The 65,344-nt window shown below is 35.0% G+C and overlaps 5 protein-coding genes across 5 annotated transcripts; 2 read left to right on the top strand and 3 right to left on the bottom strand.

Annotated features, from left to right (window-relative positions):
- Positions 1 to 18,241: 18,241 nt before the first annotated feature.
- On the top strand, positions 18,242 to 23,914 carry LOC143595059 (diamine oxidase [copper-containing] 1, peroxisomal-like). Its single transcript, XM_077074198.1, has 12 exons — positions 18,242 to 18,810; positions 20,035 to 20,144; positions 20,232 to 20,537; positions 20,649 to 20,761; positions 20,859 to 21,189; positions 21,956 to 22,171; positions 22,244 to 22,480; positions 22,565 to 22,750; positions 22,833 to 22,973; positions 23,055 to 23,323; positions 23,409 to 23,490; positions 23,571 to 23,914. The coding sequence occupies exons 1-12, from the start codon at positions 18,642 to 18,644 to the stop codon at positions 23,703 to 23,705; spliced, it is 2,295 nt and encodes a 764-aa protein (XP_076930313.1). The 5' UTR covers positions 18,242 to 18,641; the 3' UTR covers positions 23,706 to 23,914.
- Positions 23,915 to 28,975: 5,061 nt separating this feature from the next.
- LOC143595060 (oleosin H2-like) lies at positions 28,976 to 29,362 on the top strand. The gene has a single exon (XM_077074200.1). The coding sequence runs from the start codon at positions 28,976 to 28,978 to the stop codon at positions 29,360 to 29,362; it is 387 nt and encodes a 128-aa protein (XP_076930315.1).
- A 5,713-nt stretch (positions 29,363 to 35,075) lies between these two features.
- Positions 35,076 to 43,843, bottom strand: LOC143595057 (tryptophan aminotransferase-related protein 2-like). The gene is made up of 5 exons (XM_077074196.1): positions 43,551 to 43,843; positions 37,386 to 37,689; positions 36,111 to 36,391; positions 35,729 to 36,030; positions 35,076 to 35,486 (listed from the first exon to the last, which is right to left on the bottom strand). Exons 1-5 carry the CDS (start codon positions 43,793 to 43,795, stop codon positions 35,302 to 35,304), a joined length of 1,317 nt encoding a protein of 438 aa, XP_076930311.1. The 5' UTR covers positions 43,796 to 43,843; the 3' UTR covers positions 35,076 to 35,301.
- A 6,628-nt stretch (positions 43,844 to 50,471) lies between these two features.
- LOC143595058 (uncharacterized) lies at positions 50,472 to 52,672 on the bottom strand. Its single transcript, XM_077074197.1, has 3 exons — positions 52,424 to 52,672; positions 51,452 to 51,715; positions 50,472 to 51,350 (listed from the first exon to the last, which is right to left on the bottom strand). Exons 1-3 carry the CDS (start codon positions 52,622 to 52,624, stop codon positions 50,805 to 50,807), a joined length of 1,011 nt encoding a protein of 336 aa, XP_076930312.1. The 5' UTR covers positions 52,625 to 52,672; the 3' UTR covers positions 50,472 to 50,804.
- A 914-nt stretch (positions 52,673 to 53,586) lies between these two features.
- On the bottom strand, positions 53,587 to 57,818 carry LOC143595050 (FKBP12-interacting protein of 37 kDa-like). The gene is made up of 14 exons (XM_077074192.1): positions 57,718 to 57,818; positions 57,595 to 57,637; positions 57,455 to 57,516; positions 56,235 to 56,302; positions 56,090 to 56,126; positions 55,909 to 55,993; positions 55,738 to 55,802; positions 55,569 to 55,646; positions 55,090 to 55,137; positions 54,786 to 54,839; positions 54,401 to 54,562; positions 54,239 to 54,308; positions 54,050 to 54,105; positions 53,587 to 53,939 (listed from the first exon to the last, which is right to left on the bottom strand). Exons 1-14 carry the CDS (start codon positions 57,742 to 57,744, stop codon positions 53,775 to 53,777), a joined length of 1,020 nt encoding a protein of 339 aa, XP_076930307.1. The 5' UTR covers positions 57,745 to 57,818; the 3' UTR covers positions 53,587 to 53,774.
- Positions 57,819 to 65,344: the final 7,526 nt, after the last annotated feature.

Raw genomic sequence — 65,344 nt, 5'->3', positions numbered from 1 at the left:
TAAAGCAACTGGTTGGACTTGTAGAAACAAAGTTACGAGACAAAGAATGAACAAATGAAAGGGCATTTTTTAGAATTCAAAATAATCGTTGTGTCAATAGTCACCTTTGATTAGGGGTGAGCAATTGCCGAACTATTAATCAAACCGAAAACTAACGAAATCAAACTTAAATTAATCGAATTAACTGAAAAACAATTATCGGTTAATTTTTGTATCCTTGGTTAACCGAAATTTACCAAACCGAACTATTCACATTTTCATATATGTCTAGTTTTACGCTTCCATTTCATTTATTTTATGTTTTATACTACCAATGATTGTATAAATACCCCAATCAATAACCTCCATTTATGTATTTATATATACATTACTTGTATTTATGCATTCAATTTCATGTAGCCATTTAATGTATTTTTAAGTAAAACTTTAGCCACGTTTGATTTTGGTTATTAACTGAAATTAACCGAACCAAAAAACCGAATAATCGATCTGACTAAGCGAAATACAATTGGTTAATTTGGTTAAGGTTAATAACTGAGCTTGACGGGTGGTCCATGGACAACCCTTAATTGATTTAAAGCCGTTAGTAATAATGTAGTGAATTGGTTTATTTTGTGGAATTAGATAACTACGGTGCTTTTGGTGAATTGTAGATTCAAAGGAGGTTCCGGGGCTATTATGGTGTATACCGAGGCAACCGAATGAACCGAAGACGCGAGAGAGATCAAAATAAGTGAAAAACAGGAAGGCGAAATCGAAGTCAACCGTGGCCCACGGTCCAAACCGTGAGCCACGGTTCAACTGAGCAAAAGACCACAGAGGCCACCGTACCGTGGCATCTGTGGCCACCGTGGAGCTCACCGTGACCCACGGTTGGACCGTGGGCCACGGTCCAGGATTTTACGGCAATCACCGTGTCCCACGGTTGAACCGTGGGCCACGGTCCGGAGTCGTAACTGCCGATTTTCTATCTATTTTATGAGGTTTTGGACAGTCTTTTCATTATCTTTTTGATTAAAAAAAACCTGAGGACGAATATTGGAGTGCAAGAACAATAATTTGGTGATTTTTATCATTTGATTGGGTTTGTGACTTGTATGATTACCCTAATTGAGGTGATGATGAATCAAACTATGTGTGGCTAATACCCTTGTGTTCTCTCCTGAATTGTAAGGTTTTCAATTAGATATTTGTTAATCGTTTATGTTATTTGTGGGATAGTATTTTGATCTTATGATTATGTTGCTATGATGATTGTGAGTTTGTTTGTAATTGTTTGTATGGTATAAATCCGTGTTCTTGACTATCTGTTCTTGGTGCCATAGGCAATCGAGATTTAGTAGAAGAGAATTAGGGTTAACAATACTAAACTGATTTTTGAGAGACAACCTTGCGTTTTTATAATCCAAGTACTTAGTCCTCTTTTATCACATCCAAACGCATTTTCATGAACTATATTTTGTGTAGTTCATCCTACAAGTAAACGATAAATTTATCAATATTGGAAACCTGAAATCGGGAGAGAGCATTGTTCCTCATATTGTTTAAGAATCGTTTATTGTTTTAGCTATTTTCGTTAATCAAATCCAAACAACCAACTCATTGAATTTAATTTTTGCATTTAGTTTAATTTAGTGTAATTTTATAGCTACTCAGTAACGCACTTTCCACAAACTCTCTAATAGTTGTAATCGGTTTATTTTTTAGTGAGTCTTCGACCTCACGTCAAATTTTGGCGCCGCTGCCGGGGAGTAGTGCGCAACGTGTGTTATCTTTGGTAGTTTTTGTGTTATTTTCGGGTTTACGCTGGTTGTGTTAGTGTGCAGGTACCTACAGGTGTATGCATACTAGAGGCTCTAACAGGTCATCACCGCTAGTAATTGATCCCGAGATTGACAGAACACTCCGAAGAAACCGAGTCTTACTTAGGGAGAATAAGCTTCTTGGTTCTCCAACCGCATCAAACAACATGGATTCACCAGTTCACACTCGGGTCAAACAATCCCGACTACACCTCCACCAAATCCACCAATCAATACTAATGATCTACAACATCAATTGAACTCCAACAACCACCTGTCATAACCAAACCCATAGCTGCCCAATTCACCTATGCAACATCATCCACATTGTCACCTATTACTAACCTTTTTCTTACATTTGGTGCATCGTCATCTCAACAACATCAACAACCAACCTTTCAACCATCACAATCAAACTACCAATATCAACCTCAACCGTTTATGCAACATTCAAGATCACAAGGTGACGGATACGGATATGGGTTTGACAGTGAATTTGAGGGGTATGAAGCGGAAGGTTACTACATGGGAGGTGATGGAGGAAAAATGGTAAATCCGGGGTCTTTTGGGTATGGTCAATGGCAACAACTGCAGCAAGTGCAAGAGCTTAATACGACAACAACCACCGCCGGTTGTTGTCAAACAACCTATTCAACAACCGCCAGTTATACAACAAGATCAACCACCAGTTCAACAAATTCAACAACAACCACCGGTTGTTGTTAATCAAGTTCAACCGCAACCAATTGTTCAACAACCACAAGGGCAACCTCAAGAACAACAATTTCAACCGCAAATGCCCCAACCACAATTTCAACAACAGTTTGCGCAGCCAAGGCCCGTTTATAGGCAAATGGGTCAACCAAGGGTACCCATGGGTGTACCAAGAAGGTATGCAAGAGAGATGGTAAGGGGGGATTGAAGCCCATTTCCGACCCATAATCACTAATAATCCGTCTCCGGTGGTTATCCCTCTCAATCCTCAAGGGAGGACATTTGAAGTAAGAACCAATTCCCTTCAAAGTCTTCCGAAGTATAAAGATCTAGCAACGGAGGAACCTTACTTCCACTTGGAGGCATATGACTCCATTTGCAACACAATTGGGGGTCAAAGTTTTACATCGGATGAGGTAAAGTTGGTTCTATTTCAGTTCTCATTGGAAGACAAGGCAAAGAGATGGTTTTTACACTTTGCCTTCCGCGTCTGTTTATAGTTGGGCCGAAATGCAACAAAGATTTTTAGAAGAATTTTACACGGCCCAAAAAAACCAATGATGCGAGAAGAAGTTTGAGAACCTTCCAACAACAAACGGGGGGAATGTTTCATGAAGCATTTGAGAGGTTCAATATGATGATTAAGAATTGTCCTCATCACGGTATTGCTTTATGGGAGTTGTTGAATGCGTTTTACGAGGGTTTGAGTATGGAGGATGAACGGGATTTGCGGTCGATTACTAATGGTACATTTGGTACCAATTATGAGCAAGATGATTGGGCACTATTTGGAACAAATGGCGGTTACATCGAAGAGAAAGGCTCAAACTGGTAGAAGAGCAAGACCGGCGATTGGTAGACCCCAATTGCAAGCAGTGGAAGAAGGAAATGTACAAACTACAAATCAAGTAATCAATGTTTGTTCAAATTGTAACGAATTGGGTCATGCAACAGAGGTATATACGGTAGGTCAAGCGCCTGTGGAAGAGGTGAATGCACTTCAAGGGGGAGGTGGTAGAAATTATAACATGAACTCCAACACCTACCACCCCGGGTTAAGAAATCACCCGAATTTTCGTTATGGAAATACGGCCACTCAATCTAACCCGAATTTTAAAGGAAATCAAGGCAATTATGTTCCTCGCCAACAATATAATAACCAAGGTAATTATCATGGCGGGAATAATCAAGGATTTCAAGGTCAAGGTGGGTCAACGGGTCAAAGTTCATCGAGTGGTAATGAGGTTATGGACATGTTGAAGTTGATGCAACAAGACATGCAATGAAGGAATCAACTTGATGAGGCGCGAATGCAAAAGGATGAAGTAAGAGATAAGGCCATCCAATCTTTGACTACACAAATGGGTCAACTTGCAACTGAAGTGTCCGAGTTGAAGAAGAATAAAGGTCAATTGCCAAGCGACACAAAGGTAAATCCTTCTCATAACTCTTCTCGTAATGTTCCTATTAACCACGTGAGTGTTTTAAGAAGTGGTAAAGAATACAAAAAAGATTTATCACTGGATGTGGTTGATGGGGAAGTTGAGGATATTACGGGTAATGAAAGTGATGATGAAATTCAAATTAATAAACCCACTAAACATATCACTTTTTGAAAAAACCGTTACAAAATCCGGGTCAAACTTTAAATTTAAAAGATAAAGATAAGGAAGTAGAACCAAAGGTGGTTCCATTTCTTTCGGCTTTACTTGACCCGGGTAAGAAAAATATAATTTCAAGAAGGGGTCCTCAAAAAGAAGAGATGTGGGAAGTTTTTAAACAAGTAAAGGTGAATTTACCTTTACTTGAGGCAATAAAGCAGTACCCGCTTATGCAAAATTTTTGAAAGAATTGTGCACTCAAAAGAGGCAACAAAAAGTGCCTTTACGAGTGGATTTAACTGAGCGGGTAAGTGCGGTTTTAAAAAGAGATCTTCCTCCTAAGCTTCAAGATCCGGGAATGCCCTTAATTAACATTCAAGTAGGCGACTTTCAAATGTCTAAGGCGCTACTAGATCTTGGGGCCGGGGTAAGTATTCTTCCGGGGGGTTTATACGACCAATATGATTTTGGTCCTTTAAAACGAGTTGAGACAACAGTTGTGTTAGCCGATTTGTCCCATAAACTCCCCCGAGGAATTGTGCGGGATGTGATAGTAAAAGTTGAAGAATTTTACTATCTGGTTGACTTTATGGTCTTAGATTACTCATCGGTTGATTCGACCCAACAACAAAATGTTATATTGGGTCGACCGTTTTTAAACAGCGCTCATGCTATTATTGACTGTCTATCGGGCACAGTTGATATGGCTTTTGGAAATAGAAAAATGAGATTAAATGTGTTCACTAACGAATCTAATGCTTTATGTGGTGATGAGTGTTTCATGGCAGATATTGTTGACACGTGTGAACCGCACGAATATGAGGACGATGCTTTGGAAGCATGTGTTTGTGATTTTTCTGAACATGTACATCTATGTGCATTGAGGATGGAAGAGAAAAATCAAGACGTATTGGCGGTTAAAGAAGGACGACCACCATGGACTCATCAAATTGAAAGTTTGCCAACTGTGATTGATTCGGGTACTAAACCGTCATTGGAAAGTCCACCAAAGTTGGAATTGAAGGATTTGCCAAGCCACTTGAAGTATGCGTTTTTGGGCGATAATAACACATTACCGGTTATTATTGCATCTAATTTGGAAGAGGCCCAAGAGCAACAATTGTTGAAGGTGCTGAAGACGAATAAAGCGGTCATAGGTTGGACAATTGCCGATTTAAAAGGCATTAGTCCATCAATAGTTATGCACAAAATCATCACCGACGAGGAGGCAAAACCAACCCGAGAGACTTAAAGAAGGTTGAATCCCAATTTGAGAGAAGTTGTGAAGAAAGAGGTAATAAAGTGGTTGGATGCGGGAATCATCTATCCTATCTCGGATAGCGCATGGGTAAGTCCTACACAAGTGATACCGAAAAAAGCAGGTATACAGGTAATTAAAGATGAAAGTGGTGAACAAATCGCCACCCGACCGGTCACCGGGTGGCGAGTTTGCATTGATTATCGTAAATTAAACGCCGCTACATCTAAAGATCATTTTCCATTACCATTTATTGACCAAATTATTGAAAAATTATCAGGTCAAAAGTAATACTGCTTTTTGGATGGGTACTCGGGTTATAACCAAATTGCCATTCACCCGGATGACCAACACAAGACCACTTTCACCTGTCCGTATGGCACTTTTGCTTTTCGACGAATGCCATTCGGATTGTGTAATGCCCCGGCCACATTCCAACGTTGTATGATGAGTATTTTTTCGGATATGGTTGGGGAATCACTCGAGGTATTTATGGATGACTTTTCCATTTTTGGCCCAACTTATGAAACTTGTCTCAATGAATTAGAAAAAGTTTTAAAAAAATGCGTTAAGACAAATTTAGTTCTAAGTTGGGAGAAAAGTCACTTCATGGTACAAGAGGGTATTGTGTTGGGTCACGTGATTTTAGAAATGGGAATGGAAGTGGATAAGGCAAAGGTTCGGGTAATATAATCTTTACCTCCACCTAAAAACATTAAAGGTGTAAGATCATTTTTGAGGCATGCAGGTTTTTATAGAAGATTTATTAAAGGCTTTAGTGTTATCACAAAACCTTTATGTAATTTATTATTAAAAGATGTTCCTTTTGATTTTACTAATGAGTGTGTGCAAGCATTTAATGTTTTGAATGAACAGTTGGTGAAAGCTCTCATTCTACAACCACCGGATTGGTCAAAGCCGTTTGAGACCATGTGTGATGCTAGTGACACAACTATTGGAGCGGTATTGGGTCAAAGAGTTGATAAAAAGCCGGTGGTAATTTATTATGCGAGTAAAACTTTATCCGAAGCGCAACTTAATTATACAACCACCGAAAAAGAATTGCTTGCAGTGGTGTATGCTTTGGATAAGTTTCGCTCGTACATTTGGGGGAGTAAGGTGATTGTTTATTCGGACCATAGCGCAGTTCGATATTTGATGGAGAAGAAGGATGCAAAAGCACGATTAATTAGATGGGTATTGTTTTTGCAAGAATTCGATTTAGAAGTTTGGGATAAAAAAGGGTGTGAGAATGTAGTGGCGGATCATCTTTCCCGAATTCCCTTGGAGGGTGTTGATGACCCTATGGAGATAAACGAACGGTTTCCCGATGAAAAACTGTTAGCCGTATCGACTACACCATGGTATGCCCATTTTGTGAATTATTTAGCAACGGGATCTATTCCAAGTCATTGGGTGAAGAAAAGAAGACAACGGTCCATGGCCCAAGTGAAGCAATACATTTGGGATGAACCGGATTTGTTCAAGATTGGTTTGGACCAAATGATAAGAAGGTGTATTCCCGATTCCGAGGTGTGGGAAGTTTTGACTCATGCACATGCATCGGCGTGTGGAAGTCATTTTAGCGGTCAAAAGACGGGTTACCGGGTGCTCCAATGTGGGTTTTATTGGCCCACAATTTTTAAAGATGCAAGTGAATATTCCCGACATTGCTTGAATTGCCAAAAGTTGGGTAGTATCTCAAAACGGGATGAAATGCCATTGCAACCGATTTTGGTGTTAGAGATTTTCGATGTATGGGGAATTGACTTTATGGGCCCGTTTCCAAACTCGAATGGATTTTTATATATCTTGGTCGCGGTTGATTATGTGTCCAAGTGGGTAGAAGCGGGTAGCAACAAGAACTAATGACCATTCGGTAGTTTGTAAATTCGTTCAATCAAACATCTTTGCTCGGTTTGGCATCCTGCGGGTTATCATAAGTGATGGTGGGTCACATTTCAAGAATTTCAACTTTGGGAAGCTTCTAAAAAGGTACAATGTGAATCACCGAATTGCCACTCCTTATCATCCACAAACAAGTGGACAAGTTGAAGTGTCCAGTCGTCAAATCAAATAAATCTTGATGAAGACGGTACGGGTCAATAGGAAGGATTGGTCTTCTAAGTTAAATGATGCATTGTGGGCGTATCGGACCGCCTACAAAACTCCTATTGGCACAACTCCTTATTGGTTAGTTTATGGGAAAGGGTGCCATTTACCAATGGAGTTGGCACATAAGGCACTTTGGGCGATTAAGAATGTTAACGCGGATTATAAGGAAGCGGGTGAATTGAGAAAGTTGAAGTTGAATGAGATTGAGGAAATCCGGGATGAAGCGTATGAATGTGCTTCCGCATACAAAGACAAACTAAAAAGGTCCATGATGCAAAGTTGAGAAAACGAACTTTTGAAGTGGGTCAAAAGGTGTGGTTGTACAACTCAAGGTTGAAGTTGTTTTCCGGGTAAGTTAAAGAGCAAATGGATGGGCCCATATGTTATCACAAGAGTGGGTCAATTTGGTAATGTGGAGATAGAAGATGTCCAAGAACAAACAAAACAAGTGGTAAATGGTCAAAGACTTAAACCTTACTTGGAAGGAAAGGACATCAATATGCTCGATGTGGACCAGGTGAGTTATTTGTTACACTCACCGGATAAGGAAACGAATTAAAAAGGCAAATGTATGTTGTATATTTTAGTTTAGGATAATTTAGTTTTTATTTAAAATGGATTTTAAAAATTACCTTCCTCGTTTTGGAGTTTGTCCAAATCAAGTGTGGGAAAATTTTATGTTTTTCTTTACCGTGTTGGGGACAACTCGGGTTTTTTATGGGGGGGGGGGGGGTAGGGTAATTTTTATTTTGATTGGGTAAATTAGTTTTAATTATTTTTGTTTTTCTTGGTTCCTTTTGATTTTATTAAAAAAAAATAAAAGGTGAACCGTGGACCACGGTTGAAACCGTGACCCACGGTCGGTTCCACGGTGAAGAGAGATTGCACGGTACGGTGCTCTCTGTGTTAATTGTCACATTTCAACCGTGACCCACGGTTGAGACCGTGGGCCACGGTCCACCAGAAACTATCGAACAGAATTGAATCAACCGTGACCCACGGTTGAACCGTGGGCCACGGTCCGGTGACGTGACCAAAGGGGGAACCGGGTTTAGGTTTAATAAACAATAAAAATCAGATTTTAAACCCATTATACACCACACAAATTACCTACCTTCATTATTTTCACTTATATTCATCTTCTTCTTCCTTAAACCTTTCTTCACAAACCCTAACTTCCAACTTCAAACCCTCATAACTTCCTTATATCTCCACAAAATCAATCGATTTTTGAGTCTATTTTGACTAAAATTTCACAAGGATTTCGATTAAAGCATTGTTTTTGGAAGAATCCTCTGTTTTTTGGTTGATTTTTGGTCATATAGTGTCCGAAAATTTGTGGGTTTTTGGTTTAGTTTGAAGCTTTCTTCATCTACATATTCAACAACACAAAGATGGGTAGAACTGCGGATAAGGGTAAGTCAAAGGCATCATCGTCAAGTGGGCGAGCAGCCCAATTAAAGAGACAGAGGATGCAGGAAGAGCAAGCATATGTGCAAGTACAAATGAAAAAACCCACTTGGAGAGGTGGGGGATTATCAAAGTATGCGTTGGAATGGCAAGCGGAGCTGTTTGTTGATAAAATGGCTACGTTGAATAAACGACTTGATGGATATATGTGTGAGAAGGAGGTAAACGATCCAGGTTTTGAGGTGTTTGGGATAGTTGACAAGTTTGAAGCTTTGGGTTGGGAAGCAGCGTTAAAGTGTTATGATAACGAGATTAACACGTTGTATGATAGAGAAATTGAAGAATGGGTGTCCACATTGAGATGTCCTCTCTACAAAAAGGGGCACGATATGAAGTTAATTGGGACGGTAGTAGGTCAAGAAGTGGTGATGTCATTTGACTCATTTAATCAGATCGCGCTTTTTGACACTAAGCCAAGCAACTCATACATATACCCCTCTGCCAAAGACTTATTTTATTGCCCCGAAAAGCACCCTCAATGGCACAACATGTTAAGAAAGGTGGTTAAAGCAAGAGAAGGTTTTAGTGATCAGATTTTGAGGAAAAATTTGAATACCGAGGAAAAGTTATTAATGTCTATTTGCTTGCACAACGTGATGCCTCGTCGGGGGGGGGGGGGCATTTCGGTAGTAAGGAACAATGATATTCCTGTTTTGTATGCATTGATGTGTGGAAAGCCCCTTATTTCTTACCGATATCTTGTCATGCATAATATCTAGATCAGCAGAGAAAGCAATAAGCGGAAGTTAATTCCGCATTGTCGACTGATCACAACATTGTTAAAGAATCATGGGTGTGATAACTGACGAGTCGGTGGGAATGACCAAAGTATTTAAAGAGTTTAAGTTGTCAGATTTGCCGGGTTGTGAGTACACAAAAACTGATAGGCACCGTGTTCTTGTGTGTGATAAGGTGAGATGGAGAGTAGCAAGAGAGGATGTTGAAGTGAAGGATGATGATGATGATGAAATTGAGCAGGAGGAAGAGGTAGGTGAGCCCGATTACATGGATGTGGGTGGTGGTGGTAGTTCCCAACACGGAGGTTGGGATTATTCGGAAGGTTATAATTCCTATGGTAGCAATTGGGCCTTTGAGGGGTCCATGAATGAGGTGGTGGAGAGGCATAGGCCCTCCACGTATGAAAATTGGTCAGATGAGTCGCGTTCACTATTCGATCATCAGAAGTTTATGGGGGCATATGATGAACGAGCTGCAAAAGAGAGGCACGATCGGTTGGAGATGTGGAACTGTGCCAATGCGTATGGGCGTGAACATGAGATGAACATGAGGTATTTGGATGATCGTAATCGGAGGATGCATGATCAATGGAATGCAGGTGAACCGGTTATAGCGGATCCGCAAATCGTGGATTACACGACTCTTCCTCCGTTTGACGGTTCGGTACGATATCCCGAACCACCACTTCATCATTCAATGTGGGTCAGCCCAATGCAATCAATGGCACCTCCACCACCACAAGGAAAAGGAAGCAGCAGCGGCGATGGGGCATTTAACTTCGGCCAGTTTTCACCATGACATCTATCTTCGGGCCGGCCCACCCGCCTTACAACTGATCGAGCCGCGTGAATCCAGGTGAACCCCGTTTTGTATATTCTGTATAATTGTTTTTATCTTTGTTTTCAGTTATTTTTGGGAGGATGGGTGGAGGATGGAATACTTATGAGTAAGTATTAAGGGATGTGTTGGAATGAAGGTGGGGTTTAACAAGTGGTTTGTTTTATTTTTCTTAAAACCGTACATTGGGGACAATGTATCCCAAGTGTGGAGATTAGGAAAATTTTTGTTTGTTTTTGTTTATTTTGAAAAAAAATTAAAAAAAAAACCGAAAAAAAATATATAAAAATCAGAAAAAATTAAAAAATCAAAAAAACAGAAAAATGAAAAGAAAAATGTGTTTAAAAGAATCGGAAAGTGGTAAGATAGCGGGGTAAAGTTTTGGTCCATTTTCATGGTCACAATTCCCTAAATAATATGTGCCTAGTTTTTTTTAAAAAAAAGGAGATTATATAGTTTTCTAACCAAGGTTAGCATGCTTTCGGTGTAATAACTTGCATAACATGTTCTTTTACACTTAAGAATTAAGAAAGTATCGTTTGGTGAGACGGTTGATATTCTCCGATAGAACTTGTACAATTAATGCACTTCGAGATCTTAGCTTGGCATGAGTGCAAAAGTGATAGAGGCACTTAGGTTAAGCCTCGTCTGGATGTGTGTGAGTGTGGGTTTTGGGGGGTTGGGGCCTCGTACATTATACATATGAGGATGGTTATATGAGAGGCGGGGGGTTGGTTCCTTTAGAAAACTTTATTGGGCCTATTCTTTCATTTAATCAACCCGGTGTTATTTTGCGAAACGATCCGACTTAATAGGTTTCTATGTAATTGTTTTAGTATTTATCAGTTAGAAATGTGAAGCATTATGTTTATCATGCTAGTATGTAATGTTCAAGTATTACATTAGTTAAAAAAAAGTTTGTAGTAGAATTGCAATGTTTATGTATGCAATGTTCAAAGTATTATATATTGAGTGCAAAAAAAATGAAAAAAAAAAGGAAAAGAGAAGTTAGTGATGTTTATAGTTGTTTATGTTATTTTTATTTTTTCTTAGATTGTTTGTAATAAGTCGAATCGGATCGCTTGAGCTACTTTCAATATTCCCTTCCATACCCTTACACTTGGCCCCATTACAACCCGTTTAAAGACCCTTTGATTTGTATTCATATCAATAAGCATTTACATAGGTGGAGATTTGATGATTGTACAAGCGTATGCGAGTAGAATTGATTAAATATGAAATGTATGGATGATCACCAATAAAAAGGTTAATGTGTAAATGTGTTATGTATAGGTAAAAAGCCGAAAGCATGTTAGGTTTGGTTAGAAATCTTCGGTTTAAATGGAATATCAAGTGAACTAGTGCACCCGATAAAAAATAAGGGAATAGGGTATGACTTGGGACCTTAACTGAACCGGTTTTGTGGTAAGATTGGTGGATACAAGTTGAATGGAATAGAAAGTTTTTGTGTCGAGATGTTGCTTGAGGGCAAGCAACGTTTAAGTGTGGGAATGTGACGGGTGGTCCATGGGACAACCCTTAATTGATTTAAAGTCGTTAGTAATCATGTATTGAATTGGTTTATTTTTTGGAATTAGCTAACTACGGTGCTTTTGGTGAATTGTAGGTTCAAAGGAGGTTTCGGGGCTATTATGGTGTATACCGAGGCAACCGAATGAACCGAAGACGCGAGAGAGATCAAAATAAGTGAAAAACAGGAAGGCGAAATCGAAGTCAACCGTGGCCCGCGGTCCAAACCGTGAGCCACGGTTCAACTGAGCAAAAGACCACAGAGGCCACCGTACCGTGGCATCTGTGGCCACCGTGGAGCTCACCGTGACCCACGGTTGGACCGCTGCCGATTTTCTATCTATTTTATAAGGTTTTGGACAGTCTTTTCATTATCTTTTTGATTAAAAACAACATAAGGACGAATATTGGAGTGCAAGAACAATATTTTGGTGATTTTTATCATTCGATTGGGTTTATGACTTGTATGATTACCCTAATTGAGGTGATGATGAATCAAACTATGTGTGGCTAGTACCCTTTGTGTTCTCTCCTGAATTGTAAGGTTTTCAATTAGATATTTGTCAATCGTTTATGTTATTTGTGGGATAGTATTTTGATCTTATGATTATGTTGCTATGATGATTGTGAGTTTGTTTGTATGGTATAAATTCGTGTTCTTGACTATCCGTTCTTGGTGCCATAGGCAATCGAGATTTAGTAGAAGAGAATTAGGGTTAACAATACTAAACTGATTTTTGAGAGACAACCTTGCGTTTTTATAATCCAAGTACTTAGTCCTCTTTTATCACATCCAAACGCATTTTCATGAACTATATTTGTGTAGTTCATCCTACAAGTAAACGATAAATTTATCAACATTGGAAACCTGAAATCGGGGGAGAGCATTGTTCTTCATATTGTTTAAGAATCGTTTATTGTTTTAGCTATTTTCGTTAATCAAATCCAAACAACCAACATATTGAATTTAATTTTTGCATTTAGTTTAATTTAGTGTAATTTTATAGCTACTCAGTAACGTGCTTTCCACAAACTCCCTGTGTTCGATACCCGCTTATCACTATCTAATAGTTGTAATCGGTTTATTTTTTAGTGAGTTTTCGACCCCACGTCGAATTTTTGAACCATGCACACCTTTATTTTTAAATGTATACTCGAAGTCTATGACCAAATTGACCACAATATCCCTATTCATTATGATCGTAAATAAAATAATATTTTTGTTATAAGAAATGCCTCAATTTTAAAATTTGATTGGCTTTTTGAGCCGACTTGATTATCCCAATTTATACTTATGATGTGATGTATGTAAAATTTTGGGTGCCTCATGGTTATAAATACGATAGTTATATGATGCGATACACTATAGTACTATACACAAGAACTTTTATGGAATTCATGTATTTTATTTTATTTTGACGAATACACTTTTGATATGGGTTTAAAAATAAGATTAAGGTTGTAAAAAAGAGTGAATAATAAAAATGTTAAATTCAAACTAAAATTTGTTAGAAACAGAGCGGCATGTAGCAGAAATAACTAACACATTGGTACAAACGAATATCACATGGAAATTAGAAATAGACACAACAATTTTAACGTGGCTTGGTTCTAACGAGAGACCTATATCCACATATTGCAACTAGAGTTTATGTTTATCTGCTTGGAACCAAAGAATACAATTGCATAAGATGATATATATAGAGATTAACTAGGTTAACAACCTAATTAACCAGAAATCATAATCAAATACAGGTCCGAGTCCTTGTTCTCCTTGTCGTCAATTTGAGCCTAAACCCAAAACCCAATACCGGTTAAAAACCCAAAACCAGTTCAGAACCTTCACAAATCTTAACAAAATCAGTCTAAAATGAAAATCTTAATATTTCTATTTTTATAATAGGTTTTTTTCCACAACCTTCCTATATATTCTCAACCCGTTTTCTATCTCTATCTCTATAATTACAATAAAAAACACTACATTTCTCTCTCATGTTTAATTAAATAATATTTTTTTATACATTTATCATTACAGTTTTCTCTCTCCTCTACTCACAACCAATCCAACAAATATTAAAAAATAAATAAATAGGGGAAACAATGTTTCCTCAAATGTTTCCCTAAATTTACAAAAAAAAACCACTACATTTCTCTCTCCACCCTATAATTTACACTCACAATCTCACCCTATAATTTGCAAACTTCCCTCACATAATTATAGAAAATGGATGAGAATGCTCTAACAAACATTATCAACTTGTTTGTCATTTATCTACTTTAATCCCTCCTCGTATACCTGAGTAACTTCAACTACAAGACATGATCGTTTTAAATTATAGGAATGACTTAGACCATTGTATTGACAAAATTGGAATAAACAACGGATGAAAACATTGTTGCCGTGTTGGTGAAATTTTTTTTTCAAGGTAGATTACAGTAAACGAAATAATAATAATAATAATAATGATAATAATAATAATAATAATAAACAAAGGATAATGATATTTAAAGTAGAGATATAACAACTAACAAACAAACTTAAAAGTAAACGATAAATAAAAAAATCTTAAATATATATAAACGAAACCTTTAAAAGTTTTTGGTTGCTTCTTAATTACATTCTCTCAAGCCAACAGATTGGTTTATTTTCAATTGGAGAATTTTCATGTATTTGACCTGAATTCACGAGTATGTGTCTTACCAAACCCAGATAGCCCTTAAATGGTTTTATAACATCTTATTAAATTAAAAATTAATCTCACCAAACATATGATATGAAAAACCTATAAAATAGAGACATACTAAAAATTAATATTCTCTTTATTTAAAAAAATATTACTTATAATTAAGAAACAATTTTATAATAAAAAATAAGTTGGTCATGACTCTCACCAAACCCAAATATCTTTTATACCAAGTTATAACATCTCATTTATTTGTGAAACTCTTTTATTATCAAGCAGTGTATTATTAACATCTTACAATAAATAAAATTAAAATCCAAAAAAATGTATAAATACTATAAACAAATAATGTAAACAACTCCCGTATTATCTTAAATATATATAAACGAAACATCCCTACATTCTTTCAAGCTACCACAGTGTTTTATTTGTAAATTAAGGATTCTCATGCATTTGACTCGAATTCACAGGTAAATATATAAAAAATTAGTATATGAACTTTTTATAAAAGAACATTATTTATAATTAAGAAACAATTTTATTGTAAAAAAAATAAGCGGGTCATGGGTCTCATCAAGCCCAGATAACTTTTAAACTGGGTTATAATCTCTTATTTATTTGTGAAACTCTTTCATAATTGAATTCTAAACATATTATTAACTTTCTTACAATAAATAAAATTAAAATCCAAAAAATATATAAATATTAGAAACGAATAATGTAAAACAACCCCATAATACGGGAGATAAAAGCTAGTTATAAATATAATAGAAAATAAGTTCAGTTAACATATCCTCAAGCAGGACTTTCAAAGCAATGTGTAGCTTAAAACGAAGTTTACACATCGAGCATACGAGAAACCTTGATAAGAGTTTCATCACCTTCAAGACTCATTCTTTTGTGTTATTTTCATTTAGATTATTCATCTACACGCGTATAAATTTTATCACGGTTTTTAAATTTACATTAGTGCCTGATTCTTGCATATTACTTATGCATTTGTCATCATTGTTTTAAAAATTATAAGTCGATGCCCAATTTGAAATCATCTAGTTAATTCAATATAAAATATAAACCCTAAAACAAACGGCGACAATTCCTAACTTATCCCGAACTCGACACATAAAAATATAGGTTTAGTTAACACAATCCGTTTAAAAAGCGAGACGACCTGAACACGACTCGATAAAAAGTGGGTTGACATGTTAAATCGTTGAAGAATTTAAAAAAAAAGATAATATTTTGATTTTAAAGACAAAAGGTGATAAATTTTGTAGTTATATACTTAGATTTTTAATTTTTCATATATCTATTAACCTTTAAAGGTAAAACTAACTTGTTTTAAACTACTTTTATTTATTCCTCATTTCTAACATTTTTAGTTATTAGTTCTAACTGTCTATTATGTGATAATCTTATTTTGAGCTTAATATGTAAAACCAAATTTGTTAATTGGGAATGAGAGATATATAGGAAAAAAACGAGAGATAATATCTTGAGCTCAATATGTTTTATATGAATAAAAGTAATTAATTGTTTAATTTGTTAGTAAGTTATTAGGTATCTACATATATAATAAAAGATAATAACTCGGAAATGTGTCACTTGGAGATTCATTCATAGCCTAAATTTCTCGTTCAAATTATTCTTTTATACTTCCTCCATCCCATTATAAGGTGAATTTAATGATTATTATTTTTTTCTTATCAAATGACAATAATGACATTGAAAAGTGAGTCCATCAATATTATTTATTAATATTAGTTGTGTATGTTTAAGAGTAAACTTGAAAATTGGCTAATAAATTTTGAAAGTGGATATTTGTAATGAGACAAATAAAAAAGGAAATGTGAACACTTATAATGGGACGGAAAGAGTATTTAATGAAAACATATTTATGACAGTGTAATCAAAACATATCAATTAATCATTTAATCAAACTTAATTACCAAGATTATAGGAATTAATAATATGCGGGTATTTATATGAACATAAACAAAATATTTATATCTTTAGTGAAATCATGTTGATATTTTTTATTAAATTAATTTATATACACTTTTGAATGTACGAGATGAATGTGATAAAATTTAATGAACGATATTATAGGTGTAAGACGATAGAGATAAGAATAAATTATGAATGAATAACAAATTTATTCTCACATATTCATTCAACCTTCATGGATCCATAGAGTTTCTATCCATCTCTTTCGAAACTGTAATACAAAAGCGTGTTTTATTAATAATAATTTTATATAATATGTTTTTTTTGTGTCATTCATAATGAAATATTTTATCATATCTTGTTAGAATTTACTATTTCATTCAATGTTGTAAACCTCACTAGGCAGCCGACCCCCCTTGTAGGGAGTACTCGGACACGATAAATATAACATAAAATAATTATTGGATACTAATATATGTTAAGATAAGCATAATTTACGTCAAAATAAACATAATTCAAAAAAATTCATGTTTTGTTGTTATTTTTAATTTTTTACTAAAAAGAATTAAAATAAATAAAAAGAAAATAAAAAAATTGTGGCCGAGTTGACCTTGGAGGCCGAGTAATCCTGACTACTCCGACTTTTAACCGAGTTGGACCTTGGCGAGTAATGGTGGCCGGGTTAGGAAAATGCGGCAAGGTTGATGTCCGAGGACCTTGGAATCCGACTTTTACAACACTGATTTCATTAAAAAAAATATAATTACAACTTATAAAATCACTAGGTGTATCTTTTTCGTGATTATGAAAAAAATTACTGGGGACACGTGTCGCTTGGAGATTTATTCTTAGCCTAAATTTCCCACTTAAATTATTCTTCTATATTAATTGAAAACATATCTATGTCAGGGTAATCAAAACATATCAATTAGTCATGTAATCAAACTTAATTACCTAGATTATATGAATTAATAATATACGGGTATTTATGTCAATAATCAAAATATTTATATCTTTAATGAAATCATATCAACTTTGTTTTTTATTAAATCAATTTATATACACTATTTAATGTATGAGATGAATGTGGTAAAATTTAATGCACAATATTTATATTTGTAAGATGATAAAGATAAGAATAAATTATGAATGCATACAAATTTATTTTCATATATTCATTCAACCTTCATGAATCCATACGTTCATAGAGTTTCTATCCATCTTTTCCGAAACTATAATACAAAAGCGTGTTTTATTAATAATAATTTTAATATAAGATTTTTTTATGTTATTCATAATGAAATATTTTATTATCTTTTGTTAAAATTCACGATTTCATTAAAAAAATATAATTATAACTTATAAATACTTAGAATCTTTTTATTCATATAAATATTCCATTAAAAATATGATTTGATTACAAAACCAGTTAACTTGATAGTGAAAATACCCTATATTTGTAAATGAACGTAAAATAAATTGATCCGAAACACAAAACAAATTTAAACATATCAACGGCTCAACGCAACATGACAGAGAACAAATATACGCGACTATACACATCAGCAACCGATTAAAAAAAAAACCTAAATCGGGACTCTTGTCACGTGAAATCGTTAATACGCCAACACACTGTCATCCTCTTTATATATACACCCCCACCCCTCTCCACTCCTAAAACATTAGATTCAGAACACCCCAGAAGCCCTCTTTCCACCATTACACACAACCATCACCCAACCTATACATACAAACCCCTATATCTATACATCACCAACAGAATCAATTAATAATAATAATAATAATATATTCGATCGACGGGGTTAGGGCGTGGTGGTACATCAACTATACGCACACAGCAGAATTGCTTCTGTATGTCAGTAGATTGTACGCACTGCTGCAGCTACTACTACGGTGGATTTGGTGAGCTTGCTAACCCTCTGCAATGGCCTCAGCTTCGCAAAAGACGTCGCATTCTTCCCTTGATTCCGACCGCCGTCAGATTGTCCCGGCAGCCGCTTCCGCCGCCGTCGTCGTCGTCGATGATTGGACTAACGATGATCGGAAACTGCCGATCAATTCCGTCATCAATTCCTCTGATCCTTCAACCAAAGGTAGTTATTATTGAGTATTTGTGCGTATATTGTGCGTTTATTGTACGTATTTGTATAGGTTTACGATTTTAATATCGATCATATGTTAACCTAATTTACTATACGGAGATGTGTACGATTATATATTATACGTATACGTATAATACCTAATTTATACGTATACGTATACATATGTGTGTAGATTATTGGATAATGATGAATCTGGTAATATATGAGTTGGATTAATGGATGTACAATATTTGGAGTGTGCTTCTATGTGTAGATTTAGACAACTATACGTATATGTATACATATGTGTATTGATTAGTAGATAATCATTTATCTGGTGATATATGAGTTGGATTATGGATAATGGATGTACAAAATTTGGAGTGTACTTCTTCTATGTGTAGATTCAGACAATTATTATATGTCAGATCTTGATGTTTGTTGGTGAGTATCGTCAACATCTGTTTCTTTTTGGTTGTCACCTTTGGTGGTGGGGCTTACCTGAATTGTTATTTCTATATATTTAATTTTTCAAATGGATTTGTCAAATCAAAGAAAAGAACAATGTACTGATCTACTTAAAGTAGTAGATCCTTTCAATTGCAAGGTTTTTAAAGTTGTTATAAGTGATAAGACACACTGTAAGGATGGTTATTGATTTGATTATTATTTATTTGCTACAATTTTTTGTACAGAGTATTTGTTGTGTTGTGATTCACTGTTTTTCTAGATATTATGTTCTAGGCCTTTTGTTTGACATTACATTAAACATTAGATGAGATAAGGTGTTCAGTGTTTCATAGTTCATACGAACCTGTGGGTTGCATTCATTTAAATGAGATTGTGTTTCTTTTAGTTACAATAGTCATAACTTTATTTTACACCTAATAAGCACTTCAAACAAAGGGAACAACATCTTATGGACTGCACTTGTGTTCCTTATTTTGTTCACTACATCAATAGGCGATAACAGTCTTTTGACCTACCCTTTATCTATTCTACACACAAATTAGGCTTAACATGATAATGTCGTATCGCAGCCATTGAAAAGTGGAGACTGGTTCAACTATGTTAAAAGATGTTTAGTCTCACACTCTCACTTTACATATGAAGTTATATGCTATAATATGTAGCTTTTTGACTCAGAAGTTGCTGTATAAACCTCTTATTAGTGTGAGACTCCTTTTGGTTTTGCTTTCCCTATAGTTTATCCACTAATTGAGCTGTAATGTTTAGGAATCCAAGTCCTCACAAGGGCTCAAACCAGTCATCCTTTGGACCCACTATCTTCAGCTGAAATCAAAGTAGCTGTTGCAACTGTCAGGGCTGCTGGAGCAACCCCTGAGGTACTAAACAATATTACTAATTTATAGATAAAGCATCAATCCTGGTAATATATCAAAGTGAAAAATATTAACCCCTTTTCTTTTCAGGTCAGAGATGGCATGCGATTTGTGGAAGTGGTTCTATCAGAACCGGATAAAAACATTGTGGCGCTTGCAGATGCCTACTTCTTTCCACCATTCCAACCATCATTGTTACCCAGAAGTAAAGGAGGGGCTGTCTTACCTACTAAGCTTCCTCCAAGAAGAGCTCGGCTTGTTGTTTATAATAAGAAATCAAACGAGACGAGTGTATGGATTGTTGAGTTATCGCAAGTACATGCAGCAACTCGAGGCGGACATCACAGAGGAAAAGTCATATCTTCACGAGTTGTTCTAGATGTTCAACCTCCAATGGTAATCCTGATGCATGTTTTTAATGTTTACATGAGTAATCCCGATGCGTGCTTTTAATGTTTACATCATATTGTAGCTTGCTATTTGTTCTCATATTGTTATCCATCACAGGATGCTGTGGAATATGCTGAATGTGAAGCTGTGGTGAAAGATTATCCACCTTTTCGGGAGGCTATGAAGAAAAGGGGAATAGATGATATGGATCTAGTGATGGTTGATGCTTGGTTAGTTGAGAACTTAAAATCATTCGTGAATTTTTAACACAACACAAATTATGTAACTTACACTTACACATGCTACATTTTAATGAAACTTATGCAGGTGTGTTGGATACCATGGTGAGGCTGATGCACCTAGCCGTAGACTAGCAAAACCGCTTATATTCTGTAGGACGGAAATTGACAGTCCAATGGAAAATGGTTACGCACGTCCAGTTGAAGGCATACGTGTTCTAGTCGACATGCAACGGATGACAGTTCTCGAATTTGAAGACCAAAAGCTTGTTCCCCTACCACCAGCTGACCCGTTAAGAAACTACACCCCGGGTCATACACGAGGTGGTGTTGACCACAGTGATGTCAAACCCCTGCAAATTATACAGCCAGACGGACCTAGCTTCCGGGTTAATGGGCACTATGTTGAGTGGCAGAAGGTAATGTTTGAGGTGTTACATGTATTGGTACTTTCTGGATTGGGTGGGTTGGGTAACGGGTCAAAACGAGTTTGAGTCTAAACAAAATTTTAGTATGGGTTGAAACAGGGCGAGTCTGTTAACCCCGAAACGATTTTTTGTTAATGTTTTAATAATTTATGACCAATTAATGCATCAACTAAGATTAGGCTTGTAAACGAACCGTGAACAGAGCTTGTCTGTGTTCGTTCATTAACTTTTACCTAACAAACGATTGAACACGACAGTCGACATGTTCGTTCGTTAACAGTTTTAACTGAACAGTTCACAAACGTAAATGAATGAACATAAACAAGCTTAAACTAACGAACATAAGCGAGCTTAAACGAATAAACGTTCACGAACATAAATGAACGAACGAGAACACACGAACGAGAATGTGTTCATGCTCGTTTATTTGAGTAAATGAACATATATTTTTGTTCATGGTCTATTGTTTATTAAATAAATGAACATATATTGACTTCCCGCCTAACGGTTCATGAAGTGTTCATTGAACCTTTGGTTCGTTTATAGGCCTAACTAAGTTTAACAAAACTTTGTTATTAACATAACAATCTAAATCTTTGAACAAAACCTATTTCTGAAGTTGCAAGCAATAAAAAGCTTTATTCTTAAAATAACAATCTAAGTCATTTGATTTACTACAAAATGGATAGAAATTGGCACCTCTGTATCATTTAATACATCTTTAGTGAGTGATTGTTTTATATTGTTTGGTTTGCAGTGGAACTTCCGTATAGGTTTTACTCCAAGGGAGGGTTTGGTATTACATTCGGTTGCATATGTTGATGGTAGCAGGGGTCGAAGATCAATAGCTCACAGGTTGAGCTTCGTGGAGATGGTTGTACCTTATGGTGATCCAAATGATCCACATTACAGAAAGAATGCATTTGATGCTGGTGAAGATGGCCTTGGAAAAAATGCACATTCCCTAAAGAAGGTTTGTTCTTGAATATTATACCTTAAATTCCTATGTTACAAGTTAAAATAAAACAAATTGTTATCTCCACAGGGATGCGATTGCTTAGGATATATCAAGTACTTTGATGCACATTTCACAAACTTCATTGGAGGCGTTGAAACGATTGAAAACTGTGTATGTATGCATGAAGAGGATCACGGAATCCTCTGGAAGCATCAAGATTGGAGAACCGGGTTAGCAGAAGTCAGAAGATCTCGACGACTAACGGTTTCTTTTATATGTACCGTTGCAAACTATGAATATGGTTTCTATTGGCACTTTTACCAGGTGATTTTTTAGTTCAAAATTCAGAAAAAAAGTTTGGATGTTTTATAATTCTATAATAAATTAATTTATGCATGGTGGTTGCAGGATGGAAAGATTGAAGCTGAAGTTAAACTCACCGGAATCCTGAGCTTAGGTGCTTTGCAGCCAGGAGAAGTTAGAAAGTATGGTACTACTATTGCACCAGGACTGTATGCACCAGTTCATCAACATTTTTTTGTTGCCCGTATGGACATGGCAGTTGATTGTAAGCCTGGAGAAACATGCAATCAGGTATGCATTATGGCATTATGCTAAAGTTGTTTCTGTTAAAATTCAGAAAATAAATTACAGTTGTCTTGTGTGTTTTTATTAGGTTGTTGAAGTTGATGTTAAAGTTGAAGAACCGGGAAATGATAATGTTCACAATAATGCATTCTACACACAGGAAACATTGCTAAAATCTGAATCTCAAGCAATGCGAGATTGCAATCAGTTATCTGCTCGTCATTGGATTGTAAGTCTACTAAAGTCAGTTGATATGTTGACTTTGACTTTTCTTACCTATTATTTTTTTGACTTATTTTAATTTATTCAGGTGAGACACACAAGGACCGTGAACCGGACGGGCCAGCTGACGGGCTACAAGCTGGTACCTGGTTCAAACTGCTTGCCTTTAGCAGGTTCAGAAGCCAAATTTTTGAGACGGGCCGCGTTTCTGAAGCATAATCTGTGGGTTACACCTTATGCACCCGGTGAGGATTTTCCTGGTGGAGAGTTCCCTAACCAAAACCCACGTGTTGGTGAAGGTCTGGCCTCGTGGGTCCAGAAAGATCGGTCTCTTGAAGAAACTGATATCGTTCTCTGGTCAGTAAATTGTTATGTTATTCTACCAGTCTATTAAACATTCAATAAGCTATTATATGTTTTGTCATTATTTTCAATCTTCCAGGTACGTGTTTGGGATCACTCATGTTCCAAGGTTGGAAGACTGGCCAGTGATGCCAGTAGAGCGGATTGGGTTTATGCTTCAGGTATGTTTGAAGGAAAATGAGATTATATCTCAATATATTAAAACAAATTTATCTTATTTTGTATTGTATTTTGTGTGCAGCCACATGGGTTCTTTAACTGCTCCCCGGCTGTAGATGTCCCCCCTGGTGCTTGTGAGTCCGATGTGAAAGACGGTCATGTTAAAGACGGAATTGGACCCAAGCCAGTTTCAAATGGGTTGATGGCCAAGCTTTGATTTGGTCATAAACATTGTAAGATATAATGTGGTGAAGCGTTTGGTTAGTTTTGAACCATGGTCTTTTGGTGTGGTATTCGAACCAGTACAGTTCTTGAACGTTGTTTGTTTTCTTGTTGGTCTTTGCTTGAATAAGTATATGGTATACATGTCCTCTATACATGTGTGCACATTAAATATATGATATAGTAGTATGTGTGTATAATACTATAATAATGTATTCCTGCCAATATACATGTGTATGTGGGTGGTATATGCTATGTGTTTTACCTGTGTGTATGCATACACTACTGAGTAATGGGTTAGTTAAGTATAATTGTATTTATATGTTCATTTATATGTGTTGAAACGGGTACCCAGGGGTATCCGGATCAACGGGTATCACTGATGGATGACAGCACATATTGGTGAGAGTAATTATAGTGTGTGCTCCATGTGTGGCTTTCAACTTTCAAGTGTAGTTGAGAGGTGTATGAGTGTAATGAGGGATAGCATCTCCAGGAGGTTGTGTGAAGGAAAAGAGAAAATAGCTGGTAATCTAGTACTTGTGTGTAACGTGTCATATGTGTTGTGTATAGTAATAATAATCATGATGATTATGAAAGAATAATCCTTATTTAGGGGATGGGTATGGCTTCGTTTGGGCCCTATAAGAATAACCTTATCTAACCTTATTTTTAATCTGGCATTGGATGATATTTTAAACAAATCCGGTAGCCATCAATAATTTCAAAAATCCAGTAGCTAACGGGTTAAAAATATGATGGCGACCGACTGGACTTTCCTGTAAGAAATATCTGAAAAATAGGCAGCCCAGAAAGATTTATGATGGCGTTTAAGTTGTCATAAGAATGACACATGGTGGTGTTTGACTAACAAAAAAACGGGCGGCTTAGAAGGATTTTGAGTTGACAAAATATGGAAGTTGAGATTTATTCGGACACTTTGAGGATTAGAACGGTAAAAATTGACATTTTTTTTATCAAATACATATGTGACTTATAAGAAATCGATGAATGTATCCCGACCAAGCAACGAAGAAGCGCTAGCAGATGAGATTTGACCTATATAGACTAGGAAACACAGGGAAAGACCGTCCTGGGGGTCCTCAAAACAGAATGAAAACTCTCTATTACCATATGCAGAGGGATATCAGGTTCAATAACTAGATAGAATAATAAAACAATGTACAATTAACTAGAGTAATTATTATTACAAGGATAAAGTTAAAATACAAAGGATAACAAAAATGAGAAGTGTGAGAAGGAATCTAATCCATTGATCTTAGATTTGGATGATGGAGATTAATTTGAAAATAAAAATTGATGAAAAGGGCATGAATGTAATAACCCACTTATGATGACTCTCTCTCTCCACATACAAGGCACATGTCAATTCCTCAATCATTTTAAAACGTCTATAACTTTTTCATACGACGTTTTTTTTAGAATTTTTTTTACCATAATAACGAGCGTTTTTTTTATCTTTAATATAAATATCATATTGTTATATAAAAATAAAAAAAAGTTGGTGGGTTTTTTTGTACTGTGTTATTTAGTTGTCTATTATGTTTTTTAATTGGGTTTTTCTATGCATTGTGTTATATATTTTGGTCATTAAGTTTTTCAATTGATACTCATATTAAAGATAAAAATTAAAACAAAGATTACGTCATTGTGCCTTTCGTTTGTCACTGTGTCTTTGTGCTCAACATTTGCTTTATGTTGATTGTGTATTACGTTCAAGCCATTGTGTAATATGTAGATTCCATTGTGTTTTACGTTTAAGGTCATTGTGTGACATTCGTCAAATTTGAGTCTCGATTTATATTCGTTTTGTAAACTTTCATATTGTAAACCCGACTCAATACTTCAAACTAATTTTCGTTAGTTTGTTATAAGCTTTTGGAAACTTTTAAACTCACATTAAACATTGTTTAGAACTTCAAGGGCCAAAAATGTAACATCTATACACCATCTATATAAATAGAATAAACCCTAAACCTAATTCACAAAACCACAGCCGCCGTCTCTCTTCTTCTCTCTTTTCCGGCCGGCCGCCGCCTCCGGCGAGCACCACCGAAATCCGGCCACCATCCTCACTACCACCTCCGACGCACCACCCACTCCCCTGCCGTTTTTCTGGCGACCCCGACCTCCGACACCCGAGCTCCGGCCGTATTCCCCTTCTCCCTCTCCGGCCACCACCTTCAACGCCATCACCACATTCCCCTCTCCCTCTCGGTTTTCCGGCGACCTCGGAACTTTCCGGAGAGAATCCGGCACTGCAGCTCCGCCTCTCTCTCTCTCTCTGCCTCACTCTCTTTCCCGCATATCTCTCTCTCTCTCTCCCCCTCTACGTCACTCTCTCTCTCTCTCACTCTATCTCTCTCCGATTCGTTTTCTTTTCCAACGAACCCGTGCTTCTCTCCTCTCCGGCTTCGAGTAGGTAATGTTTATTTACGGTTTTTGCTCGGCTTAACATAATACATGATGTTGTATTTTAAGATTTCATTATCGAGTTCGTTTTCGGATTTAATTTAATGGATTAAGGAAAGGGTTATCGGGTGTTGATTGTTGTGGGAAAGAGTTGGTTTTATTTTGTTATTTAAATTATGGAATTGGTTTGTTAACATATTGTGTTTCGGGATTTGGATTGTTGAGTCGTCTCGTCAAGACCCAAGTTCGAGTCCCACGTTAAAACCGATTTTGTGTTATCGTTGTTAAAAGACGTATAATTAATATAAAACTATTCAAATATATAAAACTCATTATTTTTAACAATTATTATTGTTATTATTATTATTATTAACTCTTTATAAAAATATGTATATCCTTATTTATTTCTAATTATTAGTACTAAATGTTCTATTTGTTAATAGATCTTTAATATGGAGAACTCGTTTAGAAACCGAATCAAAACTTAGTATGGTATCATTATTTTACTATCAATATTAATTGTTATTATTATTATTTCTATAAACGACACTTTAATTAATACCAAGACCTTTATTCTGTAACTATTATTATTAGTATTGTAGAAAATAATTATTGTTATTATTATTATTATCATATATATATATATATCTAACATATCTTTTTAGAAGTATTATTATCATTACTATTATTATCATTAATAATATTATTATAAACTTTAATATCAATTCATTCTTATAAAACCGAACTCTTGATTTAAAACTCGTCTCGTTGCTATTTAATATTGGTTTAGTTATTTAAAAGCCCAATAAAATAATATTATTTTCATATTAATTATCATTTAAGTACGAGTCTCTAATCAATAACAAACTAACCGGTAACCCGATTAACAACCGAACATTCTTACTTAATGTTTCCAATATAGTTTCATCATGGTTTCAAGTTCATTAATATATTACATTATTTATTTTTAGCTAAGGTGTTTATCGTTTCAAGTCGTATTCGTTCGTTTTGTTCACAAGCTTTCTATATGTCCATCATTAATTAATTCTCTATTCATCAATCGAGGTGAGTACTTTCATACCCCTTTTTCCATCTTCTGTTTTCGGGTGACATTTCATACTTATCAAACTAAATGCTTTATTTACTTGAATCTTAAACCCACAAACGTGATTGTATACATTACTTAAATACTTGCTTGATTTGGTGTTCTATGCTATATGTCTATGTGTTTATCGCTTTCGGTTGGTTGAATCTATAAATCCTAGACTACTTGACATCCCCTTGTAGCAAGGTGTCTTTAACGTAATGCAATTAACGATATTCTATTAAATCCTAGACTACTTGGCAACCCCTTGTAGCTAGGTGGCGCTAACGTAATTCTATTAGCGGTTGTCAATTTATCCAAGTTGTTGCTTTTATTTATCGTTTTGTATACAAGTTTTGTGGCTTTTTATTACTATATACTTATATGCTCAAACTTATGAATTGCTCACCAACCTTTGTGTTGACAAACTTTATTTTATGAAATGTTACAGGTTTGACTTTTGTTGACTCGAGGACTTGATGAAAACGTTACCAAGACTATTAGGATATTAGTAAAACGAACAACATAATTGCTACTTGTATTCAACTTGTTTGTGTGGACGAGATGTGTTGAAATAAAATGAGTTGTTTAAATATTGTCACTTTAAATAGTGTCTTGTGTATTTGTCCAATCACGTTGCACCCCGGCATGTTCCGCCTTTGGTCGGGGTGTGACACATTGTGTCTTTATGTTGATTGTTTATTACGTTCAAGACATTGTGTAATATGTAGATTCCATTGTGTTTTACGTTTAAGGTCATTGTGTCTTTATGTTGACTGTGTATTACGTTCAAGACATTGTGTAATATGTATATTCCATTGTGTTTTATGTTTAAGGTCATTGTGTTATATGTATTTACCATTGTATCTTACGTTTAAGGTCATTGTGTTATATGTATTTACTATTGTGTCGTACGTTTAAGGTCATTGTGTTATATGTATTTATCATTGTGTCTTACGTTTCAGGCCATTGTATTGTTATATTATATGTATTCATTATTGTGGAATATGCATTCATCATTGTGTTTTATGTATTAGATAATTTGTTGGTATTTTTCATTATATATATATTATTACACAACGGTGTTATTAGTATTTAAAAAAACACAATGATCAGTTGAAAGACACAATGATGAAAAACACAATAATAAACAGAAAGACACAATGACGAAAAAAGACACAATGGTAAGCAAAAAGACACAATGACGTAAATTATTTTTTATTTTTATATAACAAATTATACTCGTATTAAAAGTAAAAAAACGTTTGTTATTATAATGAATTTTATTTTTAAAAAAAAATATCATATGAAAAAGTTATAGACGTTTAAAATTGATAGGGGGGTTAACATGTGACTTGCATGTGAAGAGAGAAAATGTGTAATATTACTTCTATACTTTTTTTCTTTCGTCCCTACTTGACACATGTCAATTAGTTATGACTTTTCATTCTTCTTATTTTTATTCCCTTTATAGAATAACTTAGACCCATTATTACAATATCTTGTTTTTTTATAAGTTATTTAGGAGGTTAAAATATGTACGAAACCCACACATGGTCAATTGGTCATTTTCTCAAGACCAAAAAAATTGCTCCAAGAGTAGCATCCGTGTACGATGTAAATATATATCAACTTGTAAAGTAACATCTGTCACTCATATCCCACGTGTCCACACTCCACACTCCTCTCCTCTTTACATATACACCCACCGACCCACGTACTCATCACTTAGCAACTCACCACCGTCAATGGCTGAACATGAATTACACAGCCACCACAACCACAACTATGGACACCAACAAAAAGACGATGAATATTATTATTCAACATCAAAAGTCCTAGCAGTCCTGACACTCTTCCCCATCGGCGGCGTCTGCTTCCTCCTCTCCGGTCTCACCCTCACCGCAACTCTCATCGTACTCACCATCTCCACTCCACTTTTCATCTTATTCAGCCCCATACTGGTCCCAGCTATGCTAACCGTCGTGTTTACTGTCACCGGGTTCATATCATCTGGTGCTTTTGGACTCACCGCGTTTTCTTCGATGGCTTACATAGTGAACTTCTTCCGGCGGATGACTCGAGGTAGACGTGGCGGTGGGTCGGTGCATGAGCAGGTGGATTATGTTAAGTGAAGAGGTGAGGAGGATCATACAGGTGGGTTATGTGGGCCAGAAGGTGAAGGATATTGACCAGAGGATCCGAGAAGAAAAGCCTAGGGCCAGAGGTCTCAAAAGAAAATGATGGGCCTGTAGAATATATTCAGTGTTTAATAAATGTTGTGTAGTGGTTTTATTTTATGCGGTAGAATAAGGATTAGGTAATGTAAACAACTAAGATCGTTCACACCCTATTTCATATATTTTCCTATTTCATATATTTTCCTTATACTTTAGCTAAAAGCCATCATTCCATATATTTATCTATCATTTTTCAAAATTTTTCCACATTTTATTCTCAATTCATATTTATAAATTAATTCTTTATTATTTTTTCTCTTTTATCTTATTATATAGTAAATGGTGATTGGGAGATATGTGATATATTATATGGTATGTGTCGAAGCATGAAATGAATCTGACCTGATCCATGACGATGTTTCCACGGATTTTCGAGATGAACGAACCACGTCTTGATCTTCTTCTCCGGTTGCTTGAGACCTGCAATGGTTTTTCGGGGGTGTGGAGGTGACTGCTAAGAAATCTCAAAGATCTCTTGTTTACAGACACAAAAAAGTAGTGGTGGCTCTTATTGAGCATGACCCTCTAATAAGGAGGTGGAGACCTCCTTATATAGAGAGCCTCATGGCCACCATCATGGTACCCTAATGGGCCTAGCCCAGTTAGGGTTACCTCCACAAAACCCCCTCAGGCCAATAACATTGTATTAGTCCATGTAATAAAATAAGCCAAACATAATAAATTTAGGGTCGTAAAACCGGGTTTAGTACCATACCCCTACAAGCCCCCCAAGTCCAGCGTTGCTCCTGGGCGCGTAAGCGTCTAGGTGGAGCGCTGGACTTTATGAGGTGTGTTAGGCCATGAGGCGGTTTTTTCCCTTTTCTTCGGCCTTGTCTTTATTGTCTTTGAGTTTTGGGAGGTTTTCTTCATGATGGTGACATGTTGCGGTCCTTATGATAATGATGGTTCCCTAGCATAAATAAGATATAGCACGCATCATAGTGGCGCGAGGCCTGATAAAAGATGGAGCGCGCATCTCGATAATAATGTAACATAACTTGCGCGCGAGGCAGCTTACGAGTTATGAGAATAATAAAGCCTGCGCGCGAGGCGACTTACGGATCTATGAGAATAATAAAGCCTGCGCGCGAGGCGACTTACGGATCTATAAGAATAATAAAGCCTGCGCGCGAGGCGACTTACGAGCTATAAGAATAATAAAGCCTGCGCGCGAGGCGACTTACGAGCTATAAGAATAATGAAGCCTGCGCGCGAGGCGACTTACGAGTTATGAGAATAATAAAGCCTGCGCGCGAGGCGACTTACGGATCTATGAGAATAATAAAGCCTGCGCGCGAGGCGACTTACGGATCTATAAGAATAATAAAGCCTGCGCGCGAGGCGACTTACGAGCTATAAGAATAATAAAGCCTGCGCGCGACGCGACTTACGAGCTATAAGAATAATGAAGCTTGCGCGAGTTGCGGCTTACGAGCTATAATAATAATGATAATGACTGGCCCACAAAGGCCTCTTCTACGCAGGATGACTATCCCGGCTTGTCTTCAAAATAATAATGGAGGCACAAATGGCCATAATAATAATGTTATGGGTGCTTGTGCGACTAGTAGCCGAACATTGGCGCGTGGCCGTTTGGGATATTGTTAGGCTCCCGCCCTAAGATTCGGATGTCTTCCATCGCGATAATGCAGTGGTGGTATACCACGATAGTCCCCTAGTTCATTGCTGCTAAATGAGGTTGTCCTTATCCTGATTTGGGATTAGACTATTCTCATTTGCTGTGTCGCTTGCGCATAGGCTTTGGCTTTGTGTTATGCGCCACGCGCAGATGTTGCATGCGCGTGCGCGTAGACTTCATGTCCCGCGCCACGCGCAGATGTTGCATGCGCGTGCGCGTAGACTTTGTGTCATGCGCCATGCGCAGATGTTGCGTGCGCGTGCGCGTAGACTGTATGTCATGCGCAGATGTTTCATGCGCTTGCGCATAGGCTTTGGTTTTGTCATGCGCCACGCGCAGATGTCGCATGCGCATGCGCGTAGACTTTATGTCCCGCGCCACGCGCAGATGTTGCATGCGCGTGCGCGTAGACTTTGTGTCATGCGCCATGCGCAGATGTTGCGTGCACTGATGTGATATGCGTGAGCATGTGATGCGTAAGCATATGTAATATGCGTGAGCATATGTGATGCGTGAGCATATGTGGTTCATGAGCATATGTGATGCATGAGCACATGCGGTGCATGAGCATATGTAATATGCGTGAGCATGTGGTGCATGAGCATGTGATATGCGACTGCGCTCAAGCATCATGGTGGTGCGCATGTTGAAAGGAGCGGAGCCGCGTTCAGTCTTGTATTCGGCGCGAAGCCGTATGGGTTTATGAGGATTCCCAACCTTTAAGTTTGGCGCTTGGCCTGATGGGTTTATGAGGATTCCCAAAAGTTTGGCGCTTGGCCTGATGGGTTTATGAGGATTCCCAACATTTAAGTTTGGCGCGTGGCCTGATGGGTTTATGAGGATTCCCAACCTTTAAGTATGGCGCGTAGCCATATGGGATATTATGAGGATTCCCAACCTTTAAGTATGGCGTGTAGCCATATGGGATATTATGAGGATTCCCAACCTTTAAGTATGGCGCGTAGCCATATGGGTTTATGAGGATTCCCAACCTTTAAGTTTGGCACTTGGCCTTATGTGCGCATGCACGGCGACGGAGTGGTGACTCGCGGGCGCGCGTGCATGGCGGAGGTCTTTTGTGCAAAACCCACATGGTGGTTTCCGCGGTGGTTTCCACGGGCGCTCACGCATGTCGGCGGAATGGTGACCCGCTGGCGAGCATGCGTGGTGGCAGTCTTCTGCGCAAAACCCCCATGGAGGTCTTTTGCGCGAAACCCACATGGTGGTTCCCGCGGCGGTACATGCATGGCTGCGGAGTGAGAATCCGCGGCCGCGCGTACATGGCGGCGGAAGTCTGGTAATTTTTTGGATCTGCAATTTGAGAGTTAGATCTGCAATTTTAAACCTAAAATCCAGGCCTGTAATCTAGATCTAGATCTGTAAATCAGATCTAGATAGATCTGAAGCTCGGAGCGGATTTAAAACCATCACAGATCCGGAGGCTTGATCATCCGAATCAGGTAGTTTCTTCTCGCACAGATCTGGAAGCCTCTTTTAGATCTATTGATCTTTTTGAGCTTTAATAGGACAAGCCTTGAAGCCTTTTTCTGTAAACTTCCAGATCTGGGTTTTTCCTGGGAGAGATCTGACAGCCGAGACGAAAATCGAAGGGTAGTTCGTTGCCGTCCCACGGATGGCGCCAATGTCGAAGCATGAAATGAATCTGACCTGATCCATGACGATGTTTCCACGGATTTTCGAGATGAACGAACCACGTCTTGATCTTCTTCTCCGGTTGCTTGAGACCTGCAATGGTTTTTCGGGGGTGTGGAGGTGACTGCTAAGAAATCTCAAAGATCTCTTGTTTACAGACACAAAAAAGTGGTGGTGGCTCTTATTGAGCATGACCCTCTAATAAGAAGGTGGAGACCTCCTTATATAGAGAGCCTCATGGTCACCATCATGGTACCCTAATGGGCCTAGCCCAGTTAGGGTTACCTCCACAAAACCCCCTCAGGCCAATAACATTGTATTAGTCCATGTAATAAAATAAGCCAAACATAATAAATTTAGGGTCGTAAAACCGGGTTTAGTACCATACCCCTACAGTATGGATCAAAAATGAGTCCCTATATTTAGGGATTTACTCTAGTTGTCATATAACTCATCCATATAATAAGGAATGGATTGGTGAGATGATTTTGATGATTTTCTTAAACTTTACCCTAAATTATATGAGTTTGACAACTTTAAAGAATAAGTTAAGAATGCTTTATGAAGTGTATAAAGGGAAAATCACTGTTGACTTGGGGTGGTATTATCCTAATAGTTACTTGTTGAGTTGTTACACCACCCTTTTAGATTGAGTGGTTTTGGTTGTTTTAAAGTGACTATTTTATTGGTTTTATCGGTCGTCATACTCACTATATTCCATCAATAGTAAAGTTATGGTAGGGTCAGAGAATAGTAAGATGTAGATAGCCTTACCTCTATCCCATAAGGATAGAAAGGCTACTTCCGATGAGATCACTCATTATATTTCATCAATAGTAAAGTTAGGCTGCTTCCGATGAGACCCCTGGCTCGATAGTAGTTTTGCATCAAGCTTTGGACATAAGACACATAACACTCAACCATCGGGATATCATCCAATTAGTGCATGCACCCTTGTCTTTCGGCTATCAATGCCATCAAATGATACCTGACTATTTTATTGGTTTGTTAAGTGAATAGTTTGGTTGAGTGGATAAACCACACCCTCTCACCCTTACAAAATAGGAATGCCCAGATTCACCAAGCTATTAGACATAAGTTGACATGAAATCTATCTTTGAAAAGTAGTCTCTGAAAGTGCAACGAGTGCGAAAAGTACCTTTACACTTGTTATGAACGCAGTGTACAGTTTGTACGTAACTTATATGCCTATGCCTACTAAGTTATAGCTTTCATATCCAGTCTTGTTTATATTCATTCTTAATTGGATGGAATGCTGAAAGTCAATATCATATGTTTGTTAAATGTTTGGTCAAAAAGCTTGTTTTTGTGATTTTCCGTATATAACACCATTTGGGAGGGACAAAAAGGGGAAAAAAGTGACCACGATAAAGTCAAATTAGATTTTAAAAATCTAAAACTGTGACTAACCGACTAACTTACGATATTAATTCACATCCACCAATGACATTTCTAAATTTCAGTTTTTTATATCTCACTTAAATAAACATCATAGATTTAAATCTGATTTTTACTCGATTTCATTAGTATGGATGATTACAAGCAAAATGATAAGAGTAATGAACTACGTTCTTTGTGATTGGGAATTTGGGATGATCATTAGAGAATGTTAAACCACATTTTTCATGAGCGAAATCCAGAAAACCACACATTTTTTTTAGAAAAATCAGGTGAATGACAAGTGTGGTGGACCTATGATGTATAAGTAAGATTGTGTTCGACTCTTGGTAATGGAAATGATAAGTATTAAACATTAGTCACTGGTTAAATTTAGTATCCAATTTTTCAAAAATAAATAGAAAGTTGTAGGTTATTAGCAAAGGTAACACCTAGGTTCAAGTCTTACAAACGACAAGAGTTATAAAAATCTTCATTCAAAAGAAAGAGGTTATTGGGTTATAACCTGGGTTTCAACTCTTCCAAGTACTAAAAGTCAAGTCTAACTTGCCCATGGACCATGTCTAGACACCGGAGAGTTTTGGGCTTTTTTTTGCTTCAAAAAAAATTATGGGTCGGATAGAGGCGCATAAAACCAAATTATGGGTCTGTGTGGATCGGTTTTAAAACCGGTTCAGACTGAGTCAAACATCTACTTGTAATTGTAAATGTAATGGTTAATGCATCTTCCATCAAATTAAAAAATTATATATATTTAAAAATACTTTGATTGTTTGTTTAACTTAATGTGTAGATGGTGTTATACCTTGTTACATTACTATATTTTTTTAGAATTAGAAATATATAGTTGTTTCTTAACAAGTTACGGATCTTAGCCATCTAACCATATTTGCTTCATTACCTAGAATCTACCTTACACAAATACAACTTAAGTCACGCGACATGACACGATCATGAAACATGGAACGAAGCTTAGCCATACATGAACTATATAAGCTACCTAGATCAGTGATGGATGTTTTCTTAAGAACAAGTCGAATGACCCTTGCGAATAGTCATGTAAAGCATCGACAACATAAAAACAAACATCTTTTTACATATCTAACCGCGCCCCCATCATCTTTCAAGAGACGATTGCAGGCAGCCTTCGAGTTAAAATCTTAAACTCCTTCTCTCGACTTAACATGCTCATCCTCACATACTTCATACTAGCACCGAAATGCTTCCCGCCTCTTGTTAAAATCTTATGCTTCCTCGTAAACCCTTCACAATCATCCACTTGTCCCTCACATTTTAACCAAGCAAATGCTGCATCATAACAAAATCAATTATTTCTACTAATATTTGTTATATATATTTTTTTACTTTATTTATCATAAATAAATTTTTTTAGTTAGTTATCATATTACTATAGTTTGAATTTATTGAAATATAATTATTATCATCAGTTGGTTAGCTTTATCACTATATTGTTCAGTGTACGTCATCTCTTTATATAAAGAGATCTAGTTTTCAGTTATTCAATACACAGAAAATATTATTATTATTACCAGGAAGTTGTCCAAAAGTTCGGCCACTGAATGAACATGTTTCGAGTGGGAAATCGGGCAGACTGAAAAGCTCGGTTTTGTTCACGGCTTCTCTAAGTTCCTTCCATCTTAGTGCCATGAGTTTGTAGCTATAATCAAAGAAAGTTTCAGCATGTGTTTGGTTGGCATGATCACAACTATCGGATATGGTTTGCAGAATCTTTGCTGCTCGGATTTGTGAATCTTTCGATACACCAATGGTGTTGATCTCTATAAACGTCGTCATTTTTCTAGCAATTTCTCTATCTTTCACAAGAGCCCAACTACAACATTTCAAGTAAAGACAAACGTTTCTATGGTTAATTGATGTTTTTCGTGACAGGTCAATGGTAACAAGACTTACCCGATTCGGGAACCAGCATGGCCAGTACTTTTGGAGACAGTGAAGAGCATTATATCATTGTCTGCAGGTGATAATATTGGTGTATACTGTGGCCAATAATACGCAAGATCATGAATCAAGATTCCTTTATCTCCTTTGACTACGCTTTGTCGAGTAGACCCGTCTGGGTTGTTTGGAGAAGTTACTAGCTCAATGTAAGGTTCTTGTTTGTTAAACTTATGTGCATCACCTGCCCATTTGTGTAATCCTGATTTCAAGTAGTCGGTCATCAATGGGTAAGCCTGCAAGAAATTTTAACAATTCTATTAAAAATGGCGCAGAGCGAAAGCATAAATAGTAACAAAGAGGATACTCTTGAGAAAAACTAGTATAATACGGAATGATTAAACCACATTACGTCAAGCCCTCTTTTATAGTGTACGTCTAAATATGATAGGTCTAGCCAAAATTTGAGCTGGAATTGACTTCTTAAATATTTGCATTTATCCATCCCCACCCCACACCAAAAAAAAAAAAAAAAAAAAAAAAGCGGCCTCTTGGCCAAGTGGCATCAACTATTTATCCCCATCAAATTGGTGCGGGTTCAAGTCCCACAATATGGACATTAGATGAATTCCAAGAGTAGAATTTAGGCGTTTGGGCTCGCCATTAAAAAATAAATAAATGCGCATATTACTCAGATCGAAAATAAATCATAACTTATGGACTGGTAACTCTAGACATAGCCCTTCTTGAGTTGGGCCATTTTTTAGCCCATTTATCTCAGTTGAGGTAGTCCAAGTATGAATCTATTGATATCACATAATCATCACTATAATGAATTTTTGTAATATCTATTTTGTGAGCTCACATGTGCATCAAACTATAATAGTACTAATACAGGCATGCAAATTATCTTTTAGATAATTTGTACTCCAAGTATCATGTCATTTAAGTTGACATAGTAATCCGTTGACTTGCTAAAATCATGTTGTGTTCCAACTTCCATGCTAAGTTACCTCAGTTTCACCAAATCCGTAGGTGCAACGGATTGAATCACTTAATGCCTTGGTAAGTAAGTGACCTAAACACATGTCTAATGTCTTACCAGCACATGCAAACACAACATTAATGGATATGCAATCACAGGGAACAAAGCCATTAGTCACTCATCAATACCGAAAGAATTTTCTTTTTATATTTTGATTTCACAAGAAAGAATCGGTAAATAGTTACACAAAGCATGAAACCATGTGTGACTTCATAAACTAGTTTATAGATTAAGGGTTAAATTACCGAGTAAAATGGAGCAGCCGACACCACATTCATGGGACCCGCAGCGTTATGAGGTGAAAGGGCATAAAGTGCAGCCTGAAAAAGTTGTGAGGAACCTGTTCCCACGACAATGTGTCGACCCTCTGTGACCGCATTACCAACCACTTTGTGCAGACTCATGATCGAGCTTTTAAGCCTGGGCTCCAGAAACCAGCATACATTATTTATATCTGAAAAGTAGCTTATATGCTGCCAACCGGAAGTCACAACGGTTGTTTCTTCACCCTTATGTTTCCAAAAGTTCTCATACATAGTCGGGTTGCCACTAGAAAGTGTCACATATTAACAAAATAAGTAAAATAATAATAATTCATTAATTAATGGTCTGGTCAAGATATGATGAAAGAATCATTTTAACGTTTGGAAAAACAATGGAAACGTGGTAACATGTGTAAAGATCATAATATGCACTTTGAAATCAATAATAAAAAAAGAACATAACATATGCAAGCAACAAGGATTAAAGAATTGTATTGAAGTAGGTATGTAAAGGCAGATCTTGTCTAACATCTATCTTCATTTGTGATATACAATACAAGTATCCCAGAAAATGCTGCTGAAACTAAGTTGACTGCTCTTAATTAAGATGGTAAAATACTAACTTGATATCTATCACCCAATTACTAACTTAAACGGGGCTTGTGGGCTCGCACTAAGCTTAGACCGAAAGAAAACATAAAAAAGCAATAGTAATTTTGGCTAGATGCATGCCACATTTCCAGGCCTAACGCGAACTACAATCAATTTGAGCTAGGTATCAAGTGGCGTAGCGAAAACACAAACACACAATTGAGCTCACACGATGTCACGCGATATATAAAATAATCGATAACGATACACGACAAGATTATTACATGGTTAGGTCTCAATGGAGGACCTACGTCCACGGGCTGCAACTAGGTTATTTCATTATATGCAGGTGCAAAGATTATAATTACATCATAAAGGTGTACATATTATAACATGATTATGGTTAGCAAAGTTTAGACAACAAGAAAACAATATAATTAGGGTCAGCCACCCTAATTCCTTCTTCTTTGCCAACCAGGCCAAAGTCCCAAAAGGTTTCACAGTCCAACAATATGTATATATAAATTTCTAACAAAATTACTATCCCTAAGACAAGAATGGATATTTCTGAATAAAGAATAAGATGAAAATGCCTACATTAGAGCATTCACATCCTATTTTTTTATCTTTATTAATATAATTTAACTAAAAATCAACTTTAACATTAAATTTTTAAGTTTTGTTCATTACTTAAATTTATTCTCCACATTCCATTCCTTATATGTCTCTTAATTTAATTAAATAGTATACTTTTAATCAAACTTTACAATTATAAGTCTCTCTTCCACTCAAAAAAAGATTATAAGTCATGAATAATGAGTTTGTAAATATAGGAAACCACTATAATCCATATAATTGAAATTAGGCCAATAAAAATCTGGAAAAAGGGCCTACTAATTTCGCATTTAAAATGTTTATGTTTAATAGGGTCAAAAATATTCTAAAAAAAGGGGACTAGTGATTTAGTACTCTGTTTATGTTTAATTGAGACAAAAAATCTAGATATCTTTTTTATAAGGCATTCTTTTATACTCGTCTTGAATACTCGAAATCTCATAGACGACCCTATGAAGGAGAGCAATTAACAAGATGGGTCATTTGTGTGGTTGTTTTTGGTATCTAATGAAAAAGACTGGACCACTGCAAAAAAGATTTAGGAATAATGGTTGTAATCTATAACCGAAACCGGGACTTTATTTAGAACGGGAAATAGGAATAATGCACAGGAAACGAACTATGGCTGTCTTAGTGTAGCGTAGCCTGACACAACTAGTAGTTGAGCCAAAAACACTCTCACACCAGTACGGAGTGAGCGCTTTCACAATGTTTTGTATATTCTCGTTTTTGAAATGACGGAGTTTGGGGAAACAGTTGGTCAAAGGACCAATCATATCTCTTCCTTCTCTTTTTATGATTAAATTTTTTGGTGTAATGTAATTAATTTTAATTATTACTCCGTATTTAATCAGGACTTTAATCAATTAGTAGACATACAAACTAGAAAAGGCCCTCGTGTTTAAGTGGTGTTTAGCCTCTTCACAACTCATTGATTACGTGTTTGATAATTATAATATTATAATCAGACAGTCATGATGAAGTTTAGTGGTTCATTATATCTTTTCGAAAGCAAATCAAAGGTCACGAAACCCCATGCAGAACAGTAATAAACAATTAGACCACAAAAGGAACAAGCTAGCTATATGCAGTGGTACTGACATGGCAAGTAACATGTTCTATTTTGTAGACTTTAACCAACCAACCACATGACATGAGAAACACAAGTTGCCATAAACGAGTGGTGGTAACGTGATTCCTTGATCTTTAATTATTTGCTAAAGTTTGTATTTGATTTAACGATGAATAGAACTACACTGTGGACATGCAACGGAATGGGACTTCTCCTTTTTGTTACTTTTATTTATTTTAAACTAAACTAAATAATAAAGTGAAAAAGGTTATTATTATCTTATTATTAATCTCGTATTTAATTATACAGTAGACCCGAGAATTGGGAAGTGGGGGTAAAAACGGGTAGCTCTCTCCCCGAGCCCTGACATTCACCGTCGGACTTCACGTTGTATTGTCCTTGTCTCTTGGCTAACATAAACGTATGTTTAAGTGGCGCACGTTAGTGTCTTTGTCGTTTTTTATTATTTTTTTTATCACAACCCCATTTACTTTTAGGCTTTTTTTTCTTTTTAACATTTACTTTTTTTTTAGCCGGCTTTCAGAGTTTGACGGACTTTCTATCGGGAACACATCATACCGTCTGCTACTACTTGACAGTCATTTTGTCACCACTCTTATGAACGATGCCTCTTACCAAATCTATTATATTTTCACTACTCACAACCAGTCACAGTCACTTCATATAATATGAAAACTCACTCACCAAATTTTGGATTACCTTATGTGAATTAAAGCATTCACAATAGGTTCTATGAGTGTACTCTATTTTCTATAGCGTGGTTGTGAGTGGAGTAGAGAAAATGTTATTGTTCATGAGTACGACTGTGAGTGAACTGGTCGTCCGTTTGGCGGGAGTTCGTTTAATAAACGAACTGGACATGAACAGAATACTTTAATGTGGTATGCTTAACGGACAAGCACGGATAGAGGCCGCGCTTGTTTAATATTGTTCGTGAACGTCCGTTAACGTCCGGTTCAATGTGTTTATGTTCGTTCAGAATCTATTCAGATGTTATAACTGAAGCTAACTATGGAGAACCCAATGAAGCTATACATGATCCAACTGCCAGTGCTGAACAAGCACAAGCAGCGAATAATGAAGAAGCGTTCAACGAAAAGAAAAAAAAGGAGTTCAATAGCTTGAAACATTTTCTTTAGGTAGCTTTGTCTGTTAGTGTCCGATAATGTCATGTTACAATACTAATGAACAAATACAAACGGACACGGACAAACTCAATTCCTTATGGACGGACGCGAACTCGAATTTGTTGGAAAATTAGAAATGATGCATGAAAATTAATTATTGTAATAATAATATAAATTCTTGGTTTGGTGAAACTCTCGGGTAATGTAGCTTGATGACACTTAATGAGTTTTTATTATAACATCAAGTCACTAATTAAGTGAGACACTTGTTTGTTTTCTTTCAACTATTATACATATTAGTAGGCTTTGTGCCTCGTTTGAGAGTAGAAGAAGGGTGTTCACTCAAAATCCATATGGTAAGAGATGAGTACTCTCTACTTGATTCATTCACCACATTATTCTAACCTATTCATTTTCAAGAACACCGATATACCCGATGTAACCTTGGGCGTGTAGCCGTTCCCGGCAGTACATACTGTTTCGGCTGTTGTACCTGGGAGACAGACTTACTCTTTAGTAGAGACCCGAAATTTGATTTATGGGAAGCGTATTGAATACGTGCCTCAACCAACGCTCAATATATATTATTATGTTCATGTTTTGTTGTAGCCAATGGAGTTGGGTCAAGAATAAGAATCTGTAGCCACACTAAGAAAAAAACTAAGACGAACGTTAAGATACTCAACGTGCGGAAGACTCGAATCAAGAAGTTTCTGGTGAAGTTCTCACCAAAGACGTAGACATAAATCTATATAAATTGTTCTCTATATTTATTTTATTTTTTGTTTTGTACACGGTATTCTACTACGATATTTCCCTTTTATAACGAGAGTATCGTTATACTTAATTTAGTTTATTACTTTAAATATTATTGTGACTCATGACCTACAGAATTTTCATTCGATTGAGTGTTCGTGAACCTTCCGTTTGTCCGACAAAAGTTTAGTGGACGAACACAAAGAAGGTCTCGTCCGGTTTGGTTCGGTTTAGTCTAGGGATGAGATCGGTACAGTACATGTACCCAAAAGTACCCGCACCGAAAATCAGTAAATCTGGGTACCAATGCTCGGACCTGAATTTTATGGTATAAGTACGAATACGGGTACTTTAGGTATGGCGTTCGCTTTGGTACCATTTTTTTTTTTAAAAAAAAAATCTCCACTAAAGTTGATATCAATAGCAGTATGGTACCGACAATCAGTTATCAATAATACCAAAACCAAAACATAATACCAAAACTAAAAATGAAACAAATCAACCGTAATAAAAAATTCATTAATGTTGGTTGTTACTAGTTATTAATTGAAACAAATCAATAAGTCTGGTACCCATACCGAATAGACGGGTACAAGTACAGACGTACAGTGCATGTCCATGTACTGGTACGAGTACCAAACGTAAGAGTATGGGTATTCGGGAAAAAAATCTCATAATCCCTGGTTATATTTACAAACTTTTGGTCGTTCAAAGAAATTTAAAAACTTTTCAAAAGAAATCTAAAACAATAATACGATCAAAAAAAATCTAAAACAATAATACGATCAAGCAAATGAAAGGAGAGGAAAAAAGAGTTATAATAGATCAATAATGAAAATCAAGTACGTGCTTAGAAAGTGTTCAATTGCAAAGCTAGAAAGTGTATTCCTTCCTATAGTTGAAATATAGCAGCAAAAGGACAAGTTTTATAGCAGCAAAAGGACAAGTTTAGGCCATGTCTAGGATTTCTTATTTGCATCTCCTTTTGACTTATATAAGTTGTTTTGATAAGTTACTTCCTTCTAACTTATAAAAACTTCTTTTTTCTTCTTTAAAAGGTTAAAGAAGTCTTACCCGAACACATTTTTAACTTATAAAAGTTAATAAATTATAAGAAGATAAAATAAGGAATTCAAACACCTCATTAGACCCGGGAATGCAAATTTAATTTTGTTAACTTTCCATTATAAGTTTGTGTTATAGCCTCTTGCTTTTTTACTTTTGAGTTTTCTTTGGTTTTTTATAAACTTTGGCCTTCCAAAAAAAATAATAATATAGATTGGACTACTATTAGGCTGAGGGGTGTGGGGGGCTTTAATGGGAGCTCCAACCAATAATATTATGACGTGTGGCAGAGAGAGAAACTGGATAAGGGGGGTGTTGGAGCCCCTGGCCCTGGTGTGGAGGGGCTCCAGCAGGGGCTCCAGCGAATTTTTTTTTTATTTTTTTATAAATATATTCAAACAACGTATTATTAAAAAAACTCATAAATTATTAAAAAAAACACACATTAATAAAAAAAACACATTAATATCTAAAAATAAAATAAAAATTAAAGTACTAAAAAAAATGGGTGAAATGGGGTATTATACAGGAATGGGGTATTATATAGGAAAAAATTTTTTTCTAAAACTTTTTTTTAGATCCAGTTAAGTTGTGGTATAAAAATAGGTGAAATGGGGTATTATATAGGAAATTTTTTTTTTTTTTTTAATTTAATAAGAGCCCAACGGCTCTTTTTCTAAAACCAAGACAAGCTTTTCTCTCTCTTCTCCCGCTAACACTCACGCCTGCATGGTTTTTCGCGTTAGCGCCCCGTTAGCGCCCTCGTTAGCGCCCCGGTGGTGTGGTGTTAGCGCCTGGGGGCGCGAGCGGAGGGGCTCTAGCGCCCCCGTTGAAGCCCCACACCCCTCAGCCCTTAGTTTGATTAGATATATAAAACAAGTACCAGAGCAGAGTACTCACTGGTCTAGGTTGATGATGACAACACCTTCCTCGTCCTCTGGATTCGTTGCCAGAATCTTCTGTGCATCTTTGTTGTTTTTCTTCTCACCATTAAAGTTAAAACCAGAGCCATGAAAATGAAACTTGTTACTCCATTTGGATGCTAGTGTTTCTTCATCATCAAAGTTCATCTTCCAAATCAAGCCCATATTCATCGCTAGAGATATCACCAACACATTCTTTAAAGAAAACATATAATCCACCATCTCTTCAACTTAGTTTCAAATCAGCAGTGAACTCAAGGATTCAAGTCTTTGTTGGAATTAGTTTCAGGGCATTGAACATAACTAAATGATAGGTGTGTTTGAGTGTTGTATGGCCATCAATTTGGAGGGGATGAGAGAAAAGAAAGAAGAAAAAAGAAATGGAATGTGTGTTAGAGTTGGAAATGTGATTTTAAGGCCGGTTCTTGTTAAGCTTTTCAACTTGCTCAATTTTATTTTTATTGTTTTTTTCATTTATAGGCTTTTTATATTTATGTTTCAAAGTAACCAATATTTTATTAAGGGGACTATAGAGAATTTGGATTTTATCTTTAGGATATGACTAGCAACTAAAGATTAATTGGTTAAGTAGTAGTCTTATTACTAGTCCGCAAGAGATCGTGAGTTTAAGTTTTGTTTGAGAAATCATGAGTTTGTGTCTTGTTTGAAGCATTTTATTTTAAGCTAAGTCTCAGAGTTTTATCAGCTATAGATTACTTCTAAATAGATTGGCTGGGTCACCATGTTTTGTTCTTTGGGCGAAAGAGTGATCCTGGGTGTTCGGAATTTTGCTTTTAAATAGATATATAACTAGCAAAATATAATTAGCAAGTTATGACATATTGTATTTGGAATCAATGCGTAGAAAAAAATACGACGATATACTTGGAATGCACGGAAAAGTGATGTTATGAAAACGTATGTACGTTATTTATTTTGAGTGCAACTTCGTTTTCAATAAAATTTAAATCAGAATGTCAAGACAAAATAAATAAACACCATTGCGAAAGCCATAAAAATGAATACGGGTACCTGTTCTGATAATTCAGATCAGGTAGCGATACTGTTCATCAGGTTCGATACGGGTCACAACCGTACCTTTATGTTAATGGCACCTGTGTAACTTGTGATACAAAAAAATGCTATATTTTGAACACCACTCCATTTTCAACAAAATTTATGTCAGGAATTCAAGAAAAATAAATAAACACAATTATTTATCCAATTTTTATATAAAAAGTTCACGAATGAAAGCTATTAGAGAAAAGAAAAATAGTTGATTGATAAACAAATGAGTTAAAGTCCTATATTATATACATTATAAGGGTGAAAATAAAACTTAAAAAAAGATATTCTTCACTAAGAACGTACTATTTTTTATGTAGCTGGTTTGAAAACAAGTTGCTTGTCTTCTCCAGATGGAGACTTTCAAGTATCGTGATTATCAAATGGTTGAGTGAGAAAAAAAACTTCTCAGCTAAGACATGTTTTGATTGAGCGAACAATTCGTCAGGTGAAAACAAAACACTGAATTGATGGATGGACAACCCATTAAAAGCAAAATAGACGAAATCCTAACACAATTTACTTGAGATGTTACAACAAACATGTTGTTGGACATGCTTTAGTGAATGGTTGCATCATTCAGCCAAGTACGCGGTTTGTTATATTAGGTTTCGATTGGATATTTGGGGTCATGACATGTTAGAACATTTGAATTTCTATAATGTAGTTATGTATGATTGACACCCTCTTGACTTACGTCTTTTTAGAAATTGTTTTGTGCATTCTTCAAAGACTTGTGATTCAGTTTGTACTAACTTTTCATACTTGTTAATAAGGCCATGTATTATACATATGATTCTCCGTTCTCCACCTCGTCGTATTCTTCGCCGCTTAACCTATGTTACACCTACCATTCTCTGTATTTGTTTTTTTATTATTAACTTAGATATTTGCTGTTTATCTTTATGATATTAAATAAAAACTAGCTCTTTTATTTTATTTATTTATGTGTATATTCGTACTTTGTCCAAGCCATTTATTTATGTGAAGTTGATGTTACTGCACATACACGATACATGGAACAATAAAAATTTGTTTAAACATAAATCGTTATCGAAATATTAAAATCCATAGCCCACAATATGATGGGTATGGTTATAGAATATACGATAATAATAAAAAGGAATATGATGATTATATGAAAGGGACGAATGAAGGGATTCATTGTTAAGAATTGAGCTTGTTTTTACTTGTGGCCTGTGGGTCCACCAAATCAAACTGACTTCAGGGCCCCATTGTTAAGCCCAACCCAAATTAAAAATTTAGTCACAAATGCCTTTATAAATAATATTAAATACGTGAAATAACTAAAATATTTATTTTTATAATAGTTTATTTTTGCAAATGTTTTGTATTTTTTTAAATTTTATTAACAAGTTTTTATTTATACTAGGGTTGTTCGGGCAGCCGAACTGAGTCGAGTCACGGTTTGCACGTGTTTGGATTTGTTTGTAAACGAGTTGTGTCAAGCTGGCTCGGTTAACGAGCTGACTAAGCTCGACTTAGGTGGTAAACAAGCCAAGGCATGTTGGCCCTATTTGTAAGTGAGTTGATTCTGGGCGAAACTAATCGACCGGTTGGTCTAGAAATTGACCAGTCTCAAAAATAGGTTGATATAGACAAAACTTCGTGCGTGTAACCACTGCTTGAACATGCATAACCGACAATAAACACGAATAATCAATGTCGTGCTCGTAACTAGCGACACTAAATTAAATCTTTATTCATCATTAGGCTAAGGAGTATACACTTGTGGACAACCCCCACCGATCATACGTGGCAACCACATGACCAGCCACCCCTCATCGGCCTCCCGCAAACACCGCCCTCCCCCCTTTTTGTCACGCGTGACCTGAGCCCACTGAGGGTGGTCACTCGCGCGTGTGAAGATTTAAGGTGGGCCCCATTTGACATGTGATGGGTGATGTTTGATTATTATATATTAGAAAAATAAAATTAAAAAATGGTAGAGAATGATAGAGAGTGAATATTCCCTTGGTTAAAGGGAGTTAAATGATGGAGAGAAAGCTGACGTAAGAAATGGTGTTAAGTAGTGTATACCTCTTAGCCTTTGAAAACAACATTTTCTCTTAAATGTTACATGTTTTAAAACACCCTTTAAATAAAGATATTAAATGATGAGAGGATGTATAGATTAAAAAAAAGTGGTCCAAAGAGAAATAAATTTGAGGAAAATGGCATTAAGGGAATGGAAGGATATGGTCCATTCAGAAGGTCCCCTACTCACGTCGCATGTTTTATCAACATTACATGCTTCTTGTCGTTTTTCTTGTATATTTCTACCATCTATCCATCATTTATTTTACTACATCGTATTTTAGCGTTTGTCTTGTCACAACTCATAGATCACAGTGTACACATGTATAGGTTATTTCTAACTAATATAACCTTCACCAGATTAGATTTCATTAAGCTTAGTGGAAAGCGAGTGTGTGTTAAATGATTAGTTCATGATTTATACTTGAGTACTGTAGTGTAATAACAGAAGATCGCAGGATCCCGCCTGGATCAACCTAGTTCGGTATATACAACGTACATCACATAGTTTATATTATTCAACTATCATCTAAACTTTGTACTTAGTTTAAACTTAAAGTGAAATTGGAAATATTATAAGTTTTTAAAATAAATAATTATTTAAGACGAAAACATATTAATCTACAGATGCCTTTTTTTCACGTGACACATTTTGACCCAGCTTCTTTTTAAGCAAAAATTAGTGATGTGTTATATATTTTTGTTAAATCATTAATATTTCCTTTTGAGTATTCCTTCCACCTTAAAAACACCTCAAAAAGAGGAAAGTTTATCATTAGCTAAGGTCCTTTTTTTCAAAAAAGAAAATTTATTTGTACTTTTTGCTTGATCATTTATGCAAGTGTGAAGTGCCATTCCTCATAGGAAAAGCATATTCATGATCTTAATTCTTAAGACCATATTCAAAATGTGTTTCTTGGACATCCGCTTTTTATAACATGGTCGTGTTTGATCGTCCTCCCTATTGAAGAGATTTTTTTTAGTAAATATATTTTTTTGTTTTTTAGGATGAATGGTTTTCAGGATCACAGCCGACTAGACACGCTTTCAGATGTTTATGATCCAATTATCAGGGATGATCTAAGATTATCCACATTGGTTAGGGCTAAATCACCCACAGATGCGACGAGTCAGCTCCACATTAGCATTCCTCTAGTTTTTCAAGATTACTCATCTTTTATCCATTCATGTACAAACATTGTTACAAATCTTACATTTCCACATCACCACTTTTTATATCATGTTTTTTTAAAATAACAAAAATTTACATATTTAGCTATTCTAACCAACTACAACGTCTAAAATTATTTAAAATAACATATGTGATGTGCGTCATTTAAACACATATTGTACAAGTGACATCTTAAATTAAAGAAAGAAAATGTAATTAAAATTATTGATCGATCCTTACCATTTTTGTATGAACAAAGTCTTTACATACAAACATCTTCACCACAGCGGAATGCCCAGTCGCACCCTTCCAACGTGTGGTGTGACCTGTGCTACGAGCGGCCTCCCACATGCATCAACGTGCGAAAAGGATGATAGTTATTGGGACCAAGTCCTGTCCATAAGGTGGTCACGGCTCTATGCAAGCATGCCCTTCACGTGGCCAAAGGCAATTTTCAAGTCAAGATGTTAGCTTGAATCAACTTACCATTATTAGTTATTAGTATGTATGACTTATAAGTCGTCACAATAAGATTATATATGTGAAATAAAAAACTACACCAAACAAAGGGGTAATTGTTTGTATATAAAAAGGTTATGTTTGGACTTTGGAACCTTAATTCATTAATTTTAAATATCGGTTAAAGTGTATTTAGTGACGAAAATCTGAGGCTCAAACTTTTCTGATGAAAATTAATAAATTTACACTAGGAAAAAAAACAAATGGGGCCGGGGCCGGCTGGGCCATAGGTAAGCCTCACTGGGTGTGTTTCCCATAAAAAGAAATTTATAATTTATTAGTTAAATGGTTGATGTGTCCATAAAATATCATAAACCAGTTTATTCAAGTGTATTTAATAATATTACTTTATTTGTAGTTAGCAAAAAAAAGTTTATACAGTATGTTTGTATGGTTCACCAAGGTGGTCACTAAAGAGTAGAGACTAAAGATTAGATAATTTGTATTCGCTAGCACACACTCACTAATTCCGCTCATAAATATATATTGTTGTCCATCATAGGGCTCAAAGTCATAAACTTATGGGAAGGAAAACCATTTTACACACCTTGATACCAGTAGATCAAAAACCCTTTGGTCAACATACGGACTGAACATAACCAACATCAATTTGGGTTTGAGTAGTCGATTAACTTGTATTTAAGTCAAGATAGCTCGTATTTTGATAAGCAGGGTATTCTTTTTTATAAATTTAGTATGCGTCTTTTGAAAAAATTACACGAATAGTTTCTGTGATATGATATTACGATTTTAGTCCCTATATTTTATAAATTACCCACATCAAACCATGAGTACCGCCATCAATTCATTTGCCCATAGATTGCCAAATCAAGATGACGTGTGGCTTTGTCAGAATATTCCTAGTCTTCTTCCAGCCCTCAAACAATCTTGGAGGGTCCCCAATGGAACGATTTTGCCCAGTTAGGCCGTGGTTTTAGGCGTTCTGGTTGTTGGATTGGTTTTACGATGGGTCGGTTGGGTAAAAAGTTCCAACACCAGATCACTAAAACGCGATTTGGTAGTGAGTTTGTGTGGTGTATAACTAATCAAGTGGGTTCGTGTGGTAGAGACTAAAAGTGCATAAAAAATTTGATTATTACTTTTTGAAATCAGAGTTACTTTTTGGATAGCGTAAGTGTTACATATGTGTAACAATTAGCTGCAAAAGTTTTCTTTTTCTTTTTTGTAATAACTATAATAACATGCATTACATATTACATATGTTAAAAATAATTAAAAATAAAATTAATTGTTACATCGGGTTTTATTGGGTTTTCTCAACTCAAAAAGAGAGTTCATTTCATTAAAATCTCAAGCAACAAGTTGACAACGATATCAAATTATACAAGTTTTAAATAACAAAATAAAAACAAAAACGCACCAAGATAATAAAATATTGCAAATGGATTCAAGCGCGTTATCGAGAGCTGAAACTAGGCTAGAATGTTTAAACAGGCCAAATCAGCACAAGCTGAATAACGAGTGAGTTTTCTTACGAGTCAAACAAATAATATACGACCCAAACTCGAGCTTGGAAATTTTCTTACGAGTCGAGCCCGAGTAATCTATACAAATCCTGGCATAAGTGCTCTTTTTGTGGGGACCTAAATTCCATCAGCAATGCTACAAATTAATTGTAGTGCAGCAGAATAATATAAGCTGGAATGCATAAATACTACAGGTTGCTGACCTTGAGTAGTGGCATAATACCCTTTTTCTAGATTCAATCTTGAAACAAAAAGTGAGAGATTGGAAAAGAAGAAAGATTGCACAATCTTTTCAAGATACAAGTCTTGATTTAGGGGTCATGTCTTGACCCTATAATAAGTAACTAAAAGCAAGATCCACTCACACATACATCCTTAAAGTGACCCTTCATGTTCATACATTATTATTATGTCAACTATATAACATCATCACAAAACACCTTTTTTACACTCACATTTCTTTATGCCATCTTTCTTTATTATTTATCAAACACACAAATATAGTTTGTCTGTTTATTCATCACAAAATCACTCAAAGAATTAACTTATTAAGTCTTGTGTCAAAGATAGAGATTTGGATTTCAATAATCTTATCCTGTGATAAATAAAGCTGGATCTTTTATAAATAATCATATGTACAGTCACACGACCGTTAAGCAAATTACATTATTGATTATTCACAGGTGACGATAAACTATTACATGATTATGCAACCGCTATATTATTCACAGATCATTTGTAATTATACAAATGATATAGAACCTATGGAACATATATTAATAGCTAAAAAGAACGGGTTACCAGGATGTCATTTCACTTGTTCATCATCTTATCAAGCACTGAATTGAGATCCACATGAGACCCGTTGACAGTCAGTTTTCTCACACAAGCTCTTACAAGGTCCCGCCTGAAACCCATTCCTGTGACCATGTCAACTACATCGTCTACTGGAAATGTATCCCCGTTCTCGTCGGATCTTGATTCCCTCTATCACATCAATGGCAGTTGGTAACGCATGAGGCAGTGTTTGGGCTACAGGGGTATTAATGTAATTACTTCTACTACTTTCTTCTTGGCGATGCAGAAACGATTCAACAGGTTTCACATGTGAAGTTTCATATGAAGATGACAATTCACCATGAAGGCGAGTATTGGAAAAACTAGCAAATTCAGGCGTATATGCAAAATGTGGAAACTGAAGGTCTGGTTTCTGTTGGGGAGGTGTGTGGGATTGCTGATGTGGCAGAATGGCGTATTGCTGAGCTGTAAGTTCATGAGCTTGAAAGACTACTGGATGATACGAAACAGCTTGTGACAAATCGAACTCGTTTGATTGTCGGTTATACATTGGTGTATTACAAGATGACCGTGGAGCAATATTAATTTTGTCCCTCATTGAACCATGAAGAATATTAAGCTGAAGTTGTGTTTCAGCTATTTCATGCTTATCTCTCAAATACAAAACGCCATCTTGCACCTGAGACAAATTATACAAATTAAACAAAAATATTAAAAATCATATACTTATGAAACCAATATGAAATGAAACTGTAACATTAAGTATGTAGTAATCAAAACCTCTTGTAAAATACTCTGCATTCGCCTCAGTTTTCTGTGAGTCGTCTCGTGATACCGTTCATCAGAGTTCTTCACATCCTCCACATAGTTATCAAGCTTGCAAGTTTCATCCTCAAGGTGAGAGATTCGTGTGCCAATACCTTCAATTTTGTGGTTAAGTTTATCAGATATGTTCTTCATTGTATCGTCTAATTTACATAGCAATGCCTCATTGTCAAAAGCCCCAATTTGAACAGTATCATTCCGGTTCATCACACCACTTATCTGTAGAATAAACCAATACCAGATAAGTTGGATTTTAGGTTTTATGAGCTTCAAATACGCCTGCCACTTTTATTCGCAACCAAGAACCCAAACCAAGTCGTATCCATGGAACCCAAATTCACGCTACCCGAACCGTTCAAATTCGGTTCAGTTACTGGTTACTCGTTTCATGTTCTCAGGTTACCCGAAAAACCGTTCTGCATTTTATACCCTAATAGTGTGTGTTCATTTGTTTAGTATTCCATCACAAATTCATTATACTCTTCGATTGGCGTACCATTGATTTCAAGTTATATCGGTGCTTTACTTATAAACTCTAATTGCTTATTTATTCTACTATTTCTACAAATTTTACACTTTTCAACTTCTCTTCGACAACAACTCTACAAGTTTTATTCATTCGATCGATTTCAAGTCCGTTTGACTCTAGAAGCTTTTGTTCAATCGCATTCATATATATTTTCAATTTCGGTCAAAAAAAGTTCACTTTATAGTTTTTAGTTTTCCAGGTCAAATACTCGAAACCCGAAAACCGGGAGAAAACAGGGCCTGGTATCAACTCTAGATTTAAAATTGAGTGTCCAACACTCAAGTTTAGGGTTCATGAGTTACATACTTATTTTGCTTCATTATATAAGTTAATTAATTCTAGTAAGAATCGAAAATTAGTTATGAAAGAACATATACGAACTATTAATTATATTTTACCTGCGGATTAGTAGGTGCTGATCGATTAATCCCGAGGGTACGATACGTGTGGAAATTAAAATCACAGCTGCGATCATCATCATCATCATCAACATCATCGTAGTATTGTGATGCATCATCATCATCATCCAAGTCACTAATATTATCATGAGGGTTTGTGAAGTGAAAGTAATCGTTGCTTCGAGATTTAAAATGTTCCATCTTACTTTACTTACCCAATCCAACTTCCGATCAAACAGTTACCTTATCATGGTCGTTGACTGTCGCTAGCTAGCGTCTCTACTGCTCTATCTGTACTCTTTCTCTGCTGTTCTTTCAGTTTCAGTGATGATGATGTTATCCGGCCCGTAAACGGTTTGATTAATTAAAGACCGGTTTTTATTTTCACGGGTTACGTTTATTAAATTGTTTGCTGAAAAAAACTGTCAGCAATCTGATTTCATGTCTGCAACTGAAAATATGGTCTAAAATTCTGTAATCTGAAAATATAATATTGTTTGTTTTATAAACTGGATATCGTCTGCATGAGCTGAAAATTAGTTACATATCATATATATATCACAGTAGATAGAAGTCATTTAACGTTTGTAGACTGCTAAAATAATTGGTGGTGGTGTATGAACTATGAAAGTGATTGGTGGTGGACGATTGGTGGTAGACGATTGTGGACGGCGGTGGTGGCGGTGGGGTGCCGCACGGTTGGTGATGGTGGTGTTGGACATTGAGTGTTTTAAGACTATAAAAACAGTTTTCAAATCTTAAAAAAAAAAGTCTTCAGAGACTTATGTCTGCGCGCTCGCAAACATAAGCCTATTACAAACGTTTGAAGTAAAAGCAAGCACAATCTATAATAACATCTAAGTTTTAAATGAAAAAAAACATGCATCATATCAGTCATTATCCAAACTTCATTATAGCACACATTATTATTGCTTATTTATGTTAGAACCAGGATTAAGTGCAATATTCTGTCAGGTATGATACAGGAGAGTTTTTAAACCAAAAACCCTTCATTTTGAATAGGTATAAGAAACATCCACAAAACCAAACCCATGACCATGAGAAACCGTGACATCACAGATACATTTAAACTCAACGCAACAACAAAATAGTCAAACGTATAAGCACCCATAGAACAAGTTACTTCAATGAATGACCATGAACATATCCGAAGCTTAACCCCATTTGTGTCTAAATGACTACCAAACTTCAAACAAAACATAATAAACAGAGCGTTATACACGAATATTGGTTTTTTGTGAAGAAAAACGTTCACCACATAGCATGATGTTTGGCGGGACTTTTTAAACAAGAAAACTAAACAGACACAACTGCAAAGTTGATTGTGTGTTTACAATTTCTCATTTTCAGTGTCCATTGGGTTTATGTTTTCCTCATCATCTTTGTCACAAACTACTGTCTTAGTTACTACTTTGCCCTGCTTCTGTTCGAGCTCCTGCTTTAATCGTTGGATCTCCGCATCCTTGTTTTCTAGCTTCTCTTCCAATATTAGTGTCTGCAACAAACCAAAAACATGTTAATTAACCTTTTTGGTGCAATATAATTAAGTTCAGTACAGAAGTCTTGTTTCATTAAACATCGACAAAGGTTTCAAGGAAAACAAACCATTTCATTTGATTTTTCAACTTCGTTTGTCAATCCCTCCATGTGCTTGCTAAGTCCTGCATAAACAAATATGATTACAACATTGATTAACATTTAGTGTAGACTTAATTTTATAATATAAGTGGTCTTAAAATGAGAGAGAAAAAGAAAATTTAATGTCCATATTAAAAATAGAAATAGAAAACTAACCTTCAAAATGATTTTTGAGCTCCAGATTTTGAGATTTCTGCAAAGCAAGTTTCATTGATAATTCATGTATCTGCAAGGCAAAACAATGTGAATCAATCATTAATATTTGATGAGAACCTTTTAGTTCTAAATAATTTAATCTTTTTTTACAAAATGTATCACCTTTCCTTCCCTAGCCTGATTTCCAATCTCCTCATTTTCCTCCTGCAGAGTCCTGCACTTAGCCATTAACATCTTCCCCATCTTACTTTGTGGAGTGAAACTAACCGCATCAATATTATTTTGCACCTCCTTTATTTTTTTATCCTTTTCCTCTACCAAATTCTGAAATCATGATAACATTAACTACAAATACCTTACACAGTAATAATTGTATCTTTACTTAATTAACTTGTATTGGCAGTAAATTTATGTTACTAAGATGTTCCATACAGCTTCATCGTTCAACATCAGTTTTATACTGAACATTTAAATAACTTTAAAGATTTTAATTTACATAATGGTTATGCAATTTCATCAAAAACACCTAGGCGCTTGATCCATTTACCTTCAAACGTGTAAACTCTTCATGAATTGCTGGATCAAGTAACAGTCTTCTTGCCTGCAAAAATTTTCACAAAACGCCATACCAAGAAAGTCAATAAAATAACTAAAAAAAGATAATCAATTTCAGCTTTTCTAGTGTGGTTTAATCATTACTGCAGCTGACATTATATAAAGTCATGTCAGCTATGAAAGTTGAAAGCAGCTAGTTCACTCCAACACTAAAAGAGTACAATTACAAAGTTGGACACAATGTACCTCATTTTGGCTTTAGAGATAATAAGATATTATAATAACCAATGACATACCTGCATCGATGGAGGCTTGAGTTGTGATCTTAAATCCCGAACTGCAGACTGAAATAATTGAACATAAATAGCAATTAGGCGGGTAGTGAAGAAGGCCAGGGTGTGCCTCAAACTAAACCAAATACCCAAAATTCGTTTCTTCAGTTTTTGAGAAGCGTTTGGTTTCGGCCTTTTCGGTTTTACCATTTGGGCTTGAAAATTTTTAGCTAAGAAAAAAAATTCGCCAAAATGATGACTTTTTGGCTTCAGTTATTTTGGCTACGGTGGTTTTTTTGGGTCTCATGCACAACCCTAAGTGAAAGTACCCAGTAAAATATCTTTTGAAATAACCCAACAAAACTCTCTAGAAAATCAAATAAGAGCGCCAATCGTTTAACATAAATTGGTAGATATAGTGGCGATACGAGATCAATTATTACATAACCTGTGAATATAATTATATAAGTCCATTATATATTCACAGCTGAAAAAAATTATACCTTTAAATCTGCTATCTCCTGCTCCCGTTTTGCAATGGTTACTATAAAAGCAGCTTCCTTTTTCTTCGCTTTTTCTAGCTGAAAACAAGAATACAATATATAATGTCAATTAGAACTCAAAAGTCAAGATTGGTCTTTCATGACTAAAACAAAGGCATTATTATGTAACCTGCTCTCTGAGTGTTCCCTCTGAAGATTTTAAATCGTGGAGATAACCGATAACAGCGTTAGGTTCTACATGGAAAATGGTTCATATATCAATAAACCCAACTATAATTACAAATCATATGTTATGTGTTCTATTTTTAAAATGATAGTAATATGTATTACAGAAACCAACCAACTGATGTGCCTGCTGTAGCAGACTCATTCTGATATATAGAATGCCATTTTTGAATTTCTGACTTTGCAGCTTCAAGCTCTAACTGAAAACAATATCAGCACTTTAATCTTATGTACCATGAGGATTTTGAAGACTAAAAGGTCATTTAGAACAAGTGTAAAAGTAACATCATACATACTTGGCATGTTGCAAGATTATCCTTACAGCTCTGGAGACTACAAAAGACAACAAATAGAAAGATGTGAACGGGTTGGCTTATGCATGAATTATGATCCAACTATAAGTACTTCAAAAAGGATATAATCTATATCCGCTAACAGTACCTCTCACGAAGTGATAAAATCATCCCAGTAGTCACACCTGGTACAGTTTCTTCTACTTTTGAGTTAGCCTGAGATAAAAACAAAGCAGTAATAAGCACGAAAATAATCAAAATAACACTCATTTGACAACGAAAATTATATAACGAAATGTAAAGATAAAATGTTTTCTTAGGTGACAAGTCTTATATACCATATAATTTGAAATATATGATTGTTTGTTCAAAAACAAAAAAATGGAAACCTTTACCATTTCGTGCTGATGAATTTATATTGACAAACAATTTTCACAACGATCTAAATTCAAAAAACCTCTTGAAATATTACATGTAAATATATTTTAACAGATATCACGAGTGTTCATGTTTTTTAAGTAAAAATAAGAGTCATCGTCAAAAACACCCTGCAAACTTTTCACTGAAAATGCAATTTAGTCTCTAAATTATTCGTCATAAACCCTTACAAGTTTAACTCTTTATTCAGAAATATATAAAAAATTATTGTTGTGAGTGATTTAACTCCTCAAAAACTTAGTCTTTGATTTACAAGTTGAGGCATTAATGTTTATATGTCTTATTGAAAAAATCGAAGGACTAAACCACATAATCGAACTTTAAGGACTTCATCAATCACGAAAATATTCAGGTACTAAACCATGTTTCAGTGGAAGTACGTAGATATTAATCTGTTAAAGCATATAAAAACTGATTGTGGAAATAACTGTTTTTCATGAGAAAGTAAACCCTTGTAGTAGATGTTAAATTGTAAAGCAAATAAAAATCAATAAAACTACAAACATACGAAGTAACATCGTCTAAAGGTAACTAAAAGAAACTGGCTACAAACAAATCGTATTATAAAATTTAACTTGAGACAGAAGGCACAACGCTAGTTGACAACGTGCTTTATGTAAGATGCTCTAGGTCTAGAATGATCTAATATTCTCCATTTCATTCAAGGATATTCATACACTTAACTACTTAAGGCAGTATACGTTTCAACACAGCGTTTTAGCGTCTTATGGTCATTGTAGTAGAACCTAGAAGGCTCAAGGTTGTCGGTCCAAGTCTAAGTTGTTCATTTGCTAACATTACGGTATGAAAAGCTGGAAACAAAATGTATAATAATTTTAATGTGTAGTTAGCAAGAAGGTTGCTGCTTTAGGGCTCTTAATAACATACACACAAAGTTAAGGTTGAATATAATATAAGCAATAATAAAACCTTTTTGGAGCCAAATATATCGTCTTCATCATCATCAAGATCTGCAAATCCTCTCTTAGTGCCTAAAATCATATTACGAAATCAAAACCTAAAAGAAAAATAATGATGATTTAAGTTAAGATGAAATTAATAATAATAACCTGGACGCCTGGTTCCGGTAAAATCCCCATCGAATTCATCATCCTGCAATTGCAATTAATAATTAATTAGGAAAATGAAGAAGTAATTAAGAGATAGAAACCCTAGAAATTAATGACACTTACGTCGTCTATGTGAGCACGAGATGCCATAGGTGTTACCAACAATTCGAAAGTTTACTTGATGTACCGCTACTAATTACCAGCTCGACACTAACCACCGGCCTCTTAGGTTTTGTGTTTGTGCTTCGTGACTCAAATCAGTTATTTTATGGATTTTACATTCTATTCTAATAACCCATCACTGGTGTTCCCGTTCCGGTTCCTGTTCCGGTATCGGTAGCGGTAGCGGTTTATGTTTTAATAAACCGAAAATCAAATTGGAGCTGAATTGCATAAAATCATTTTGATTTACGCGTGTGGTTTTGATAGGGGTTTTTCTTTTTGTAGGCTTGGGTTATGAATGAGCAAAACGGGCACTTGCGTCGATATTGAAGTTGATCAAGTTATGAGTTTTTGGTACCGGTACAGGCATTTCTTGAATTTTGCCTTCATTACCGTAGAACCGAATTTTGATTTGGGTATCGGTGCCAGGAATTTGGAAAATTCAATAGGTATATTCGATACCGATACCAAGAATTTGGAAAAATTAGTAACGATATTTTTGGTACCGATACCAAGAATTTGTGAAAATCAGTAATGGTATTTTCAGTACCGGTATCAGTGTCGGTATCCACTCATTCCTAGCTTGGCTCATGCAAAATGACCAAACATGATAAAGCGTGTCTTGACAACCAACACATGTTTATACCTTTCACATTTGATACTTTTGGTTCCGTAGCGCCTGAGACTATAGAGCTACTTGATGTCAAACTGGTTATGAATAGTAATGTTATGAACCCACGACCTATGAATGTTATTTTTATAAGACCTGGTTTTGTTATCCAAAAGGGGCTAGTGGCGCAACATGTTGCTCGTTTGTATTTTGTATCAATGTAAACACTACTTTTTAATGAAGTGTATTGATTATTCGAGTTTGGTTTCATTTTAAACTAAATCGAATTAGGTTATTAGTTTTCGATTCAAGAAATCTGAATCCGTGCAAAATTAATTTTATTTAGCTTAGATTCGGTCAAATTTAGTCTATCGAATCCCATTTTCATTTAAACTTAACCAAGAAACCGAAATTACATATTCATTATTTTTTTGTTTTTGTTAAAATGTGATTTTCGAGATTGATACCAAATTTTAATCTGGTTTTCATACGTTCCAATAACACAAACCTTTTAATTCTTGTATATACAAGAATACAAAAGCATAAAATAATTGTTTTTAACGAAATAAGTCTAATAGCTTACAACTAGTAAGAGGTATATGTATCGAGAAATATATATATTTACGGGTCGGTCTAAACATACATTTATCTTTTACTTATCATACCATCTCCCTTATACTTTTAGTTCTTTTAACAAATTTGTTTAACATATTACTCCCCTCTAACATTTTTTTTAGATTTTATAGTACAAAATGTGTGCAGTTTATTACGTAAATACATTATTTTTTATGGAAAATTGGATTTTAATAATCCCAACTTAATGCATTTGGCCGATAATAATCCCAACTTTGAAAATAGTTGTCACTGGTCCCAACGTTCACCCTATTTGTTTTCATTGGACCACCGTTAAAAAAAAACTTAACGACGTTAAGTTTTTTCGAAATTTCAAATTGATATTTTATGGCTTTTGATCGTAATGAGGATACGGGTCGATTAATGTAAAACTTACCTCCAAACGGTGGTCCAAATGACTAAAAGATGCTTCAATTCCGGTGTTTAAACTTTTAATTAATAAAAATCAAGCTGTTTGAAGCATTATTTCAAGTTAAGTTTTACATCAATCGATTCAAATTCTCATTCCGATCAAAAGCCCTAAAAAATCAATCTGAAATTTGGAAAAAACTTAACGTCGTTAAGTTTTTTTAACGGAGGTTCAATGAAAACAAATGGTGTGAAAGTTGGGACCAGTGACAGCTATTTTTAAAGTTTGGATTATTATCGGCCAACTGCATTAAGTTGGGATTATTACAATCCAATTTTCCTTTTTTTATTAACAAACATTAAGAAATTTGTTTTAAAAAATGCAATTATCTCCAAAAACTATTTAAAAACACTTTTTAAACAATGAAAACAATTATAGAAAGAAAATGTATTTTTAAATTATAAAAATGTTTATTTTAATTTAAAAAAATTATTTAAATTTAAAAAAAAACATATTAAAAAAACAGTAAAAAATATTCTTAAAAAATATGTTTGAAGACAATAATAATAAAAGATAACAAAATGACAAAAAAGAAATAAAAAAAGGATTGATTATTTAAATGTAAAATTTTAGGAAGGGGTATGTTTAGTAAAAATGAGATGAAGAAGGGGTACGCTTAGCCATTTTCATATTTTATTAACCAAGTATTTTACAAAATAAAACATGAAGTATTTATTATATACTAGTTTGAGGCCCGTGTATTACATGGGTAATTGATGAAAACTTTAAACTCTAATCATTATATAAAATTCAGTAACAAAATGATCATATATTGTTAATACAATTATAATTTACATTAAAATTGTAAAAATTAAATAACTAAGGTTACACAAATATGTTATAAATAAGTAAAAAATTCCTTGTACACTACATTTGTTGTATTGATTGGTATACATTATTTATTAAAAATCAAAATCTTTAGTCCATATCTGCTTGTAACTCTTGATAAGGTAACATATAAGTTTGCTTGTAACTCTTGATGTAGCCACATATAGTTGCCCGTGTGACAAATTAGGTCCTTTCAAGTACATACCAAACTACCAACCTTAAATAATGATAAATATATCCATAAAACTAACCGAAAAAAATATTCATACACATAAAATAGTATACCTTTTAAACAATTAATATTATGTCATTTGAGATCATTAGTTTATGTTTTCCGAAAAAAACATGGTTATCCCAAAGTCATATTACATATAAGTTGTCATTAATATTTTGTGTATGACAAATTTTTAATTATTTTATATTTTACAATTAAAGGTGGTATAATCAAACAACACATATAACCGAAATTAAAATATAAGAAGACGATTTGTTTCATTTCATATGAATGTAATTTTTTTAAAATTTTATGTATAACTTTATTATTTTGAATATAAATCATAATAAATACCTTAATTATGTACTAACCCACAGAAAACACTAACATAACCCCAATTCGTTGTATTTATATAAGAATAAAATTAATAAGTTAATATAATACTGAAATTATGTAAAAACCTAACAAAACGATATTCTATGAATCCAGGTTTCAATATCCTAAATAATTTTTGGAAAGCGAAAATAATGAATGGGATTGAAACATATTTTTGGTTTAAAATTCTGAATTTGAATGTTTTTAGTTAAGTAATTTGTATTATAAGGCGTATTAAAATAAATATACATATTTAAATGTATAAAAAGTATACATCAAGTTATAAAATATATGTTTTGAAACATTTTGGTCTGAGTTATGAAAGAAAATATTGAAAACTAAATATTGACTTTTTATTGCTAAAAACCTTTTATATTACCCAAAAAGTCAATCAATTAATTAAACCTAAACACCAAGATTTATGTAATAGATATTCTCTATGTTTACAATATTTATATAAAATGTTTGGAAAAAAAATAAGAAAATACACATTTTTCTGAGTTCAAATACATATGGGAAAATATTAAATCAAAATCTGAAACCAATCTTATATAATATATTATGCACTATTGTTTGAATCTCGCTTTAAAAACAATTTGTAGTTTATTACCATACAAATCCAAATTCTTAGATAATAATGCGCATTTACTTTCTTTAATTTGCAATTACATGTGACTTGAAAATTTTATTCTAACAAGCATGTAACTTCAATGCTAAGATTTTCTTATTTCATAATTAATGTTAATGAATGAATCAGTTAGGATTTTTACCTTTAATAAAAAATAAACTTGAATTCGTATATGAAATGACTTAAATATAAGGTATCATAATTGAAATAGGTTGAAAAAAAGATGAGAAGAGCTATATGATTGACAAGTGAAAAAATTAAGTAGTCTTTTATTAGAATAGATAGATTAGAGTAGGAAACCTAATCAATCTATAACTATTTGAATAACATTGCAAATATATGATAAAGCTTACCTATACAATTGATAAGTTGATATATTTATCACACTCACTCTTAGTTATCTAGATATGCTTAGTGCTGTTCAGGAATTTAAAAAAAAACAACTAAATATAGGAGGTTGAGCTAGTGAATATGTTGAAAGGAACTTCTTTTTCTGGATTAAATTTGTTTTATACCAAAAGAATTTGGGGTTTTCTCTAAAGGGCTCATCATTGTAGTCCAGTCTTTAATGGAAGCTGTATATTCATGAATCCAAATCATATAACTATTAATTGATGAAGCCCATATTAAGGGTACTAGACTACTAGCTATCTTATGCCTAAATGTATAAGAACAAGATCACGGCCTCAAATCCAGTCAGTTTTGTGATTGTTTGCCTTTGACCCCGACATTTGTGTTCACCTTCGACTAAAAATCTCCAATCTTTTATTCAAATTCGGGTTCAAATTCAAAGCTTTGAAAATCGAATTCTCAACCATTTGAGGGTGTATATGCATATGTTCTCCCACACAACTACAACGCGAGATATGTCTCCTGACTCTTTTCTAACCTCATGGTTTACTAAGTTTTTTCTTCCTAAGAAGAAACAGTTGTGTGGTAACCGACAAAGAAACAAATGACAAGAGTTTACACGACTTAATTAAGCATAACTGGATTGTCGGTGGTGATGGTTACATGTCTGGTCGGTTGGTCCATTCCACTCAGTCTACCTGTTCATCAAATAGTATAAACTTCTATTAACATGTTTAATTCAATACTACTTTGTTTTAATGCATGTAAATGATTTGTTAGTTTTTATTATGTGACTATGAAACTAAGGTCCTTACTTTACTTGACACACACTAAAGAGATTACTATAAGCTCATAAATTCTTTCGAGCAGTGACATATGAGTGTCATGCGGGTTTTCATGTTCGTGTGTTTATCTTCGTCGATACATATTGCTATGGTGGTTGTATTTTGGGAGACATATGTTTTTTTTCTTTTATGAGGCGTTTGATATTTGTTTTAAGGAATCCATATCTAACATTTTTCTTCTTTGTCCATCTATTTATTTCAATTGTAACTGATACTATAATTATTTTTCTTTCACATTGTGGATTATTTTATATTGTGAGCAGTTTATCCTACAAAATCATTGCGGGAAAGAATGGGGTCATGAGGATAACAAAGACGAAGGCGATGGTGATATTGAGAGAGAATGAGAACGGTTTAAGTGTAATTATCAAGTGTCTAACTAATGATTGTTCAATTACACTTAATCGTGACTTAATTATATTTAAATGTATTTAATATGTTTAGTCAAGAACAAACAATGATTTAATGCTTGAAAAAAAAAATACGTAATAATTTTATAATGACTTTTCTCAATAATTGTGAAAACAATAAGATGTTTAGTTTATATATATGTATAGGTTTAAGTTCAATAAAGAAGTCAAATTATTGTGAGAAGTGTGAGAAATCTTTTAGACCAATCACAAGTTTTCTTTTCTTTTATCATTAATTTTAAGGGTAAATTAGTGACAAATGTTATGTTTATATTTATGATAATTATTAACTCTAAATGAAAGGTTACATATAATGTATTTAATTTAATTGTTATTTTAAATTTTAAACTACATCTATTGTTTGAATGTTAATTAAACATTTGTTTTAGTTAAAGAAAATATGAAAAGACTTTCTTTATTAATATATAAAATTCATTTACTTTTAATATGTCAAAAAAATACAAACCGTATATTTATATCCTACACAACATATTTACACGCTTTTATTTACATAGCATTAAACCCTACACAACCTACACTATATATTTACATAATGCGCAACATATTAACAAAATATATATGCACACAACATTTAATCCTACACAACTTGTCAAATATTGTGTAGGATAAATATATTTTGTAGGTTGTGTGAGATTTGAATTTTGTGTGAATGTATAGTTCGTAAATATGTTCTTCATAATGTAAATATAGTGTATAGACTGTGTAGGGTTATATGTTGTGTAAATATCTAATATGTAAATATGTTGTGTAGGATATTGTGACATTCGTCAAATTCGGATTTTGACTTTTCTGTCACGCTTTATTTTAATAAGTTATACTTCGAGCCCGTCATGTAGGCGTGTACTAATCGTTGTTCATTTAACATAAAATTTGTTTATAAATTGTAAGGGGTACTTCTTGCCATTCTCAATCTATGTTAACAATTTGCTAAGTTTAGTAACCTTAGTATAATATTTAGGAGTTGGAGGACTTGTTTGCAAATAACCAATAAATAAACCGATACATAAAAACCGATCATTAACAATTTAGACTCGATAAATTGATATATATGAACATTAATAACACCAACACCCAATTTAATTTACCTTTAGATGTTTACGAGTCGCACCTGCCGGAGATGGAAACCGCAACCGGAGGGAGAGGGAGAGAGACGGCGCGAGAGAGAAAGAGCAGAGAAAGATAGGATACGGAGAGAAGGAGAGAGACGAGGAGAGATAGAGAGAAAGAGACAGACGAGTGTCACACCCCCATTCTAGGCCTAGGGGTATGATCCATAGTTGGTACCATATTTGTAAATAAATCAGATTTACGGGTTTTAGCGGAAGACTTTATAAAAACAAAGGATCGATATTATAAATATTTACAATACAAAAGACGAGACGAAAGTCTCATTTTAAGTTTACTTGTTTATATGTTTTACAAAACCACCATATTTTATATTTACACAAAATTATCAGAGCCATCGGATTCTTGAGCTTCTTCGTCTTGCAAGCTCTATTCCTGATTACCTGCAAAATGTTAAATAAAATACGTCAGCAACGAATGCTGGTGAATATGCTGACGCTAAAATATTTTCTTTACTTAATTACCCCTCGAGATCACGTAAGTCTCGGCCCATCTTGGCTTAGGAATAATCAAGTTAAAACAATCATCATAAACTTGAGTCTCTGCACTAGGTCACCTCAGCGAAACACCGCAACGTTTATGACATAACTTAGGTACCATAAATATACACATGGCCATTCCCCACTCGGACGTAACTTAGGTCCGGCCCATCGTGGCTGGAGGTCGTGACCAAGCGTGGTGCGATGTGCCACCGCGTTCCACATATGAAAGGATCCAGACAAACGTATACCATAGCCTGAGGGCTGGCTTATACTCTTATTTATAGTGTTTTTAGAGACACGCAGCCTCATGTAAAGTTTTACACATAACACGTTTATTTGTTATAAAACAAGTTTGTAAAAGTGGGGCGTATTCACCTTTCAATGGGATCGGCTTCCAACACCGTCCGTTAGTCTTTCCTTCGCTATCTCGCACCTATAGTACGAGTATAACATTCATTAGTCGGATACACGATCCGGCTTAAGACCTTTAGTCTCATTCATCTCGATGAACCTTAAGTTCATTATCTCTTTTTTTTTTTTACTTTAAAACCTTTAGTTTTAATATTAATTTATAAACCTTTAGTTTATTTATAAAAACCCGACGTTTCTTCTTCATTAAGAAACGTATTTCTTTCTTTATTATTTAAGTATACTCAT

This window comes from Bidens hawaiensis, unplaced genomic scaffold, assembly GCF_021521415.1.
Source record: "Bidens hawaiensis isolate Kalapana, Puna unplaced genomic scaffold, B.hawaiensis_p1.1 tig00044604_1, whole genome shotgun sequence".
Classification (NCBI taxonomy): domain Eukaryota; kingdom Viridiplantae; phylum Streptophyta; class Magnoliopsida; order Asterales; family Asteraceae; genus Bidens; species Bidens hawaiensis.
The sequence above is the reverse complement of the archived record's forward strand: the minus strand, read 5'-3'. Positions and strand labels throughout refer to the sequence as shown.

What these genes read in the sequence shown, in the direction of transcription:
- LOC143595058 (XM_077074197.1), bottom strand. Translation starts at nt 52,624, where the DNA reads ATGGAACATTTTAAATCTCGAAGCAACGATTACTTTCACTTCACAAAC. An exon ending in CAGCACCTACTAATCCGCAG is followed by an intron (nt 51,716 to 52,423) that starts GTAAAATATAAT and finishes TTTATTCTACAG; the next exon opens with ATAAGTGGTGTGATGAACCG. An exon ending in TGCAGAGTATTTTACAAGAG is followed by an intron (nt 51,351 to 51,451) that starts GTTTTGATTACT and finishes AATTTGTCTCAG; the next exon opens with GTGCAAGATGGCGTTTTGTA.
- LOC143595059 (XM_077074198.1), top strand. Translation starts at nt 18,642, where the DNA reads ATGGCCTCAGCTTCGCAAAAGACGTCGCATTCTTCCCTTGATTCCGAC. An exon ending in CTCTGATCCTTCAACCAAAG is followed by an intron (nt 18,811 to 20,034) that starts GTAGTTATTATT and finishes TGTAATGTTTAG; the next exon opens with GAATCCAAGTCCTCACAAGG. An exon ending in GAAACTGATATCGTTCTCTG is followed by an intron (nt 23,324 to 23,408) that starts GTCAGTAAATTG and finishes TCAATCTTCCAG; the next exon opens with GTACGTGTTTGGGATCACTC.
- LOC143595050 (XM_077074192.1), bottom strand. Translation starts at nt 57,744, where the DNA reads ATGGCATCTCGTGCTCACATAGACGAC. An exon ending in AAGAGTTTACACGTTTGAAG is followed by an intron (nt 54,563 to 54,785) that starts GTAAATGGATCA and finishes TCATGATTTCAG; the next exon opens with AATTTGGTAGAGGAAAAGGA. An exon ending in TTGAAAAATCAAATGAAATG is followed by an intron (nt 53,940 to 54,049) that starts GTTTGTTTTCCT and finishes GGTTTGTTGCAG; the next exon opens with ACACTAATATTGGAAGAGAA.
- LOC143595060 (XM_077074200.1), top strand. Translation starts at nt 28,976, where the DNA reads ATGGCTGAACATGAATTACACAGCCACCACAACCACAACTATGGACAC.
- LOC143595057 (XM_077074196.1), bottom strand. Translation starts at nt 43,795, where the DNA reads ATGGTGGATTATATGTTTTCTTTAAAGAATGTGTTGGTGATATCTCTA. An exon ending in CGGCTGCTCCATTTTACTCG is followed by an intron (nt 36,392 to 37,385) that starts GTAATTTAACCC and finishes AATTTCTTGCAG; the next exon opens with GCTTACCCATTGATGACCGA. An exon ending in CATGCTGGTTCCCGAATCGG is followed by an intron (nt 36,031 to 36,110) that starts GTAAGTCTTGTT and finishes GAAATGTTGTAG; the next exon opens with TTGGGCTCTTGTGAAAGATA.